The sequence below is a fragment of the Euphorbia lathyris genome, chromosome 2 (genome assembly GCF_963576675.1).
Source record: "Euphorbia lathyris chromosome 2, ddEupLath1.1, whole genome shotgun sequence".
Taxonomy (NCBI): Eukaryota; Viridiplantae; Streptophyta; class Magnoliopsida; order Malpighiales; family Euphorbiaceae; genus Euphorbia; species Euphorbia lathyris.
The window spans coordinates 15,574,639-15,646,727 of NC_088911.1; the positions used below are offsets into that span (position 1 = coordinate 15,574,639).

The window sequence follows — 72,089 nt, forward strand, 5'->3', positions numbered from 1 at the left end:
CACTCATAACCAGAATCCTCATAGACCATCAGATTGACCTATTCGAGGAAACTCAGGCCCAAGGCTCTGAGATAACAGCTGCTGCGCTGCGTGCCTTGAAGTTTAACCAACCAGTTAAGAAAGCCAAAGGTGGTGATCAGCCTGCTGAGGAGACTGACCCAAAGAAGGGCAAAAGAACAAAGGCTCCAGCTGCCCGAAAAAGGAAAGCTGTTGGGACTCCTTCAAAGAAGGCTGAGCCTCAGGCCAAGAAGCTAAAGTCAGCTGCTCAAAAAGGTCAGGAGAGACCTAAGTCAGCCGAGAAGAGAAGCAGGCAAGATGAGCCTGATACAGAAGAAAGAGTGGATGCTGCTGAGCAACCTCTGAAGAAGAAGAAGTCTTCAAAGTTGACCCCAATTGATGCTATCCCCACTGACATCATTGTTCCTGGTGATTCTCACTTCACACAGTGTCAAGGAACTGAAACTGAGCATCAAGAAGATGATGTGGAACTGGATGATCACTTCATCACTCAGGTGGAAGAAGAATTAGATAACGAAGATCAGGATGATGAGGAAGAAGAAGAAGAAGAAGACAGCGATCAGGATGAAGCTGAGGAAACAACGAGTGAAGAGGAAGCTGCTGACCCAACTAACACTGAGTTGGCTGCAGATGAAGTACAAGTACAAGCTAATCAGCTCAATGCTGATCAAGAAGAGACTTCTCCTTCTCACTTAGGAGAATCTATCCAAGTTGATCCCACTCCTCCTCGCAGAAGAAGATTAGTAAAGGCAAGTCAGAAAACTATCATTGACCTCCCTGTTCAAAAGTCGACTAAAGATCCTTCTTCTCTGAAGCTGAAGTTTTTCAGTAAGCAAACCTCTTCTTCTCAACAAGCTTCTCTTGAAAAGCAAGCCTCTGTTTCTTCACAAAAGGAACAAGCTGACTTGAATGCTTCCGCTAACTCTACAAGCCAAATCGAGCAAGTTCTCGTCAATATTGCTGCTCCAAGCACTGTGCTGACTCAGAACATTCCTGCCCCCGTCAACACTGAATCTATTAATAGAAATAATGGCAAACCATTATTCCTTCTAAAAGAGATATTTATACATGATTAATGTGGAATTAATGATAATTAATGCAGGGGAGAATATGCAAATAATGAGGAAAAGGAAGGAGTCTCTAGCATTATGCCACGCCACATGGACCATGGCGAGATACGCCATAACGAGATACGCCCGATGAGAGCAAGTAGCGGAGACTCGCCATAGCTCTCAAGGAGAGCGTACATACGCCTTGACGGATCAAAGAATACGAAAAGGGATATTCACCTTGAGAACGCCGCAAGAAGAACCGGATGGCGGATCTCCACGGTTCAGCTCAGTGAGATCCGATGGCGAACCTATGAGGCGAATCTCCTTTTTCACCTGATTCATCACAGTAACGGCTAACCGCCGACTCGGCCATAAAGACCATTAATGAGCTATCAATTAGCTAACCGCCAGGTTAAAGGTAACCAGTAACCGCCAGCTTAAAGGTAACCAGTAACCGCCATTAATGGAGCATTAATGGAGACCTTCTAGTTGCTGAAGGTTACGACTTCCTAGCTATATATAGCCTACATCCCTAGGCTATCAAGGTACACTTTTACTTACCCTTTGTCAATTCAGTTTGCTCTCTTGTTCTTCCTTACTGACTTTGGCATCGGAGCTTCCCCCCTTCGAACCCAACGACGCCCCCACAGGGACGGAAGACAATCGGAAATTCTCCACTAGTTATCAATTGGTGCGGTGAAGGTGGATCTCTAACAAACAGAAGATCACAAAATATTGATTGTATAGAGTTTCACAAAGAACAAAACAATGGAGTCAACAGAATAGAAATCACAATCTCAAACTTTGGCTCAATCAGTACAACAAATCTATCCAAAGATACAGTTCTCCATATATTGGTGGGAAAGAGTTTTCTACATTAAATCTGGAATTTTATGATGAAAAAGATAAGTTTCCTCCCCTTTCTTATTCCATTTTTAATTAAAGAAAATTGAGATCCCTCACTCTTATAAAGTGCTATGAATATCATTACATGTTATTATGATAAATCTAATAAACTGTGAAAGATGAAGTCATAGACACAAATCTTTCATTAAATCTTGCATGCTTACTATGCCCTCATATTTTTATGCATGACAAGTATAATATGATATTTTTATGCCACGCCACATGGACCATGGCGAGATACGCCATAACGAGATACGCCCGATGAGAGCGAGTAGCGGAGACCCGCCATAGCTCTCAAGGAGAGCGTACATACGCCTTGACGGATCAAAGAATATGAAAAGCGATATTCACCTTGAGAACGCCGTAAGAAGAACCGGATGGCGGATCTCCACGGTTCAGCTCAGTGAGATCCGCTGGCGAACCTATGAGGCGAATCTCCTTTTTCACCTGATTCATCACAGTAACGGCTAACCGCCGACTCGGCCATAAAGACCATTAATGAGCTATCAATTAGCTAACCGCCAGGTTAAAGGTAACCAGTAACCGCCAGCTTAAAGGTAACCAGTAACCGCCATTAATGGAGCATTAATGGAGACCTTCTAGTTGCTGAAGGTTACGACTTCCTAGCTATATATAGCCTACATCCCTAGGCTATCAAGGTACACTTTTACTTACCCTTTGTCAATTCAGTTTGCTCTCTTGTTCTTCCTTACTGACTTTGGCATCGGAGCTTCCCCCCGTCGAACCCAACGACGCCCCCACAGGGACGGAAGACAATCGGAAATTCTCCACTAGTTATCAACTACTTCACCAACCATAACTCCTGCCGATCAACCATCTCTTCCAGAACACCAAGTGCAAACTGAAAACTCCTTTCCAGTCACTGACCACGTCATAACTCTGACTCCTCCACCAACTGGTCATACTGAGGAAACTAGGCAACATGATGAAGGATCACTCAGCTATCTGCATGCCACCGAGTCTGGTAGAAAACTCATCAACTCGGTGCAGTCATTAATTAAGGACATTCATCAAACTGTTGAACCTACTGCTGGGTCTAGTGGCAATACATCAACTCAGCTGTCCCAAGTCACTCAGCTCTTAAATGAGGTTAAAGGACTGAAGGATCTGCTAAGTGATATGATCTCAATTCAATCACATCAGCCCAAGCAGGACTCAATAACTAAGCTGGCTGAGCTCCAACTGACAACTGTTCAACATCTTAACACTCTTCAAGGCCAATTCCAGACCTTGTCAGCTGCGAACACTCACTATGCAACTTCTGATGAAGTTAAGATGCTCTTTGCCCAGCTTCACACTGAGCAAACCAAGACCAACCATCAGCTGGCTTCCTACTCTCAATGCTCGGTGGAGCAAATAAGCGAAGCAGTTCGTCTGCTGAACTTAAATAAACAAGAGATGGACACTGATCAGATGAAGCAGAATGAGATTCTGGTCACTACCCAAAGGACCTTCACACATGTGCGTCATAATAATATCCAGCGCTAATACTATGACTCAGCCCTGCTGAAGACATTTCATCAAGTGTTTGTTGCGCTGTCAGATACAATTACTTGGGTAGGCAAGTCTCAAGCCTACATCCTGAGCTTACTCAGCGCCGCTAAACTAGGTATACCTAAAGAGGTCTTGGATGAAGGCGTTATTGTTTCCGACGGCATCAATGAAAGTGCCGATAAACTTAAGGAGCTGTCCGGCGTACTGACCACTGCAGTCTTAACCGACTCCTTTAGAATTCCTCCTCCACCCGATGCTGACAAAACGGGGGAGAAAGAACAAGCTAGGACTCCACAGGAGGCTCCTAGAAGCAGTCAGTCTAAGCAAAAGAAAAAGAAGTAGAAATGGGCTAGCTTAGTTTTGTACTTAGTCTGTAGTCTCTATGTTCTTTTATGCTCATCTTTTGCTATGTATGCTGACTACTTTACTTCAATACAATACTTGCATCTTTTATCCTAACTTGAGTTATTTCATACGATGCTGAGTATTAAGTTATTATGTATCTTCAAATACATCAACTATGTTTAATGCTTATAATACTTGTTGATTGTATCTTATGCTGATTAAATGTTTGACATTGTCTTGTATGTTTATAAAACACTGTCTCATAAGACCCATTGAACAGAATAATTACTCAGTGCACTCTGAATGTTAAACCTTCCGCTTAATACTGAGTAAAATAGAATATGTTCCATGAGCTGACCTATATCTGAAAACTGACCTTAGACTCACTCAATTAAACCTTAAAATGTTTAGAGTAAAACTAAGTCAGTAGCTCAACCCTGACGGGGGAGTTTGCTAAGTAATAATAGGTCAACTATTATGGGGGAGCTCAACACTGAGTTCCTCGCTGAATAGTTTTGCCAACATCAAAATGGGGGAGTTTGTTGAAACACCTTTCCACATGATTTTGATTTGACAAAATTATTTAAGTAAAATTAAATATATTCTAAACACACTAAGTTTAAATGCTTTGATTTATTACATTAATGTGTTTGTTCAATGTTGAGTTAAATTGTTTATAAGACATAAAGACTAAATGGCTTAAAGCCCATACGGAAGTCAAAGCCCAAGTCAAACAGATCAAGACCACTCGGCCCGCTTGTGCAAAACGCTGTCGTTATGAACAAAACGCAGCTCAGCGAAGAGAAGGATCTAGAAGACCTTCGTTGAACAACTTCGGAATGAAGCTGCTGAGTTGAATCGACAAAGAGTACAAGATAGCAGCTGAGCAAGAACAACTTCCAGACAAAGTGTTTCCACTTTGGGTAAAGTTCAGAAGACACAGGACGCTGTCTAGTTGACCTTACCATAAATGGAGAGACATTCTATCGAACTGACTAAAAGCTGACCAAGGACAGAAGATACTCAACTCTGATTGGCCGAGAGCTCTGAGCAAGACTAAGTGACAACGACAGGAAGTCGTTTCCCTCCAACGGTTATTTCGAAATTCGAAATGACTGATGTCTCAGACGTCTCTATAAATAGAGCCCTTCAGTTGCTTCATTTTAACACAGAACTTGATCAAGCCATTACGCTGACCAAAAATCTACTCAAAGTTCTGTGAGAAAAAGCAAAGCAAATTCTTACACCAAATTATATATCTTTCGTGTAAAAGTCTAGAGTGATTATTCAATCATCTAAGGTGTCTTAGCAATTGTTGTTTAGGACAAATCTTTATCATTTCTAGAGATTAGAAAGGAGAGGCCGAGTACTCGGTTATAGTACTCAGCGAGAGATTAGGAGTGAGTAGAGGTATAGAGGAAGGTACTCTTGTTATACTCAGCTTCTAAGTTGTAAAAGGTTTGATGCTCTACCGTTAAAGAGCTCAGTAGAGAATTCAAAAGCTCGGAACGTGTTCCGGGGACAGGACGTAGGCTTAGAGGCCGAACCTGGATAAATCTGCTGAGTAACATATTTCTAACCTTAAACTCCTTAATATATATATTGCTTGCTTAAACAAAACTGACCAAGTAAAGAGGTCACGCTGAGTTGTGTTGAATTGAGTATCTGAGTTCAGGAATAGACTTAAGTGCTATCTCCTGACTCAAAGAAAGAAGCTGACTTAGTCACCAGTTGACTAAGCTAGTGTCTTAATTTACTCAGCACGCTGTGTAATCCTTTTTCAAAGAAAAAGAAGTCAGCCTTAACGTATTAAAATTTAAAGTAGTTCCTATCCCCCCCCCCCCTTGGAACTAACTTGTTATGTTATAAGGGACCAACAGATGGTGTGTCCAAGATGAACCTGGGTGTGGAGACTCTGTCAGCGCTTGGTGTGGTAAGTTCTTCTGATCCTCTTGCTTAGATTCATTTCTGACAACTGTGCCCTGAATTCCCCAAATTTTATATAGGCCGTTCAAAATGCTAACAAGGTGTTCGACATGTGTGTGAACGATGAAAACCTCTTTCGCGACATGGAGCAAGCTCTGCGTAACGCGGTGAAGGATCTGGAGACGGCGAATGGAAAAGTAGCCGCTGCTGGGGAGTTGCTGGGGCGCCGAGAGGGCGAGATTACTGTGTTGAGCGAGAAGCTAAAAGTGGAGACGGGGTGCCGACTGGAGCAGTCGAGAAAGTTGGCACGCGCAGTCGAGGAACTTCGTTTCTACAAAGTTTTGTTTAGGGCGGCCACACTATGGGTTCGCCAAGTGAAGGAGCGGGTGGATGAGAGGGCGAAGCGAGCAACTGCGTTATCTGTTGAGAACGAAAAGCTTAGGCAGGATCTTGAGGCAGCTCGTACGGAGGCCAGGGAGTTACGGGCCCTCGCGGGAGATCGCGAGGAGAAATTGATCAAGATAGACCAGATGATGCTTATCACTGCTGCCTATACTGCTGGGCATGAAATTCCTTCGGAGGTCATCTTCTCTCCGAATGTTTATGACAAGGCTACCCAGGCGAAGGCCGTAGAGTTCTGTGGTCGCTTTAAAAAGAAGTAGTTGGAGATGGAGGTGTCCTCCTCCACATGATGCCTTGTTTTTCAAATATGTAATAATGTTGTTGTACAGTTTATATCTTGGAGGATCTTTTGGCAGTTCTATTTTGATCATTATCTTGCACTTTTGATTTGATTTGAGACTTCATGATGTGTTTGTCAAGTCCTTTCCATTCTCATTATAAATAGGAGTCGGTTTTTTGCTTATGCTTCTCGTTCAAAACTTCGTTCTTGCTTTTAGTACTCGTATCTTCCGATATTTGCTTGCACCTATCTTTGTGATGTCGCTTCGGGATGTGGTGGACTCTGCCAAGGTGCTTGAAGTGCAAAAGGCCATCTCGGCGATGCCCCATCCCTACGTGTACTATCCCCCAATGGATGATCATGAGTTGGATAGGAAAGTGTGGTACGCCTCCTCGGTGTGGATGAATCGGGTTTCTCGTGGAGAAGCCGAAACGGGGAGAGTGAGAGTTCCGCGCCCTATACTGGATCTGTGACGGACTCTTGTGACGTGGTTATCAGTGCCTTTTCTTCTACTGAGAAGAAAGCATGGTCGCAGGATGGGATTGGGTACCTGAATCCCGACGAGTCAGTGGCTCCCGTGACGAATCCTCATCCTGCCTGGGTAAGGAGACTTCTTGCTGATGAACTAGACAGAGTTATGAACCTTCCTCCTGTGCTGGAGAATCGTTGTTCTGGGCGCCATGCTTCACCGAGCCGTCCCCATGGGGCGACGTTTTTCGATCCGCTGAAACCTCGTAGTGTGGTTTTCCTTGAATTTTCGAAACAAGGGTTTCTAGGGCCTATTTCGGCCGATTTGGCACATCGAGTGACGCATGTCGGGAAAGCATGCCTGTACCATAGGCAGAATGGGCATAACACCGACGAATGTATTGATTGGCGAGCAGTGCACCAGGCCCTCATGGATGCGGAGGCTATCCCGAACCCCGATAGTGTCCATGCTTCTCTTGAGTGATTGTGATGTGTTTTATTTTGTGTTTTGGACGTGATTGTGGCTCTTTTTCTATAATGAATTTTGGTACGCTTGTTGTTATAATATTTATGCGCTTATGCAGCTTTGCTATTTAGCCTTTTTTTTGCTCTGAATTGCGTGGAAAATTCCTTCTTCAGTGAACGTTTTAAGTGCTCGCATAGTGGTGCTTAGCGGAGAATGAATCGAAGTATTTGCCCATGAACAATTGATGATAATACGAGATTGTTTAGGTGACTATGAAGTCACTGGAGGTGTTCGATTAGCCTCTGGATAGCATTTTGATGCTGTTGTAGCAGAGAACGCATTGTGGTGTCCTCTTGTAAACAATTGATAACAATATGGGATTGCTAGGCGATTACGAAGGCAGTCGGAGATGCTCGATAAGCCTTTGGATAGCATATTGATGCTTTTGTAGCGGAGAACACATGTGTGGTGCCCGCTTGTAAACAATCGATAACAATATGGGATTGTTAGGTGATTACGAAGGCAGTCGAGATGCTCGATAAGCCTTTGGATAGCATATTGATGCTTTTGTAGCGGAGAACACATGTGTGGTGCCCGCTTGTAAACAATCGATAACAATATGGGATTGCTAGGCGATTACGGAGGCAGTCGAGATGCTCGATAAGCCTTTGGATAGCATATTGATGCTTTTGTAGCGGAGAACACATGTGTGGTGCCCGCTTGTAAATAATCGATAACAATATGGGATTGCTAGGCGATTACGGAGGCAGTCGAGATGCTCGATAAGCCTTTGGATAGCATATTGATGCTTTTGTAGCGGAGAACACATGTGTGGTGCCCGCTTGTAAACAATCGATGCCAATATGGGATTGCTAGGCGATTACGGAGGCAGTCGAGATGCTCGATAAGCCTTTGGATAGCATATTGATGCTTTTGTAGCGGAGAACACATGTGTGGTGCCCACTTGTAAACAATCGATAACAATATGGGATTGCTAGGCGATTACGGAGGCAGTCGAGATGCTCGATAAGCCTTGGGGTAAAACGCATGGAGTAATGCACTGTGAGGATCGGATCGGGTAGCTTGCTTCTTGTTTAATCGCCAACAACATGGGGTTATTCGACAAAAGAAAAAAGAACGAAACCCTTTATTCATGATTTTCCTTACAAGAAGCTATTGATAATACTTCTTCAACGTCTGGACGTTCCAGCTATTGTCATAGACCAAACCGTCTAAAGAGGCGATTTTGTAAGCTCCGTTGTGGAGGACAGTGTCGATCTTGTATGGTCCCTCCCATGATTGGCCGAGCTTGCCTTGAGCTAACGGGGACTGTGCAGCTGCGGCGTCTCTGAGCACAAGGTCTCCGACTTGAAAAGTGCGGGGACGAACCCTCCTATTGTGGTAACGCGCTATGTTCTGCTTATGGGCCGTGATGTGTAATAAAGCATTAAGGCGCTCTTCTTCAAGCCGTTCACTAGCTTCCGCAAGTTCCGCATTGTTGTCGGTCTCTTCGAAAGTGGTCTGTCGAGGGGAACGAAGGGTGACCTCAGATGGTGCCATTGCTTCTGCCCCATAAGTGAGGAAAAAAGGAGTGCGCCCTGTACCCGAATGAGGGGTTATGCGGTATGACCATAATATTGCCGTGATGTGGTCAGGCCATGCTCGGCCTTGGTCGGATAGGCACGTTTTAATTCCTCACAAGAGTGTTCGGTTGCTTACCTCAGTGAGGCCGTTGCTCTGAGGGTGTGCCACCGAGGTGTATCGCCCTTTGATACCCCATTCTGCGCAAAACTCTCGGAATTGACTGCAGTCGAACTGCCTCCCGTTATCAGTGATGAAGGAGTGAGGGACCCCAAATCGGTATATGATTGTTCGCTTGAGGAAACCGATTACGTTATCGGCGGTTATCTTGGCGATTGCCTCAGCCTCGATCCATTTGGTAAAGTGATCGACTGCCACTACTACAAAGCGCTTTTGCACTAAAGCCATCGGAAAAGGGCCGAGCAAGTCAATGCCCCATACTGCAAATGGCCAAGGTGTGATAATGCCTTTGAACGGAGCCACCGGGGCGTGATGAGTATTGGCGTGTAGCTGACATGCCTGACAACTGCGAACTAGACGCATCGCATCGGAATCCATGGTCTGCCAGTAAAGCCCCTGGAGCCGGGCTTTCTTTACAATTGTCCGGGCGCCCTGATGCGAGCTACAAACGCCCTGGTGTATCTCCTTTAGACAGTGATCCCCTTCCTCTTCGGATATACAACGCAACCAGGGATACGTGGCAGACTTCCGATAGAGTAAGCCACCATGCATTGCATAACGCCAGGAATTCCGAACCACGAGGGACGCCTGCGTCCGATCTGCGGGCAGTGTTCCATCCTGAAGATATCTGATTATTGGACTTCTCCACTCGCTAGTCGTAGCGTCCGTCGAGTCGATCTGTAGCGAGCTCTCTACGCGAATGGCCGGGGCCACAGCGATTTCGATGAAGGTGTGCGGGTCACTGGACTGTTCGCCTGCTGCGAGAGCGGCAATAGCATCCGTCTATTCATTCTCCTCTCGTGCCACCAGTATGAGGTCAAGGGTTATTCCTTTTGCTTTGAGGTCATTGAGCAAGGAGGTGGCGAGGGCCAGATATTGGCACATCGTCGGATCTTTTGCCTTGTAGGTTCCGCTGACGTGGCTAACGATGAGCTTTGAGTCCGAGTATATCGTTAGATGTCCGTTCACTATTGTTTTCGATAATCGAAGAGCTGCGATCAAGGCCTCATACTCTGCCTGATTATTCGTGGTCGGGAAATCGAGCCGGACGGCGTACCGTACGCGGAGATTATCAGGGCCCTGAATGGCTACGCCTGCGCCTGCCCGCCCTGGAGCGCAGGACCCATCAATACTCATAGTCCAGACGTCGCTGTTGCGAGCTTTTTTTGTCGTGGGGTTGGCAGTAGACAATTCGGTGAATTCTACGATGAAGTCGGACAGTACCCGAGCCTTGATCGTCGCGCGGGGCTCAAATCGTACGTCAAACTGGGATAGTCGAATGGACCAGTTGGTGATTCGACCGGAGACCTCTGGTTTCTGGACGGCCTTTTTCAGAGGGTAATTGGTCCTGACCACAACCGTATGCGCTTGGAAGTACGGTCTTAGACGCTCGGATGCTTGAGTTATGGCGAACAGAGCCTTCTCAACCTCGGAGTATCGGATTTCCGCTCCCTTCAGAACTTTGCTCAGAAAGTAGATTGGGTAAAGCTCCATCCCCTCTTCTTGAGTTAAAACGACTCCTACCGTTTTATCGGCGATGGTGAAGTACAAGTGAATGTCCCGTCCTAGCTTTGGCACCGACAGCAGTGGGGGTGTGGCGAGGAAGATTTTGATGGTGTTGAACGTGGCCTGGCAGTCCGTAGACCACTTAAAGGGATGCTCCTTCTTGATTGCTTTGTAAAAAGGCAAACACCGCTGTGCCGAGCAAGAAATGAAACGTCCCAAGGCGATGATTTTTCCGTTGAGCCTTTGAACCCCCTGCAAGTCCCGCGGTGGCTCCATTCCCAAGATTGCCTCGATCTTTGCGGGGTTGGGTTCGATGCCTTTCTCTGACACCACGCATCCCAGGAATTTGCCGCTGCGAATTCCGAAGAAACATTTCTCCAGATTCAGCTTAAGGTTGTAGGCTCTGAAAATCTTAAACACCTCCGCCAAGTCTCGCGGGTGGTCGCCCTCTTCAGTGCTTAGGACCACCATATCATCGATGTACACCTGTACTGTCTTGCCGATGAGATGGGCGAACATCTTATCTACTAACCGCTGGTATGTGGCCCCTGCATTCTTTAACCCTAAAGGCATGACATTGTAGCAACAAGTGCCTTCATGCGTAATGAAGGAGGTTTTCTCGGCGTCGGCTGGGTCCAGAGGGATTTGCTGAAACCCAGCGATGGCATCAAACTGAGACAGGATTTTGCGACCAGCAGTTTGGTCGAGGAGCTGATCTATATTAGGCAGCGGGTAAGAATCCTTGGGGCAAGCTTTATTAACATTTGTAAAATCTACACACATGCGGTACTTTTCGCTGGCTTTCTTTACAAGTACAACGTTAGAAATCCAGTCCGGATAGCGGACCTCACGAATAAATTTTACAGCTAGGAGCTTGTCAACCTCTGCCTTCACTGCGGCTTGCTTATCCTTTGCCTATACTCACATCTTCTGCTTCAAGGGCTCCACGGAGGGGTCAATGCTCAGTTTGTGCATTGCTTGATCAGGTGAGACCCCTGTGATGTCTTCGGTGCACCAAGCGAACATATCCGAATGCTCTGATAGGACAGCCTTGAACTCGTCGGCCAAAGGGGATGCGAGCCTGGTCCCAATTTTCACTGTCTTGGTGTCCCCGAGAACACAGTCGCCGACCGGCTCGATTGGTACGGGATTGTAACCCCTCATATCCATCAGGCCATCCTCCAGGTAAAGCGCTGTCCGAGGCTGAGTCGCCTCCCACTGTAATCTTTTGGCCAGCATGCGATCTCCATGGATGGTGATCCTTCCGTGTTGAAGCGGCAAGGTCAAGCATAATCCGGAGATATCAACCGTGGCCTTCAAGGTAGCCAGCAGAGGCCTTCCGATGATGGCATTGTAGGCCAGGGGGATATCGACCACCACCCATTCTGTGGTATCCTCGATCTCCTCGACACCTTCGGCGAAGATAGTCGACAGTGCGATAACTCCCTTTACTGGGACTTCAACTTTCGACAGGCCAACCAGGGGGAAAGTCCCGGCTCGGAGGGCAGTGTGAGTATTCTTCATTGCGCGGAGTGCCGTCCAGGTGAGCAAGTTCACCGAACCTCCTGTGTCTACCAGCACTCGGTGCGTTTTAAAGCCGACGATGTTGATGGTGACAACAAGAGCCTCCGAATGGCTAGTCCGGAGCGGTGGTTGCACCGTCAGGGTCTGCCCGATTGCCTTCCTTTTACGGGAGCTCTCCGGAGGCACACAGAGTGCCGGTGCCCCCTCCCTTATGACGTGGATCTCCCCGTGGTACCTTGGCCGTTTTGGCTCATCTGCTCGGCCTGCTTCCCGCTGCTTCGGGCTCTGCTTACTCTGTCTGATCGCCTTTGGTGGCGCGCCCTGCTCCGTGATCCGCTCAATTTCCTTCTGCAGCTGATAGCAGTTCTCCATGGAGTGTCCGGAGGATTTGTGATATTTGCAGTATTCTTTCTCGGCACGGGTCTTGCTCTTGTCGGCAGATGGGATCTGATGCGTGAATCGGTGAGGCTGGCTCTGAGCAGCGTAATGTACTTCCTTCCCGCGGGATCGATCTCCTCTACGCTCCAGGTTTGCTCGCTCGGCCCGAGCCGAAAAAGGCATTGGGGCCTCCTTGCGGGCTCGGCCCTCCTCACGTGCTTCTGCGATCGGTCTGCCTTTTTCCTGCTTGTGCGTGTCTCCTCTGGCCTTGTCCCTGTCTGACTCTTCGTATCCTGCGGGCCGGTCGCAGTCGTCATATCTGACGAAGGTTTGTGCCATGGTCATGAGTTCTTCGAAAGATCTTGGCATCTTTCGGAAACATTTCTGCTTTAGAGGCTCGCATGAGGTTCCTTTTGCCAGAGCGTCATGAGCCACCTCTAGGTTGAGGCCTTTAACCTATGAGGCCATATGGTGAAACCTAGAAAGAAAGTTGCGCACCGGTTCTGTTGCTCGCTGCTTGAGCCCGTTGAGGTCCGAGCTGATCTTTCTTACTTTTGCTGCTGCGGCAAAACGGGAGAGGAAAAGATCCTTTAGGAGATCAAATGAGTCGATTGACTCTGGAGCAAGTCCTCGATACCACTCTTGCGCACTAGACGAGAGTGTGGTTGGAAAAACCTTGCACATGATGTCCTCGTCTTTTGAGTATAAGTTGATGGTGCTCATGAACGATGCCACATGGTCGTTCGGGTCCTCGGTCCCTGAATATTGGGATAGTCGAGGAGCTTTCCAGTCCCGTGGGAACCTCGTCTCGATGATCCTTTGTACTAGTGGCGTTTTGCTGGAGGTGATGCTTCCTCCCATGATGCCCCCGAGTGCCCTCTTGTCAAGAAAATGCTGGATCTTCAGTTACGACAAGTCTTCGCTATTCGCGGCTGCTGCCTCCTCGCGCCGCGCACCGCCCTCACCGGCCGAGGCGGCCCCTGCCCCTCTTCCCGCGAGGACCCCGGCTCCCGCGGGCTCTCCTGGCAACGCCCCCCCTCTTTGTATTTCTGCTGCTTCTTTAAGGTATTGCCATATTTTGGCGTTCTCCTCCTGCAGGCTCCTTTGTTGGTCTATGATCTTCATCTGAGCCGCCATATGAACAGCCTGGGTTGTTTGAAAACCTTGTATTACACTAAGGAGTTGTGTGGTATTGTAAGTCTCTTCTTCTTCAGGGCTCACCTCCTCCATCAGTGGCCCCAGGTTTCTGGGGGAAATTGGAATGTTCGGAGTGGAACGCTCGATGTTAGTCATGGAGCTAGTTGCTCCTACTTCCGGTACTATCGTCGGGACAGAGTCAGTCGGGGTCTGCATTTCGCTTGAAGCTCCGAGGTCACTTGTATTCCACCTTCACTGCACCAAATAATCTGGGAATGCGGAACAGTGATTTGGATCTTCGTCGGGAAGGTCTGGTTTCTTCGGGGATCGGCTCTGCGCGGGGAACGGTCCCTGCGGACACTCCGAAGATTAAGACAGTTAGTGATTCAAGAGAGTATGGAAATCAAATGTGAGTGAGGTAGGAAATTAGTTACCCCATCCCTTCTTCTTCCTTCATTTGGTATATTTATAGCGGATTGCTCTGGGCCTGTGGGCCTCCTGCTGTTCTGGCCCATTTGCTGATCGGGCATTGTTGGGCCTAAGTGATATTCCGAATCATATATTATTTTAGAAATGTGTTTTAACATTTTTGTTTTGAAACATTAGTACATATATAAACATTTTTGTTTAAAATCCTAACATGGTCCATATAATCTAGGGTCAACTACATGAATATCATAATTTAGTTTAAAATTACAATTAAGTAATATCGCCAAACTTAATTCTTAATATGTCATTATTCTCTATATATTATGATTTTATATTATAATTTAAAAAATCTAGACTCCAATTCATAAATCATAAACCCTAGAAAATATATTTTAGACTTTTAATTTATAAATTTCAATTCTTAAAATAAATTAAAAGTACTGATTTTATTAGTTTGATATAATCCAAAATTATGACTTGACATAGTTGTAAATAGTTTTTAAAATATGAATTTCTGTGTAATTTTCCTTATAATAATTAATCTAGTACTTCAATAACTAAGGCCATACACCATTATCTCTGCGCCTAGCCCATTAGACTAAGCACCCCATCATTTTCAAATGGGTGTTGTTAAACCCAGCCCCAAATTCCCACCCCTAGCCCCGTGAAAGGACGAAAATACCCTTTCATGGGTTTTGGGGAGGAAAAAGCTATTTTTTTTGCTCTCCCGACACGCGGGCGTGTGCCTATCACGCCCGACCACAAGGTGAGGCATGATAGGCACACGCCCGCGTGTCGGGAGAGCAAAAAAAAATAGCTAGTCCGCTATTGAATTAAATCCGTAAATACCTGTTACGTAAAAAAAATTAGTCCGCTATTGAATTAAATCCGTAAATACCTGTTACGTAAAAAAAATTAGTCCGCTGTTGAATTAAACCCGTAAAAAAATTAGTCCGCTATTGAATTTAACCCGTAAATACCTGAATTAACAAAATAAAAATTTAACTAAAATTAACAAAATAAAGATTTAGTTAAACTAAATTAAACAAAATAAAATTTACAACAACTAAAATTTACGACATAAAAATTTAGTTAAACTAAATTAAACAAACTAAAAATTACAAAAAATTAATTAAATTAATTAAAACCCCTCGGGCGTATGAACATCACGCCCGAACCATAGGTCGGGCGTATGAACATCACGCCCGACCTATGGTGCGGGCGTATGAACATCACGCCCGAACCATAGGTCGGGCGTGATAGCCTCACGCCCGAACCACAGGTCGGGCGTGATATTCATACGCCGGAACCGTAGGTCGGGCGTGATGTTCATACGCCCGACTGCGATTCCGGCGTTTTTAAAAAATCACCCACAGATTCAATTTTTAAGCTTAAATCAAAAAACAAAAACGGTAAATCTTATTATTTTCGCTTTCCCTTTACGGTTGTTGTTACACTCAATGTTTTGGTTCACAAATTAGTCCGGATTTGATCAAAGAGTGTGTAGGGTATTTGAGAGGTTTTGTGTTTTTTCAAATTTTAGGTAAAAGGTAGTTTGGTCTTTTCACGGGGCTATGGGTGAGAATTCATGGCTGGGTTTAATAATCCACTTTTCAAATAGAGGAGGAGATGTTAGGGTTAGAAATAATAAAGAGAGCTAATCTTTTTCAACAGTAATTTTGCAGGGGGCAGCGTTGTCGCCGGGGAATGGACCATGAATAAGAATCCGTTTTTATTATGTTTAAGCATAATTATCATTCATATATATATATATATATATATATATATATATATATATTTTTCTTTTTTTTTTTTTTTGAGAGAGAGAGCTATCATTCATACTTTTTGAATGAGAATGTTTTCATTAGTTTTTTTTTTCTTACGTGCTAATTTTATTTAATTTTACGTGGGCATAAATAAACTAAGTTAAATTTTATATAGACCTAAAGTTTTATAATATTATTCTGTAAAAAACAAAGTAAACATAGAAGACATCTTACATTATATTTTTAAATAAAATGAACATAATATATTTTTCCAATTCCTAAATCACTTTTTATATAAAATTATAAAATAATAATTTTTTTTTTGGTTATTCTGAACAAGAAAAACATAGCAATAGGAGCCAAAAACAGCAGCAGAAAAAGAAAAACCAGAAAACAAAAAAACAAAAAGGCTACACTAGGTAGCAATCATTCGGGGGAGAGCAACTCCTTGATAATCTTCCAAGAGCAAATGAGCCATGTCCGGCGGGACGTGACGAATCCTTGTAACACCAACTAGCAGCCTTTGTAGCAAGGAAGTCCGCACACCTATTGATCTCGCGAAAGACATGAGACACCTTGACAACTTCAAACTCATCCAAGAGTAATTGAACCTGCCGGATAAGGACACGAGCTGGATGATGGGGAGGACACAGATTATTAATAAATACCACAACTTCAGCACAATCAGATTCTACTTCAAGCTGTCGACCAGCTTCCTCAAGCGTAATTTGGAGGCCAAAATAATGCCCCAAATTTCCGCCTCAAATGAACTACTAGAGCCAATATTATGGAGTAAATTACACCAATAGTACCTGAACTTTACCCTAATTCACATTTTGGTACCTAGATTACACTTTGTCCCGAAAATATACCCGAACTAACGATGACCGGACAATTTAGTACATTTTACCGGTCAATAACCGGTCAATGCGGGTTTGATAAGTAAATTACACTAATGGTACCTAAACTTTACCCTAATTCACACGTTGGTACCTAAATTTCATTTTGTCCAAAAAATATAGTTCAAGTAAAGATGCATCAATAATTTAGTATATTTGATCAGTCAACGTGAGTTTAACCATTTTAAATTAGAAATTTAGACCCATCATACACTCAATTAACATATACAATACTACTCTTTAGCTCTACATATATATTAAAGGGTAGTATTATAATTTTATGTTAATTGAGTGTATTGTAGGTCCTAATTTTTAATTCAAAATGGTCAAACTCTCGTTGATTGGTCACTAACCGATCAGATGTACTAAATTATTCGGTCACCTTCACTTGAGTTATATTTTTAGGACAAAAAAATCCAGGTACCAAAGTGTGAATTAGGAAAAGTTCAGGTACCATTGATGTAATTTACTCAAACAAACTTGCATTGACCGGTCATTTACCGGTAAAATTTACTAAATTGTCCGGTCATCGATACTTTGGGTATATTTTTGGGATAAAATGTAATCTAGGTACCAAAGTATAAAATAGGTAAAGTTCAGGTACTATTGGTGTAATTTACCCCAATATTATGCATGAACCCACTAATCCAAGCCCCTAAGCTATTTCTGATTAACCTGCCTGCTGAAATGAGACGAGCTTCTCCCTTTCGCGAACCATCAGAATTCAACTTCGAGAAATTAGCAGGAGGTCTTCGCTAAAAGTTTTAACTTTTTAAATTAGATAAATAGTTTACCATCTCTATATATTTTTATCTAATATACTATTTAGGGGGCGTTTGGTTTGGAGGTTTCAGGAAAGGGTAAGGGAAATGAGAGGCTTCATTCCATTTGTTGGTGTTTGTTTTGCTAATTCAATGATTCCCTTTGCCCTTTTTTAGTTTTGGGTTTACCCCTAGACCTGTCCACGGGCCCGGGTACCCGCCCGGCCCGCCCAGGCCCGTGTCCCTTGGGCCGGACTTGGACAATGAAATTTACTCTTAGACCCAGCCCGGCCCAAGCCCGCTAAAGCCCGTCTACTTTTTGGACGGGCTTGGGACATATGAAAATATCACGGACCGGCCCAGCCCGGCCCGCCTTATTAATATTAATTAAGAAATTTATATATTTATAGTTAAATATTTATTTTAAGTATAAATTTGATTTTTTATAATTAAAAATTATGTATATTTTTTTAGGTGGGCTTATATGGGTTGGACTTGCGATTTGATTTTTAAGCCCGAGCCCGCCTAAATTAATACTGGGCTAGGCTGGGCCTGGGACGAGCACTTTTACACAAAAGTCCGTCAGGCCCGGCCCGAACCCGGCCCAGCCCGACCCATGGACATGTCTATTTACCCCTAACTCCTCTAACCCATCCCCACTTCCCCACTAAGGTTTTCTATTCTCTTTCCCCTCTCTTTCTAACTTAAACTTCTACACTCCTTATAAAATTCTACTTTACTCTCTATTTTATTTTTTTATTTTTATTTTGGTCTCTATATTTTTTTTATTTTTACATTTCTTTATCTTTGGATTAATTTCATTTTCGTTATATATTTTTAATTTTTTTACTCAAAAAATATTTTTGACTAAATTTTACTTTTTTTTATTTTTGTTTAATCCTTGTATTTATTTATTTATATTTTTTATCACTAGATTAATTTCACTTTTGATCCTTATACTTATTTATTTTTACCTTTTTACCCTGAAAAATAATTTTGACCAAATTTGTTTCTTTTATCATATTATTCAGTTTTAATATTTATTTTTAATTATTTTAAAATAATTATTTTTTAAAATATAATGTTTATGCATTTTATTTGATTAATTTTATTTCAGTTTCCTCTATTTCATTATCTTTTGATTTTAATTCTTATATTTTATTAATAGAGGCACATGTATGTATAAAAATTGTTGTCAAAGATTTTGTTGGTGAAAAGGACAATGAAGATGCTTAAACTCTTTCCGGTGATGAAGTATTATGCTTAGAAGACTATTGGCTTTTGTTTTTGTTTTTTTTTTAATTTGTATGAACTTTTTTTTATTAAAGGCTGGTTATCGAGGAGGAGCCGAAGATGGACATCCCAGCTATGCTGGCACCCCCGACCTCAACCCCATGACCCCGAACCAATATTATTAAAAGAAAAAATAAAAATAAAAAATCTGAATACAAAAGGATGGAAGAATAAAAAATACAGAACATGATCAAGAGAAACGGTAAGAGCGCCGTCCTCCCCAATTGTGAAGAAAAGCCGATTCACAGAAGTCCGGAATATCATCCCACCACGTAAAACTAGAAGCCGTCTGTCCAAAGTTTGCAAGCGAGTCAGCAACCTGATTGCCTTCGCGAAAAATATGAGAAATAACACAGTTCATAGCTTTAACCTGTGTCAAACAATTTAACCAATTTTGTTTAATTACCCAAGGAACCGATGTGGATTTGGATTTCAGCATCTGCACTACATACATAGAGTCGCTTTCAATCCAAATCATCCGCCAACCTTTGTTGTAAGCCAAATCAATAGCATGAATAGCCGCAGACAGCTCAACAAGGAAGGCAAACGAACTGGTGATTGGAAAAGCAAATGCTCCCAGACACAAACCAGTACTTGAGCGAAAAATTCCTCCACACCCGGCCGGTCCAGGGGAACCCAATACAGAGGCATCAGTGTTAATCTTTGTCCAATCCCTCGGAGGAAGCTGCCAAACAACCGGGATGATTCGCGGCCCTTTAGCAAGCCTTTTAGGAATCCCGAGCTCTCCCAAAATTTATGTTTCCACTAATGAATTCCATGTAGTACCCTGACCCGTGTGAGAAATTCTCTCAAGGCTCTCCAAATGCGTCTTAAAACCATTACTGTTTCCGGTTTTTCATCCTCAAAAATGCATCTATTCCGAGTAATCCACAACGCCCAAATAGAGTTTTCAATTGCAGTTGCCCATAATTCAGAAATTTGAGAGCTAAAGCGCTGAACAATGGCATCACTTACGAGAGATTTAAGTGTTGAGCTTGTGTTGATCCGGCGTCTAAACAATGAGCTAATACCTTGCCAGATAATTCTAGCAAACAGACAAGAGACGAAAAGATGATCAATTGATTCCACATCAGACAAACATAAGCTGCAACGCGAGATAATAAAACATCCACGTAATCTCAGCTTGTCGTGAGTAGGCAAATAGCTGAGATAGGCACGCCAAGTGACCAACGAATGTGCAGGAGGAACGCACAGATGTTGAAGGAAATGACACCATTGTTGCTGTTCAAATGGATCCCTAAGCCAAGAATACAACAATTTAACAGTAAGAACCCCACTCATAGCAGGCTTCCACATGCATTTATCATCCGCGTCCTTTCCACGCTTAATACGTCGAACCCTACCCTCAACGTCTGAAGGAAGCACAGGCAGGTTATTCCAACTATCTCCATCCAGATAATTTTCAACCGAATCCGAACAAGAACGTTGCTGTCGAGCTGTTAACCCAACCTGAGCAGCCAGTGAGGGACACATCCATCCTCCGTTCTAAAAGTTTAAGACCGAGTTCTGACCAATCCACCAGAGACAATGTTGCGAAATTTCCAAATAAATGCCTTTAACCGAAGCCCAAACAGACGAGTTCAAAACCAAATGATGCGGTTGTCCCGCTTTATTTAAGAATCGGGTTCTCTGCAAGTTAAAACATAGCGAGCTATCCTGAATTAAGCCCCAAGCCATCTTCCCAGTCAGAGCCTTGTTTAAAAGAAACAAATCCTTGATGCCAAGCCCTCCATCTTTGAGATTTTGACAACATACTTTCCAAGGAACCGTTACCAGCTTCCTACAGTGAATTGAACCGGACCATACAAAATTTCGCATACTTTTAGTCATACGTCGGAGCAACGCAGCAGGCCATTTATAAATAATAAAAGAATGAATAAAGCTCCCAGTGATAACATAATTTACCAGGGCAACTCTACCAGCCATTGATAAACAATTGCCTTTCCATTTAGTAAAATGGGCAAGGACCCTGTCCATCAAACAATTTAAATGTGAAGTTTTTGGCCGGCCAAAAAATAACGGGACACCAAGATAGCAAAAAGGAATCTTCCCTTGACGAATTCCAATTATACCGGCCAGATGATTCCCACGTCCAACAGTGACAAAAGAACCCAGGAAAAGCTCCGACTTATTCCAGTTAACACATTGACCCGAAATAGAGCCATACATCTCAAAGACTTCCTTGATAACAACAAGATTATTCACAGAAGCCCTGCAAAATAAAAGAATATCATCCGCATATAATAAGTGAGTGGGAAAGACCCCTGATGAGGTATAACGCATCGGATTCAGACGTCCAATGCTACTCAGAAGTAGAAGCCAGCGACTAAGAAAGTCCTCAGCAATTCCAAATAGAATAGGAGATAAGGGATCACCCTGTCTAACCCCTCTAGAGCATTTGAAATAGCCACTGATGACACCATTATTGAGAATTGATATCCGAGCAGCCGATAAAATGTTTAAAATCCAATCCCTGAATTGTAAAGAAAAACCAAACGCATCCAATACAGCCAACAAAAAATTCCAGTTTATCGTATCAAATGCTTTCTTGATATCCACCTTTAAAGCCAAATTTCCGCCAAAACATCTTTTCCGAAGCATATTAGTGCCCTCCGAAGCCATGGATATGCATTGATGAATACTCCTTCCAGGAATGAAACCAAACTGATTCTGTGATACAATACGGGAAGCAACCAAAGCCAGCCTGTCTGCCAAAATTTTTGCAATAATTTTATAGCTGAAGTTGCTCATAGCAATGGGCCTAAAATGATCCAAAGAAAGTGCCCCCTCAATTTTCGGAATAAGGACCATAATGCTTGAACTCAAGCCAGGATGAAGCAAACCACTCATAAAAAAACTTCTGACCATAGCAAAGACATCTGATCCAACAATCTCCCAAAAAGACTGAAAGAAAACCCCAATAAACCCGTCAGGTCCAGGTGAACTGCCTTTATCCATCGAAAAAACAGCCAAGCGAACCTCATTCATATCCGGACATTTAATTAGCGATTCATTATCTGAGTCAGAGACCATACGCGGAACAATATCATAAACTAAATCATAATTATGTGGCGTGGTGTCCTCATTTTTAAACAAATTTGAGTAAAAATCAGCAATATGCGTACCAATTATTTGTGGATCAGAGACCATTTCATCCCCAATTTGCAGGATCGATATCCCAGAGGCCGCAGCGCGAGCGGAAGCCATATGATGAAAGAAACTAGTGTTCCGATCGCCCTATTTTAGCCATTTAACCCTGCTTTTGTCACGCATGAAAGCCTCTTTTTGGCGCAGAACATTATCAAGGTGGGCATGTGCATTAAGCTCAGCATGATGAAGATCAGAAGAGTGTCCATTTTCAGAAATATCTGCCTGAATCAGAGCCAACTGAGATTCAGCAACAGTAATATTGACATCAATATCCCCAAAAACTTCTTTATTCCAGCAGTGAAGGACAGGGCGAAGCCTCCTTAGTTTATCATACAAAGCTTGTATTGGAATCTGGTGCAGTGTCATGTGTCAATTACTGCTTCAAACAATCTACATGTTTGGCACAAGAGGTTGGGTCATGTTAATTGTGAAAGCCTTAGGAAGTTAAAGCTTGGAGGAGCAATGAGATTTGATAATATCAGTTTGATAGAGGAACTTTACCAATTTACCTTTTCCAACAAATAAAGCTTGGAGAGCTCTAGAAAAACTTCAGTTGGTACACACAGATTTATGTGGTCCAATGGGCACTCTATCTTTAAATGGAAGCAAGTATTTTATAACGTTCATTGATGACTATAGTAGATGGTGTTGGGTTTATTTCTTGAAGCTGAAATCTGAAGCTCTCCATGTGTTTAAGGAATTCAAGTTGTGGGTTGAAAAGTAATCTGGGCATCAAATTAGGATGTTAAGATCTGATAATGGAGTGGAATTCACTTCCAAAGAATTTGAAGCTGTCCTAAAAGTAAGTGGCATTCATCACCAGCTTACTACACCCTATACTCCACAACAAAATGGAGTAAGCGAAAGAAAAAATAGAACCTTGGTGGAAATGGGAAGATGCATGATGATTGAGAAGGGTTTGCCTAAAAGTTTTTGGGCTGAAGCAGTTCACACTGCTGCGTATTTACAGAACAGACTTCCAATAAGTTCTCTTCAAGGAAAGTCACCATTTCAAGTGTGGAATGGAGATGATCCTACTGTTGAACATCTCAAGATATTTGGTTCCATATGCTATGTCAATATTCCTAAAATCCAAAGAGACAAGTTGGATCCAAAGGCATCTATAGGTGTGTTTGTTGGCTACATCAGTAATTCAAAAGCATACAGAATTTTTTGATGTCAATAGCAAGAAGGTGGTTCTAAGTAGAGATGTGAGATTTTCCGAGAATGCAGCTTGGAATTGGGAGAAAGGAGCTATTGAAGTTCCCGAATCAAGTTCAAGTACAACAGATGTTAAAGAAGAAGAACCAATTACAGCAGTGGAAGATGATGATGAAAATGAAGTTGGTGTCAGAGGTACCAGATCACTAAGTGAAATTTACAGCAACTGTAACTTAGTAATTATGGAGCCTGTTAGCTTTGAAGAAGCAAAAAGTACACCTGGTTGGATGGAAGCAATGAAGGAAGAGATGAAAGTCATAGAGAAAAATGAGACATGGCAGCTTGTTGATAGGCCCAAAGATCAAAAAGTGACTGGAATTCGATGGGTTTATAGAACCAAATTAAATGCAAATGGTTCTATAAACAAATTCAAGGCTAGATTGGTAGTCAAAGGGTACGCACAAGAGTTTGGTGTTGATTTCTTAGACACATTTGCACTGGTTGCAAGGTTCGGCACAATCAAATTATTGACTTCAGTTGCAGCTCAACTTGGCTGGAAAATGCACCAAATGGATGTGAAGTTAGCCTTTCTCAATGGTTATCTACAGGAAGAGATTTTTATCGAGCAACCCGAAGGCTTTGTTGTTGAAGGAAGTGAAGATAAAGTGTGCTTGCTAAAGAAAGCTTTGTATGGCTTGAAGCAGGCTCCTCGAGCCTGGTACACCATAGTCAATGAATATCTGCTGAAGTTGGGGTTCAAGAAAAGTCTCAGTGAATCAACTTTGTATGTGAAGCAAGTTGCGAAGGAGATACTTATAGTTTCTCTCTATATGGATGATATTTTGGTGACAGGAAATAGTAGCAATTAGATTGAGCAATTCAAAAATGAAATGCAAAATGCTTTTGAGATGACAGATTTGGGATTAATGTCTTACTTTCTTGGCATGTAAATATCTCAAACACAACAAGGGATATTTATATGCCAAAAGAAGTATGTTGGTGAAATCCTAAAGAAGTTTGGACTAGATGAGTGCAAACCAGTGAGCAATCCTCTAGTTAAAGGTGAAAAATTGTGTCTAGATGATGGGGCTGATAAGGGTAATTCCACCTTATACAGAAATATGGTTGAGTGTCTTTTATATCTTACAGCTTCTAGACCAGATATTATGTATGCTTTAAGTTTATTGTCCAGATTTATGCAAATTTCAATTGAAATTCACCTAAGGGCTGCTAAAAGACTACTTAGGTATGTGAAAGGAACTGCAAATTTTGGAGTTCAATTCAAGAAAGGAGCTGCTGTTAAATTAATTGGGTTCACCGATAGCGATTGGGCAGGTTCCAGCGATGATTCAAAGTCCACATCAGGTTATGCTTTCACACTTGGAAGTGGATTTTTCAGTTGGAGATCAAAAAAGCAGTGTACAGTTGCTTAATCAACAGCTGAAGCCGAATACATTGCTGCTTCAGCTGCTGTAAATCAAGCAATTTGGCTCCAAAAGTTATTGGAGGATTTGAAGATGAAACAAAGTGAAGCTACAACAATTTTCTGTGATAACCAATCTGCAATGGCAATTGCAAAAGATCCAGTTTTTCATGATATGACAAAGCACATAAAGATCAAATTTCACTTCGTGAAAGAAGCTGAGAGTGATGAGATAGTCAAATTGGTGCATTGTAACTCAGAATTTCAGATTGCAAACATATTTACTAAAGCTTTTCCAACTGAGAGGTTTGGGTTCCTTAGGAAGGAGCTTGTAGTATGCAGCCAAAGTGTCAAGGAGGAGTGTTAAGAGTTGACACTCTGACTGTGTTTAATATTTAAGTTGTTGTTTTTAATGTTTAGCATGTGACTTCTTGTCTTTATTGTTCTCATGTGATTTCTTATTTTATGTAGTTAGTCAGTTCTATAGGGACTTGAGGTATGGGGACCTTAATTGTAGTTGTGATCTTGTTTTTGTCTTTTTTAGCTATTGCTGTGACAGCAATCCTTTGTAAGCATTATATATTTCTTGTTCCTTGTAATGAATGTTAAGCATTGGATCTGCAAGGTATTGGTCGATGAAGCAAGCTCTAGTTCGGAAGAGTTTTCGATGGAATTATCATAAGAGTGATTGCAACTAAAATCTTCATCCACACAAGTTAAGGAGAGCCATGATGTACTTGATTTCCTTCTCAATGTTACCCAAGAAGAAGGATGCATTTGCTCATGGTGAGAACTTAGTTAATTTAAATTTATTTCTAATGAGAAGTTAATAGTCACATTGTTTGAAATTCCCAAGCATGCGGGGAAAACTTCATCTATTGAAATGAAAGGCAACAGTTTCAAAGACAAGGAATAGCTAGTAGAGGTCGAGCCTTGGACAATGACAGTCCAAAACTTTCAGTCATGTCTAATTCATTTGGTTGAATGCCATTTGCTAACTTCCAATCAAATGACTGTACAAGAGAAGCCAAAATTAGATGCAACATTCTATGCGCTAATGGCAAGCCTGGGCAGATTCTTCTCCCAGCTCCAAATGGAATTAGCTCAAAATCTCTTCCCTTCAGGTCTATTTTGCTTGCCAAAAATCTTTCTAGTTCGAACCTATCTGGGTTTTTCCATATGCTTCCATTTCTTCCCATAGACCATACATTATTGACAAGTATCTGTGCATTTTTTGGTATAGTAAACCCACCAATCTCTACTTCAGATTCAGCTTTATGGGGCACCAAGAATGGGCCTGGCGGATGCAGTCTTAAGATTTCTTTAACTGTTGCTTGTAGATAAGGCAACCTGTGAATATCAGATTCTTGAATTTGTCCTTCAACTTCTTTGAGCTCCTTCTTTAGTTCTGAAAGCTTGTCGGGGTTGCGAAGTAACTCTGCCATTCCCCATTCTAATGTTTTCGAAGTTGTGTCGATGCCAGCTATGAAAAGATCCTACAAATTAATTCATAACAGACTATTAATCTGTGTTTGATTTTGTGGACTGGACACCATTAGAGACAAATTAAAATTAACACTCACCAAGAGCATATGCTTTATGTCAACAATGCTCAATTCAGAATTCTTTTCCTCTCGGCTAATATTGAGAAGGGAATCAAGTAGATCATGCTTCTCCTTAATTGCGGTGGATGAAGATTTTAGCTGCAATCGCTCTGTGATAATTCCGTCGAGCGTCTCCAACAATGTATCGCAAAAGAGCTTAGTTCGTCGACGAATTCCTTGAGGATCCATTATCTGAAATAGGGGAAAATAGTCTGCAAGGTTTGGCTTTCCTGATACTTCCATTATACCTACTATTGTGTCATAAAACTATAGAGATACATTAGAATTATAGCTGGCTAAATCAATTGAGAAGAAGGTGTATGATATTAGATTCATGACAGTAGTGAAGGCAGCTTGACCAATATCAACACCTTCACCAGTCTTGCAATTCTGTCCCACAAACACTAATAGCTCTTTCACTTTTTTTTGACGAAGATCTTGGCTTGCTTCCAACTTACGTGAGGTAAACAATTCTGTGGCTGTAACTTTTCTGAGGTTCCTCCATCGATCAAAAGCCGGCAGCCATACGATTGAGAACTCGTGGTGGTCATGTGCACGAGCAGCATCTGGGATTGTTCGGCTAGATAAGGCTTGATCATGTTTCTGTAATGCTTCTTTGGCAAATTCAGGAGAAGATATGACTATGGTGGTTATGCTTCCTAAGTTGAGAGTCATTAAAGGTCCAAACTTTTTAGAGAGATTAGCTAGTGAGTGGTGAGGATTAATACCCATTTCTAATATGTTTCCGATGATCGGAAAACCTGTTGGACCTGGTGGAAGGGAAAGGGAATTCTTGCAAAGGATTTTGGATTTGAAGACATGGATGAATATTGGCAATGTCAAGATAAGCACTAACAGCAAACTCAGGTAATCCATTTAATTTCTGTCTCTAGCTTCCCTTACTTTCCTACTAACATCCTTAGGACAATTCTAGAGAGGTAGCTCGAGTGTCATTAAAACATAAATGTTAGAAGTTTAGAACATTAACTTCCTTTTATCTTATATGGATTTCTTCATTGATAGCAGTATTTATAACTATAACTTTCTGCTATACAATTCAAGACCTACCTAACACTTCCAGCTAATCTTGAGGACAATATACCATAACTTCTGAAAGTTGCAGATACTGGTTACGTAATTAACATGACTAATAAGTTGATGAGGAATTATTGAGAAGTTTTACTCTATATAGAGGGCGTTCCCTACTCAGCGACGCGCTGCACTTCCTAGACCCGAGTGTAGTGATAAATGTGCAAGGGTTGCTAGGTCGTCGCCCCGAAGCGGCGCGCCACCCCAGGACCCGGGGGTGGTGTCAAATATGCAAGGGTTGCGGGGAAATAAGCTAGTCCATGGTAATGGTAGGGGGAGGGGTAAGGGTAGTAAGTTACGCTTTGGGACATGTAACATAGGTTCTTTGACAAGAAGATTAGTTGAAATTGTAGATGTTATGAAGAGGAGGAGAATAAATATAATGTGCCTACAAGAAACCAAGTGGGTTGGAGCCAAGGCTAGAGAGATAGCTCCTTGGGGTTATAAGCTTTGGTACTCAGGAAATGATAAGGGTAGAAATGGAGTAGGTATTCTTATTGATCGGGAGTATATTGATGATGTAGTAGCAGTGTCTAGGAAGATCGATACAATTATGAGTGTTAAGCTAGTGATAGGGGATGAGGTTGTGAATGTCATCAGTGCATATACGCCACAAATAGGATTAGATGTCTGTTGGTGTGCCCTAGTTCATAGGCATTGGTTCTTATAAAATGTATTTGTGTCACATTAATAAAGGCATTAATCTAGTTCATTTATATCTTGTGCTATAATATGAATAGAGAATCCATTGATTGATAATCGTAAAACCATATCCCAAGTCTATTCTATCATGGGAATGATTAGGACCACAGACTTGTATATTCGACGACTGTATGGTAGTAATTGATACTAGCCATATCACTTGATAAGTCAGTTGTGAATATGGGTACATGTTGTATACATGTGACTGGATCGATCCGCCCGAGAAAACTACATGGTGGTTGTGTCATTAGTTTTCTTAAGTAGGTCTCTAACTATCTTCAGACCAGATTTCATTATAATATCAATGTGGGATCCGGTTCACTTTGACATACGCCTAACAGGTCTGTAACAGGATGCCAAATACGGGTATGATTGGGTGAACAGGTGAACGTGTTGGTATTGATAGTGAAGTGATGGAATTACCACTCACATAATACTGAGATGATATCATAGGCCACTTGATAAGTGAGATTGATAAGTGTGTGGCCACACCCTGATAAGTAGTTTACTTATCTGATTCATTAATCTACTTAAGATCAAGAAATATCATAAACAACAGAGAGGATGATAGTCGTCATGCCTCTAGTTTATAATATCGATATCAAATGGTAAAAGAAGTTAAGAGATAAGTACATGGTCTCTGCATCTTTAGACTGTTCAAATAGCTGTATTGGTTAGGGGCAGTAATGGTTTGCTAGAACCCACTTACTGTCTGTGGGCCGTGAGCCCACTGCTAGCTAAGGACAGTCCCATAGGATCGTGCACATTGAACATCTGAGTTAGAACTTATAGAACGGTATATTGGAGAGATGAAATTTATTAATTGATTGACAATAAAATGTCAAGGTAATTAATTAGTGGTTGATTAATTGATACTTTGTATCAATGTAATTAATTAATGGTTTTAGGAGTTGAGTATTTAATTGATTAATTAATTTGCGGAATGTAATTAATTAATTTTTAAATTAATAATATTGCATTCAGTGAATAATTAATTAAACTAATACGTTAATTTATTAATTAGTGTTGTTTGTTTAATTGGGGTAATTAAATTTAATCTAATTACAACTAATTACATAAAATAAATACTATTGGTATTTATTTAAGTGATTAGATTAGAATTAAATTAGTTTTGTAATTAACCAATTAACCCTAAACTAATTAGGTTTAGGAATACACTATATATATAAATTAAAACACTCTAAACCTAATTAACTAATACACATTCGGCAGCCACATGACTTGGGTGGAATTTTGATTCTTCCGCCACTACCAATATTCATACGCAAAGAATACTTGGCAAATTTCGTTATCTCTCCAGTTCTTCTTCGTTCTTCGGCTAGCACCAGTTCTAGCTCAATAGTTGTTCGTGCACCTGACTACGGAGATCTTACTACTTTGTGGATTCTTCAGCCGTCTCTAGAAGAGACAGTCCGGGTATGTTTATATCCCTAAACGGATCAAAATGTTTTATTCAATCAATGGTTAACGAACAAAGATCAAACTAAAGGGATTATAAATAAATTTTAAACCGCAATTCCGCTACGCTACAGTTGATTAACTGGCTTTAATCCATAACAATGTCTCTATAAGACAAGCTTTTTGGGAGGACTTAGAGGAAGTGGTGCAACAGGTTCCTATAGATGAAAAGATGGTACTGGGGGGTGATCTCAATGGACACATGGGTTCTAGGCGAGATGGGTTTGAGAGTGTTCATGGAGGGTATGGTTTTGGAGATAAGAATGAAGCAGAAAATGATATTTTGGAATTCGCATCAGCCTATGACTTGAGTATCATGAACACATGGTTTATGAAGAGAACATCCCACTTAGTGACCTATAGGAGTGGCGGTAATGCGAGCCAAATTGACTTCTTCTTAGTAAGGAGTGCTTGGAGGAAGAGTTATATTGATTGTAAGGTGATCCCTGGTGAGAGTACGACAACCCAACATAGAGTAGTGGTGCTTGATTTTCGAAGTAGGAAATGTATAAGAAAACGAACACCACAAGTGGAGACTAAGATTAAGTGGTGGAAATTGCAAGGGGAGAATCAACAAAAATTTATGGATGAGATGACCAAAAAAGATATTTGGACTTGTAATATGGATTTAGATATAGATTCGATATGGACTAAGATGGAGCATAGTATAAGGGAAGTAGCGAAGGAAGTTCTAGGGGAATCTAAAGGTAGCATGCCACCGGATAAGGACACATCTTGGTGGACAGAAGAAGTACGACAAACAGTAAAGAGTAAGCGACAATCCTATAAAATATTGGGGAAATGTAGGAGTGATGAGAACTATGAAAAATACAAAGAGGCTAAAAGGGAAGTAAAGAAGGTCATACGAGCTGCTAGAGCAAAGGTGAATCGGGATTTGTATACAAGATTGGATACGAAAGAAGGGGAAAGAGACATATATAGAATTGCTCGGATGAGAGATAGGAAGACGCGAGATCTCGGAAAAGTTAAATGTGTGAAGGATGTGGACCAGAAACTCCTAGTTGGAGATACGGATATCAAGGAACGATGGAGGTCCTATTTTGATGACTTATTTAATGGAGATCGCAGACAAGATATTGGAGATATAAGTACCCCTCACGATATGATAAATCATGAATGCCTCCGGAGAATTCAAAAGGGTGAAGTCAAAATGGCATTAAATAAGATGAGGTTGAAGAAATCAGTAGGACCGGAGGGCATCCCTATTGAGATTTGGAGATGTTTGGGAGAGAGAGAGAGGAATCGAATGGTTGACGACGTTCTTCAACAAAATTTGGAAACACAATAAGATGCCATCAGAATGGAGGAAAAGTATCTTAATCCCTTTGTATAAGAACAAAGGCGATGTCCAAGATTGTGCCAACTATCGAGGAATCAAATTAATGAGTCACACTATGAAACTGTGGGAGCGAGTGATCGAACAAAGGCTAAGGAGGACGGTGAAGATTTCGGAAAACCAGTTTGGCTTTATGCCGAGAAGATCAACTATGGAAGCCATCCATCTAATGAGACAATTAATGGAGCACTATCGAAATAAGAAGAAAGACTTGCATATGGTTTTCATTGACTTGGAGAAAGCATATGATAAGGTACCAAGGGAAGTACTTTGGTGGGCCTTGATAAGGAAAGGCATTTCGCGGAAATATATTGACATCATAAAGGACATGTATGAGGGAGCATGCACGAGTGTACGTACTAGCGTTGGAAAGATTGAAGAGTTCGCTATTACGATTGGAGTGCATCAAGGTTCCACACTAAGCCCATTTCTTTTTGCCATCATTATGGATGAACTAACAAGTTCACTTCAAGATGGTATACCATGGTGCATGTTGTTTGCAGATGATATTGTGTTGGTTGATGAGACGAAAGACGGAGTGGAGAGGAAGTTGGAACTATGGAGACAAACTCTAGAATCTAGAGGCTTTAAGTTGAGCCGAAGTAAGACAGAATATTTGGAGTGTAAGTTTAGCGGCCATAGGAGTAGGGAGGTAGGGACAATCACCCTAGATGGGAGAGTTGTTCAGGCCTCGGATTGCTTCCGGTATTTAGGATCTATTATCCAAACGGATGGAGAAGTAGATGGAGATGTTGCTCATAGGATTAAATCTGGTTGGTCGAAGTGGAAGAGTGCTACGGGTTTCCTTTGTGACCCCGGCATGCCTAATAGATTGAAGGGAAAATTCTACCGCACGGCAATCAGACCAGCATTGTTATATGGTACGGAGTGTTGGGCAGTGAAACATTGTCACATCCATAAGATGTCGGTGGCGGAGATGTGTATGTTGAGATGGATGTGTGGTCATACGAGAAAGGATCGGGTGAGTAATGAAATAATTAGGACAAAAGTAGGGGTTACATCTATTGAGAAAAAAATGAGAGAAAACCGACTAAGGTGGTTTGGCCATGTGAGACGTAGAGCGCTTGATGCGCCGGTTAGGAGGACCGAAGAGTGGCAAAGAGATATAGTGGTGAGGGGTAGGGGAAGACCTAAGCAAACTTGGAGGAGGATGATCGAGAGTGATATGAGTTTACTGGGAATTGAAGAAAATATGGTAGGGACGGAGTGGACGGAGCGAATTAACGAGCTGGCTTTATATCTATCTCTAGCTTTATACCCGGCTGGAGTAACCAAAGATACACTGTCTGACTTTATATTGCCTGAAAAAGCCTTAATAAGGGATTGATTACTAAACCTCTATGGCTGGAACTTTCTCTAACTGAATAGCCAGAAAGTGGCACTGACCGCAAGAGATTATAAATGGAAGGTAAAAAAAGGAACTGCAATCAAACCGAATCAAACCGCCTGCCTTTACCTTTACTTAGCGGCTCCCATATGACAATCCATCCGGCAAATACATAATAAAAAAATATTATAAGATAGCATCTTTTCTAAAATTTTCGATTTTCATCGAAAAAACACGGCTTTTAGCAAGTTTTTTTTATCTAAAATCTATATGATGGTTCATGTTAGCCGACCCCGAATCATTTCGGGACTAAAGCTTTGTTGTTGTTGTTGTTATAAAGGGGACATCATGTCATCTCTGCGTTCGGACCAATAATTTAATGTTATATCATATGTTTTAAGATCTTGAGTTTCAAAATCTAAGATATAAATAATTAACTAAAAAATATGAAAACATAATGTTAATATTTAATTGGTTGAGCGAGTGTAATTTGACATTAAATTATTGGCTCGGTGCATGGCTGAATTGCATCGATGATCAATTAATTATATATGTACTAACATGAAAAGAAAATAATAAATTCTTATTTATTTTAGATACCATTAAGCTATTAATTTCACATTTTCGTGTTGAAACGAACACGATTCGAAAATTTTAGTGTCATTTTCGGGATCCATTACCTACTAAGCTCAACGCTAACATTAAAAACTCATATCGTGTAATCGGATCGTGTTTCATTTTACCGCGTCTAGCGTGCCCGTAGTATATTTGAAAATGGCCCAAACAACATGGTTTATTTTTATAATTTCCCCTAAATTTTATATGTACATAAAGTTTTATAATACTACTTTATATTTTTAAATAAAATGAACATAATATATTTTTTCAATTCATAATTCACTTTTTATTTAAGATTATAAAATATTGTTATTAGTAATTTTTAACTTTTTAAATTGAGTAAATAGTTTACGAGCCTTATATTTTTATTTAATACACTGTTTAATCATTATATTTAATAATAAGATGTTTAATCTTTAATTTAGGGTATTGCTATTTACCGTCCCTAAATTACTTATCACCGTCCCCATTTGGACAACTTTACCCCTTTCATAAAAAATTTGAAAACTGAAAATTTGAATTTTTGGAAGAATCAGCCAAATTTTGACCTAAATGGATGCTGGATCCGCTCAGCCAATGGCCAGGTGGATGCAGCATCCGCCTGGCCATTGGCTGGGTGGATTTCTGCATTTGCCTGACCATTGGCCAGACTAATTTCGGCATTCACCTGACAGAATTTTACTCATTCAAAATTGTCAAATTTTTGGTGACGAAAAATATTAAATCGTTTATTTTTTGTGACGAAAAATTTAAAATCGTCCAATTTTTTGTAACGAATAATGAAAAATCGTCACAAAAAAGATACGACTCATAATCATCCATTTCCGGGATGCTCGGATTGTCACACATCAATTATTTTCATAATTTCAATTATTGTTGTTCGGATATGTGATTTTGGAGAAAAAAATTTCAGTTTTTGATTAAGATTATAAAAATGGCAAAAAAGTCTAAATAAGGACCGTAACTAGTAAAAAGAGAGCCGTACTTTAGCAATCCACTTAATTTATACTAACCAGCTGTAAGTAAAAACATGAGACTAATAAATCATCAACCCTCTTAAATTAGTTTAAAAAAATTTAATTAATTTTTAAAATTCTGTCCCTTTTCAATTCCTTTTCAGTTTTCACTAACCAAGCTCGTTCAGGCGCTGTTCCTATCCCTGCGCCATTTTTCCCTTCCGTCCTTTGTTCCTTTTTCGTCCAGAGACCTGAGCCGTCGTTCTTCATCCAACGTATTTCTCTTTGATTCGCCGTTGCTCCGCCGTTCATCGGTACCTTCATTGCTTGTTGTTCGTCGTTGTCTCCTTGCTCAGATCACTGCCGGTCATCACCTTCACCTGTATGTCATCAACACCTCTTGTTCCTATTTTCCCAAACCTTAATATCAATTTCCAAATCTGTGAAATGCTGTAGTTTTCTGATAATTTCCAGATTAATTTTTTTTGCCGTAAATATATGAAATGTTGTGTTTTGGGGTTTACATATATGTGCACATTTCTATATTTTGTTCTTTGAATTGATGAATATGTTGGATTATTGCCTCTGTTTACTCCCCTTTCTGACACTAGTTTCAGTTTTTCTGTTTGGAATTTTAAGCCTAACAAGGTTTTAGATGAATTGAAATGGTGTCGGGGATGAACCTTTTATTGGTACTGATTATAGAATTTGCTTGTCAATATTACCCAAAAAAAATGGCATTAAGCATTTGCTCTTGATGAGAACTTAATTAATTTAAATTGATCTCTAATGAGAACTTAATCTTGACATTATTTGAAATTCCCAAGCATGTGGGGAAAACTTCATCAATTGAAATGAAAGGCAATAGTTTCAAAGACAAGGAGTAGCTAGCAGAGGCTGAGCCTTGGATAATGACAGTCCAAAACTTTCAGTCATGTCCAATTCTTTTGGTTCAATGCCATTTGCTAACTTCCAATCAAATGACTGTACGAGAGAAGCCAACATTAGATGCAACATTCTATGTGCTAATGGTAAACCTGGACAAATCCTTCTCCCAGCTCCAAATGGAATTAGCTCAAAATCTCTTCCCTTCACGTCTATTTTGCTCCCCAAAAACCTTTCTGGCTCGAACCTATCTGGGTTCTCCCATATGCTTCCATCTCTTCCCATAGCCCATACATTGACAAGAATCTGCGCATATTTTGGTATCTTGAACCCACCAATCTCTACTTCAGATTCAGCTTTATGAGGCACCAAGAATGGGCCTGCCGGATGCAATCTAAAGATTTCCTTAACTGTTGCTTGCAGATAAGGCAACCTGTGAATATCAGATTCTTGAATTTGTCCTTCAACTTCTTTGAGCTCCTTCTTTAGTTCTGAAAGCTTCTCGGGGTTGCGAAGTAACTCTGCCATTCCCCATTCTAATGTTTTTGCAGTTGTGTCTGTGCCAGCTACGAAAAGATCCTACAAATTAACTCATAACAGATCATTAATTTTGTGTGCATTGGACACCATTAAAGACAAATTAAAATTAACTACTCACAAAGAGCAAATGCTTTATCTCAACAAGGCTCAATTTGGAATTGTTTTCCTCTTGGCTAATATTGAGAAGGGAATCAAGTAGATCCTGCTTGTCCTTAATTGCAGTGGATGAAGATTTTAGCTGCAATCGCTTTGTGATAATTCCATCGAATATCTCAAACAATCTATCATAACAGAGATTCGTTCGTCGGCGAATTCCTTGCGGACCCATTATCTTAAATAGGGGGAAATAGTCTGCAAGGTTTGGCTTTCCTAGTTGTTCCATTGTACCTACTATTACGTCATAAAACTGTAGAGATACATTAGAATTATAGCTAGCTAAATCAATTGAGAAGAAGGTGTTTGATATTAGGTTGAGGACAGTAGTGAATGCAACTTGACCAATATCAATAGCTTGACCAGTCTTGCAATTCTCTCCCACAAACATTAACAGCTCCTGCACCTTTTTTTTACGAAGATCTTGGCTTGCCTCCAACTTCCGTGAGGTAAACAAGTCTGTGGCCGTAACTTTTCTGAGGCTCCTCCATTGATTTAAAGCGGGCAGCCATGCCATTGAGAACTTGTGGTGGTCATGTGGACGAGCAGCATCTGGGATTGTTCGGCTCGATAAGGCTTGATCATGTTTCTGTAATGCTTCTTTGGCAAATTTAGGAGAAGATATGACAATGGCTGTTATGCTTCCTAACTTGAGACTCATTAAAGGTCCAAATGTTTTAGAGAGATTGGCGAATGAGTGGTGAGGATTAATACCCATTTCTAATATGTTTCCGATGATTGGAAAACCCGTCGGACCTGGTGGAAGGGAAAGGGAATTCCTAGAAAGGAATTTTGATTTGAAGACATGGATGAATATTGCCAATGTCAAGAAAAGCACTAACAGCAAACTCAGGTAATCCATTAAATTTCCTACTATTTTGTCTCTGTTTAAATAATTGTGAAGTTTGCCAGTTTTATAGATTCTATTTAAGTTGTACTTGGTTGCTTCGGTAATAAGGACTTCTCCTCCTCCATAAATCTAGGCATGAATTAGCCGAATCACATAAGCCGATATTAATCTACTAACATCCTCAATATAGGAAGGGGCGAGCCTTGGCGCAACGGTGAATGTAGTTGTCGTGTGACTAAGAGGTCACGGGCTCGAGTCTTAGGAGCAGCCTCTTGCCAAAATATTGGCAGGGGAAGGCTTGCTCCCAGTACACCCTTGTGGTGGGACCCCTCCCCGGACCCTTGTTTAAGTGGGGACGCGTAATGCACCGGACCGTCCTTTTTTTTATCCTCAATATAGGAAGGATAATTAGTTCTAGAGAGGTAGCTCGATTGTCATTAAAACATAAATGTTAAAAGTTTAGAACACTAACTTCCCTTTATCTTATACGGATTTCTTCATTAATAGCAGTATTTATACCTGCAACTTTCTGCAGTACAAGTCAAGACCTGCTTAACACTTCCAGCTAATCTTGAGAAAGATATACCATAAATTTCTGAATGTTACAGCTACTGGTTATCTAATTAGCACGACTAATAATTTGATGAGGAATTATATAGAAATTTTACTATACACCCTGCACATCACGTAATCTGTGTCGGCCAATAATTTAATGTTACGTCATAAATAATTAACAAAAAAATATCTAATTAATTAGTTACACAATGTTAATATTTTATTTGTTGACTGTAATCTGACATTAAATTATTGCCCAGTGCATGGATGAATTGCATCAATGATTATTGAAGTTTAGGATGAGTTTCACAAAGATCACTGAACTCCATTTAATTCCTCTCTTTAGCTTCCCTAACTTTCCTACTCCTTTGCCTCTGCTTAAATAATTGTTAATTACTTCATTAAGTATCAACCAATAAAAAAGTTGGATGTATTAATTTGAAATTAAACATGGAAAACATTATATTTTTACTGTTCACATATTTATATCAATAAGGCCATGTCAAATCAAGTTAGATGAACTCCTGTCTTTTTGTGTGTCCTTATCTTCTTGGCAAAGGGTTATACAATAGCAATTAATTATATATGTACTAGTATGAAAAGGAAATAATCAATTCTTATTTATTTATTTTATATACCATTGAGCTATTCCTGAGCTGCAATCTCAAACTCAATTATTGGTTTGTTTTAGTACCGGTTGTGCACAGAACAAAAATAAGAACCACTGGTTGATTACTGTATTTATAAAATAAAGTAAAGAAAATAAAATATTATATGATGTGTGGGACCATTGGATAGTAGTGATGCTGACTAATTGATAGAGAAGATTTTTTGTAGAAAGTGTTTTGAAGAGAGAGTTGTTAGAAATTGGTTAGGTGACATGGTTGGGGTGTGTAATCCTCCAACCATTAGAATTGCTCTAACTGATTAATTTTATTTGCCCATATCTTTCACAACTCACCAGTGACACAAAAAAACTATCACTTTCTCATTTAGAATTTGATTTTTCCACACATTTATTACACAACCAAGCTATTCTATTTATAACTAGCCACAATTTCTTGTGGTTTCTAGATATATCTGTTGCATAGATTTTTGTTGTTTCTTTTATTTAGAGATTTATTTTCATTATAGAATTCTGTGCTAATTTCTAAAATATAGTCGGTGATGATAATTCAATATTCTCCCTCAGCATCGACTTTTAATACTTCGTACTTGCTAACCATTCCATGTTGCATTTTGAAAATGTTCCAAAGCCTTTATACATCCATTGCTTAAGGATGCTTCTTCATAAGTCGTAGACTCCTTTATTGCAGCTTCTTCAATTAATGATGCATTAGCGTATTTAGGATTTGGTTTCCTTTCTTGGTTGATTTACTTAGTCATATGTTGTCTCCTATTATCTTGTATTTCTTTGAAAAGCACGACATTCTCTTTGTTGCTTATGGCAATATTGGATTTTTTCACTCCATTGGGTTTGTGACACTGCTCCTTATTGGTTTTCCTTGGTCTACATCGCCTTAACGACAAAGAAAAAGGGATTAGTCAAATTCTATTGAGTCTGATTCATGGTGATCATTTATCAAAGAATGACTCTGATCATCAAATGATTGAAGAGCCTGGAGCAATTTATTTAAGTTACTTAGTTGACATTCATAAAAAGTATCTAATGAATTCTGAGTTCAATAGACGAACTACGCAAAGGTTGTCCTACATCACTATCATGACTAAAATATGTTCTGTTATATGTATACTCCTTATGGGCCTCAAGATTTGCTGAGGAAATATAATTGTTAGAACTCCTTGAGATTCATCTTAGTAACTCTAATTTGTGGTCGTTAGTTGTTTGTTATTGCTAAAAAATATTAGTTAATTTTCCTTTAAAATAACCGTTAGTTGTTTGTTATTGCTAAAAAATATTAGTTAATTTTCCTTTAAAATAACTATTAACAGATGTTTCTGAATTCTAATCAAATATTTTATTCCGTTTGAACCAAAACGCTACAAAAAAAAAAAAAAGAATTAAACACACTTAATATTATTTTGGGCTTTTTATATGAATATCATAATTGACTACAAAATTACAACTAAATCGTATCGTCAAACTTAATTCTCAATATGTCATTTTTTTCTATATATATCAAATAAAATATGCTTTTACACCTAATTTAAAAAGTTTAAACCCCAATTCATAAATCTCAAACTCTTGATAATATATTCTAGACTTCTAATTTATAAATTTTAATCTTTAAAAATAATAATTTTATTAGTATGGCATAATTCAAAATTATGATTTGATATAGTTGTAAATAGTTTTTTAAAAGTGAATTTCTGTGTAAATTTCCCTATTATTTTTTGCCTAGAAGTTTGGCCCATATAAACACTTCATGATGTGGCACGCTCTTGGTTTTTATCCATTGAAATCAAATGAAGAATTCTAGGTTCCTCTTTTATTTCTTCTCCTGGCTATTTTAGATTTAGTAAGTTAAGATAGTAATTGATGAATACGTATTCTTAGAATTAATAGTATTATCATTTGTCAATTGATATTTATCTGTTAAATTAGAAACGCCAACTTAGCTAAGAAATCTGCGCATCTATTTTGGTAAGAATCTGTTAGTGAAGGGAGTACTTGGTCATGCTTGGTAACGTTAGACCCTCAATTGATATTTTTTTTTTTTCTCAATTGATAACGTTAGACCCTCAATTGGTACTTGGTCATGCTTGATAACGTTAGACCCTCAATTGATATTTTTTTTGGGCGATTAGGGTTTCGGCCTGTTACGGTTAGGGTTTCTTCAGGAGTATAAATGTAACCTCTTTCTCTGTAATCCGCATCTCATTCATTATAGTGAGATATCCTGGTTTGGTAGTGCCCCCAAACGTAGTCATTCTAATCGAGTGGCAAACTGGGTAAACAATTCTTGTGTGTTTGCTTATTTTTCGTTTATCGTAATTTCAATTATTCCTAACACCCATCTCGCCTAGAACCCACTTGTCCATTGAGATCACCACCCAGTACCATCTTTTCATCCCTAGGAACCTATTGCACCACTTCCTCCAAGTCCTCCCAAAAAGCTTGTCTTATAGAGACATCTAATCCTGTTTGTGGCGCATATGCACTTATGACATTCACAACCTCATCCTCTATCACGAGCTTAACACTCATAATTCTATCGCTCTTTCTAGACACCGCTACTATATCATCAGTATACTCCCGATTAATAAGAATACTTATTCCATTTCTACCCTTATCCTTTCCTGAGTACCAAAGCTTATAACCCCAAGGAGCTATCTCTCTAGCCTTAGCTCCAACCCACTTAGTTTCTTGTAGGCACATTATATTTATTCTCCTCCTCTTCATAACATCTACAATTTCAACTAATTTTCTTGTCAAAGAACCTATGTTCCATGTCCCAAACCGTAACCTACTACCCCTACCATTACCGTTACCCTGGACTAGCTTATTTACCCGCAACCCTTGCATATTTGACACCACCCTTGGGTCCTGGGGTGGCGCGCCGCTTCGGGGCGACGACCTAGCAACCCTTGCATAATTGATGAATACGTATTCTTAGAATTAATAGTATTATCATTTGTCAATTGATATTTATCTGTTGCATTAGAAACGCAAACTTAGCTAAGAAATCTGCGCATCTATTTTGTAAGAATCTGTTAGTGAAGGGAGTACTTGGTCATGCTTGATAACGTTAGACCCTCAATAGATATTTTTTTTCTCGGACAAATATATATGTATATATATTGTTTAATTGTGGTGTTTCTATTGTCTCATTAAACTTGGTATTTGGTATTCTCAAAGAATTAGCTAAGCTAAATCTTGCCCACTATCCCCTACTTCAGATATTGGATCTGCAAGGTATTGGTGGATGAAGCAAGCTCTAGTTCGGAAGAGTTTTCGAGGTATTCGATGGAATTATCATAAGAGTGATTGCAACTAAAATCTTCATCGCCACAAGTTAAGGAGAGCCATGATGTACTTGATTTCCTTCTCTCAATATTACCTAAGAAGAAGGATGCATTGCTCATGGTGAGAACTTAGTTAATTTAAATTTATTGCTAATGAGAAGTTAATAGTCACATTGTTTGAAATTCCCCAAGCATGCGGGGAATACTTCATCAATTGAAATGAAAGGCAACAGTTTCAAAGACAAGGAATAGCTAGTAGAGGTCGAGCCTTGGACAATGACAGTCCAAAACTTTCAGTCATGTCTAATTCATTTGGTTGAATGCCATTTGCCAACTTCCAATCAAATGACTGTACAAGAGAAGCCAAAATTAGATGCAACATTCTATGCGCTAATGGCAAGCCTGGGCAAATCCTTCTCCCAGCTCCAAATGGAATTAGCTCAAAATCTCTTCCCTTCACGTCTATTTTGCTCGCCAAAAATCTTTCTGGCTCGAACCTATCTGGGTTCTCCCATATGCTTCCATCTCTTCCCATAGCCCACACATTGACAAGTATCTGTGCGTTTTTTGGTATCGTGAACCCACCAATCTCTACATTGGATTCAGCTTTATGGGGCACCAAGAATGGGCCTGGCGCATGCAGTCTTAAGATTTCTTTAACTGTTGCTTGTAGATAAGGCAACCTGTGAATATCAGATTCTTGAATTTCTCCTTCAACTTCTTTGAGCTCCTTCTTCAGTTCTGAAAGCTTGTCGGGGTTGCGAAGTAACTCTGCCATTCCCCATTCTAATGTTTTCGAAGTTGTGTCGATGCCAGCTATGAAAAGATCCTACAAATTAATTCATAACAGACTATTAATCTGTGTTTGATCTTGTAGACTGGACACCATTAAAGACAAATTAAAATTAACAATCACCAAGAGCATATGCTTTATGTCAACAAGGCTCAATTCAGAATTATTTTCCTCTCGGCTGATATTGAGAAGGGAATCAAGTAGATCATGCTTCTCCTTAATTGGGGTGGATGAAGATTTTAGCTGCAATCGCTCTGTGATAATTCCATCGAATGTCTCCAACAATCTTTCGGAAAAGAGCTTCGTTCGTCGACGAATTCCTTGCGGATCCATTATCTGAAATAGAGGGAAATAGTCTGCGAGGTTTGGCTTTCCTAATTGTTCCATTGTACCTACTATTGCGTCATAAAACTGTAGAGATACATTGGAATTATAGCTAGCTAAATCAATTGAGAAGAAGGTGTTTGATATTAGGTTCATGAAAGTAGTGAAGGCTGCTTGACCAATATCAATAGCTTGACCAGTCTTGCAATTCTCTCCCACAAACATTAACAGCTCCTGCACTTTTTTTTGACGAAGATCTTGGGTTGCTTCCAACTTCCGTGAGGTAAACAATTCTGTGGCCGTAACTTTTCTGAGGCTCCTCCATCGATCTAAAGCCGGCAGCCATACGATTGAGCACTGGTGGTGGTCATGTGGACGAGCAGCATCTGGGATTGTTCGGCTCGATAAGGCTTGATCATGTTTCTGTAATGCTTCTTTGGCAAATTCAGGAGAAGATATGACTATGGTGGTTATGCTTCCTAACTTGAGACTCATTAAAGGTCCAAACTTTTTAGAGAGATTAGCTAGTGAGTGGTGAGGATTAATACCCATTTCTAATATGTTTCCGATGATCGGAAAACCCGTTGGACCTGGTGGAAGGGAAAGGGAATTCTTGCAAAGGATTTTGGATTTGAAGACATGGATGAATATTGCCAATGTCAAGAAAAGCACTAGCAGCAAACTCAGGTAATCCATTTAATTTCCTACTCTTTTGTCTCTCTGTTTAAATAATTGTTAAGTTTGCTTTGGTAATAAAGACTTCTCATCCACCATAAATCTAGGCACGAATTAGCCGAATCACATAAGCCGATATTAATCAATTAACACAGGTAGATCGATTGTCATTAAAACATAAATGTTTGAAGTTTAGAACATTAACTTCCCTTACTTTGTCTTATACGGATTTCTTCATTGATAGCAGTATTGATAACAATTCAAGACCTACCTAACACTTCCAGCAGATCTTGAGGACGATATACCATAATTTCTGAAAGTTGCAGCTACTGCTTACCTAATTAACATGAGTAATAATTTGATGAGGAATTATTGAGAAATTTTACTATATACACGGGACATCATCATGTCATCTCTGCGTCGGACCAATAGTTTAATGTTACATCATATATTTTAGGATCTAGAGTTTATATTTTAAAGTCTTAGAATTTGATATAAATAATTAACTAAAGAATATGTAATTAATTAGTTAAACAATGTTAATTATTGGCCACATGCACGGATGAATTGCATTGATTATCACTGAAGTTTAGGGTGAGTTTCACAAAGATTACTGAATTTTGTTTTGTTTCAATAGAGTCATTCCGGCCAATTCTAAAAGAAAAACTCATTGGAATTGTAACGTGGCGGTCACATTGGAAATAACTTACTTTTTCCTTATAACATTCCAGCCACTTGATAGTCACATGTGTGCCTCTCGTGACATGAAAAAGAAAAGCAAATTCATTTTTTAAGTTGGTCTTCCGAAGTTTCAAACAGTTGAATTAAACGTATGAAAAATATAATTTGAATTGTTTTTGTTCCCATATCATATCTAAAAATTAATCATTTTCAATATGATTATCGCGCAATATTCCAATAATTTTTTTTTGTTTTTGTTTGAAATAGTTGGAATGACTTCATTAAAAATAAAACTTCAATGACTTTTATGAAATAAATTTCATCAATGCAATTTATCCCTGCACACGAATGACCTAGTGCACCTTTACAATTATCCTAAATAATTGAGATTCGTCTTAGTAACTCCAATTTGCTTATCCTTATAAATAAATTTTCAAACTATAGATAACTTGTATTTCAATTGCCTAACTCAGTCAAATTTTTTACCATAAGATTAAATTTTTACACGTTCGAAGAATGTTGCATTAAAACTCATCTTTAATAACGTTTTCGCATATTGTACCGGTTTACAAAAACTCTAAAAAAATAATACAATATATTTTCAAGTGCATTTATGTAAATATTTATATAGGAAGGGATAAGGTACTAAAATAAGTTTATGGTTTTTGGGAAGTATCGATTTAGGCTTCACGTGTAAAATAGCATCAGAACTTAACGAAGTTATATGAATGACGTGTCACATTTTGGTTATCGAGGTCTAAATTGATACTTTTTTTTAAACGTTAAACATTCATTAGTGCTATTTTATACGTCGAGCCATATTAATCATTTCCTAAAAACCTTAGATCTATTTTAGCATCTATTCAGAAACACCTTTTTGGTGTAGAGAACTCTAATAGTTAGAGGGACCAGTTAGCAAATATTTGAAGTTTGTAGCTTCTAGCCAACCATTAGAGAGACGGAATTTGTGCAGTGAAGAAGAATTTGTATAACACAGACGTTTAGATAAATTGCCATTGTTACATTAATTGTAAAAACTGATCAAACACTGATAATTTGTGGGAATTTATTAGTGCAAGTTCTAAATGTCTCGAGAAAAACAAATTTTATGATAATTTACATAGGTTATGTTTGGCAAAATAACTGCTAGTTGATTACGTTTTTGTTTAGTTGATTGTTTAAATTTGTTTGGTAACACTTAGCTTATCGCTAATAGCTGTTTGTTTAAAATGGTAAACCCTTTATTTAGAGTTAAAGGGTAATAATTAGGGGTAAAAATGTCATTCAAAAGTGACTGAGTAATAAACTAATTGAAAAAGCTTCTGAAACCAGTCTTTTCAAAACTAGGTTTTTGGAATCAATAAGCTATTTCAAATTTCTCTTCGCTAAACATTGTTATTAGAAGTTTGGCTAGTCAAAATCTCTAAAGTAGTTCAACCCTCTAATTTTATCCTAAAAACTCTTTACTAAATAGGATCATAGTAAATATCATCATTCTCTAACACAGTTACAAACGATTTGCCAAAATATTAATATTTAAGTTTATCGGATACAAAGTAATAAAGAAAAACTGCATAAATGACAGACTGGGCAGTCGAATAACGGTCAAATTAATAGATTCCAATTTTCTTAGGAAGATGCAAAATTGATTATAAAAGTTAATGAGTTGGTCATTTTGTTGGTAAGACTTTATATGTATATGAAGGAGCTCCAAGTTTTGTTCTTGCTGGTGAACAACTCTCTGCAAAGTCAAACCTAACCTAGTTGCAAATACACAAAAGGATCGATCAGATCATATGATATTCCATTACAACTTACAAGTGAAAGTTCATTCTTTAATTCAATGGCAGCAAATAAACAAAAAACTGATGAAGTGATAATTGCTGTCTACAAAGTTAACTTGCACTGTCAACAATGTGCTCGCGATATCAAGAAGCCTCTTCTCACCATGCAGGGTAAACTTTTTCTTTTCTTCTTCTTTGTAATTTCTGTCTGTCTGTCAGAAATTAGTATAATAAAGTCTACGATTGATTTTTAACTATCAGTTCGAGTTTTTAGTTCAATTGGTTCTATGATATACTGTCTTTTTTCAGATTTTTGTCAGGAATTTTATGATTATTATTGATTATAATAAACTTGATATATGGAACGAGAAACTAAGCATAGAAACATACAATTACAAGCAGTGACAAAACCAGAACTAAATATTCCGTGTTGGGGGAGAAAAGGGGGAATGATCTTCCGACCTTTTGTTCTGCGGCTTTTTACTGTAATTCGGGTGGACGCCCAGTCTTCCGCTTTACTTAGCGTAGATTTTGCTTTCCTCTTTTGTTACATTTGTATTCTTTATTTCATTTTAATAAAATTGGTGCTGTGTTTGGGTGCTATGATAGGGGTGCCAGCCTAGCTGGGATGTCTGTCTAGCCCTCTTCTCAATTACCAGCCTTTCAATTAAAAAAAAAACTAATGGTAATTATAATTTTTCTTTTATCCTCAGAGGCGAGGGTAGACAATCCCTTTATGAGCCCTCATGTCAATCTATCTCTAATCACAAGAATAAGTACAAGATTCGACTATTTTTGCCTACATCCACCAATAAAAAAAGCACATAATTATTATTAATCAGCAAGTTGGTATAATAACAAAAAAAATTCATCCTTTAGGCTTTGATTGGATGGAGGGTTTTGAAGGGTAATTAAAGGAAGGGTAGGGAAGGGTTTGTAGAAACCCTTGTTTGGGTGATTAAAAAATAGGAAGGTAAGGGTTTTGAAGGGTTGATGAAGGGATTTGAAGGGTTTAAAATGGATGGGTTTTGATAGGATTTTCAACCCACCAAATCGGTGGGTTTAGAATGTACAATATTTTTTGGACAAAAATAACCTCAAATAATCTAATTAATTCCATTCAGCCTAGATTAAATTTTTTTTTTGGTAAGAAAGGAAAGGAAAAAAACAAAACCAACAAAAAACCTACACCGGGATCAGTCTAGGAAGGCTGACCCCAATCCTATCCTCTAGGAGAGAATGCAAAAGAAAAGAAGGAGGAACAGAAAGGGTAGAAACACCTAACATTCTCCCATGCCCAGCAGCTGCTAAGCGATCCGCCACGCGGTTTTGCTCCCTAAAAATATGGGAGAAATTAAAATACTCAAAGGCAGGACGAAGCCTTAAAATAGCTTTGATGAGATTCTGGCTCTTCAGACAAACAGCCTGGCTATCTGAAATCCTGTTAATAGCCTCTAGATTATCAGATTCCACCGAGAGCTTTTTAACACCCATGTGAATGACGAGTTTAATACCTGACAAGATACCCCAGAGCTCCGCAGAAAAGGAGGAGCCCGTCCCCAAGTTATGGGTAAACCCCGCCATCCAATTGCCACCAGCATCCCGAAGAACTCCTCCAGCAGCAATTCTGCCATTGCTAAGGCATGAGCCATCAGTATTCAACTTAGCAAACCCTTCTCTAGGCTTACTCCAGCCAACTAGCAGGATCTCTTTATTCAGCCTAGATTAATTAATTCCATTAGCTATATTATTTATCTATTTTTGTTATTAATTATTTATCATTTGTAATTTTTTATCCATTACTTATTTCAAAATATGATTATATAAATCTTATCTACATAATAATGTCAAATTGTTAAAATAAATTTTGTGAAATGTGTTTCTTAATAAGTCAAAATTTAATAAAATAAGATACAAGTATATATAAAATTAAAAGGGATATTTTAGTCATTTTATAATAATCCATCCCTTTATAAACCCTTCATTTCAAACAAGGTAAGAGTTTAAAATTTTATGAACCCTACCTCTCTCCCAAACAAGGGTAAGGGTAATACCCTCTCTCCCCCTCCTTCCCCTTCCCTACCCTCCCATATCCTTCCTTTAATTACCCTTCAAAACCCTCCATCCAATCAAAGCCTTAGTCATTAAGATTGTTTGAAATATTTTCATGATTTTTAGGTGTTTGTTTGCTTTTATGTCAGTGAATAGAAAAAATATGTAAAAAAGTAGAAAAATATTTTACCATCTTAAAAATTGTAAAACATTTTTCTAAATTTTTCGGAACCTACTCTATTTCTTCTTACCTTTTTTTTAAGTTGGTAACAACCCACCACTTTTTCCCGAACAACGGAAAATATTTTATTTTCCAATAAAAAATTTCTCTTACCCAATATTTTCCAAAACACAATACTTTTGGGCAAACAAACTGGCTAACTCACAAATCTCACGTGACTTTGATTACACTAGAAGTTCACACATATGCATAACCACGAGCACAAGCTCCAAAACTCCCAGTGTAAATAAATAAGCAAACAATCTTTGCTTATATCGGTCTAAAAGTATAATCCTTTTCGAAGTTTTCAATTCCTATTCTAATTAGGAAAATCAAAATAAATAAGACTGGCATAATCTTCTTCTTAATTAGTTTATTATTTGCATATATATACACTTTTAAAATCAATTTTCTGTTAATTGTATATTCTGAGAAATCTATAGATGTTTGATGAATTGTATGAAGGGGTTCATAGTGTGGATGCTGATTTCGAGAAGGCTGAAATTAAGGTGAAAGGCGTGATCGATGTGATAAAAATCCATAAAAAAATTGAAAAAATGAGCAAGAAAAAGGTCGAGTTGCTGTCACCACTACTTAAGAAGGAAATTGTTGTTACAGAGAAAAAAGTAGTCAAGGAAATCAAACAAGTAAGTTTGCAACTAAACCCCTCTATAGATTTCCGCCTTTTCGGTTCTGAATTATATTCATTATGTCGGAGATTAATATAAGATATATGATTGGACCTTAACTATCAGCTTGAGCTTTTAGTTCAATCGGTTCCATGGGAGATTGATATAAGATATATGATTGGGCCTTAACTATCAACTCTAGCTTTTAGTTCAATCGGTTTCATGATACATTCATGGATGGGTCACAGAGGGGCTGTCGACCCTGACTCTAGGAAGAAATAACAAAAATTAGATTTATCTGTGGAAATTTCCATTGCTAAATTTATAATGTCCTTGAGTGTTGGATATGGCTCATAATATCCAAAGGGCTTATCCCGGAGCGGAACGGCATCGAGCGGAATGGAGATACATGTATTCTGTATCTTTTTTACACGATCAATAAGAAAAAACCGCTCATCGCTCCCGGAGACTTTAAAAACTGCCGAACTTCGTTAACAAATCCTTGTGTTCGATCTTTGCTTTATTATTCTGTTTTATTTAGCTTCGTTATTCAACATTGAGTACTTCATTCTATTCAGAATCTATATAATGGATTGGACGTCTCAGATGTAATCTACGACTGAATTATTCGTCGCTGATGCTTAGGCAGCACCACTATTAATCTGTCCGTTTTATTCGGAACTTGAGAATTTTTTGTTTTTCGGCATACTTGGAAGATGAATATCTGACTGATGATGCCGTCGGGCAACCTCTGCACACCCATAGGAAAAAAAATAAGGCTTCCGAGACGAGGAAAAAACAGACTCAAATAGAGAAGGCGACCTGTACTTTTGTATCATCTAGTGGAAGAGCTAAAAACGATTTCTCGGGATTAATGAACGAAAATATGTTAAAAATTATGTGTTTTGTTGGGACTAAGCACCTATAATTGATAATTCTGTCACAAATTTCGTTGAAGCCAAATCCATGACATATTCCAAATAGAAATGAAATACCTTATCGAAATTATACATTCAGCGACGAAAATTTCTGCCAACAATTCTTTTTCTAAAACAAAAATTTTCTTTAATGTCGACCGACTCTTCGTGATCCCTATTATTATTTTTATTTAATTACTACAAATATTAATATTATGTGTGTTAAATGTTTTAATTAGGTAAGCTCGACAACAGTTAAGGTTCACATGCATTGTGATAAATGTGAGAACGACCTAAGGACAAGATTACTGAAGCACAAAGGTACTTGCATTATATATTTGTATTAATTAATTAGTTTATTCTAAAAATTCACAATCAAAATTGATATTCATTTGATTTTACTGTTTTTTCCATCTTAAAGAGAGAATTTTTACTTTAGGTCTTGCACCATGCCATTCGTTTGTCCGATTACTGGCACATTCAGAATCATATATTTGGGGATCGATGTATAAAAATTTATTAAAAAGTATAGGTCTTTTGGGATTAGGCGAGAAAAATCCGCCACCGATTCCATCACCCGTGGCAAATCAATCACAGATTCTCACTATAATGAAATCGACACCAAAATTTTATGTTTCGCGACGAGATTTTCTGTTGGTAATTCTAGTTGACCCATTGTGACCCGTTGTCCCTCTGTCGAGCTAAATAATGTCACGTTATATATCACAGGGTTTATAACGTATAACTTAGGGTCTAGGATTTATTTTCTAGTCCATAGTTTATATTTTATGGTCTAGAATGTTATATAAATAATTTAAAGAAATATTCTTAATATTTTATTGGTTGAAGTATAACGTAATATTGAATTATTTACCTACCGTAAGGAAAACATGACTCATCGATTTAATCAATTGTGTAAGATGATATGCAGGAATTTACAGTGTGAAAACGGACATGAAAACTCAGCATCTAACCGTTGAAGGAACCATCGAGTCAGAGAAGCTACTAGCTTACATACGAAAGAAAGTGCATAAGAAGGCAGAGATTTTGGCCTCGAAGATACACAAAAAAGAAGAAAAGAAAGAAGAACCTAAAAAAGCCGAAGTGAAATCCATTGTGAAAGTGAGTGAAACTAAAGAATTCAAGACAGTAGAAAAAGTGGAATTGGGCAATTACTTTATTCACCATGTCTATGCTCCTCAGTTGTTTAGTGATGAAAATCCAAATGCTTGCACTATCATGTAGCCTTATATATTGTAACAAACTTGAAAAATATATTAATTTTAATTTTAAGATTGTTTGTAAATCAAGCCTAATTAAACCCTTTTTAACAATAAACATTTGTTTAATTGACTCATTTTGTCTTTACCTAGGGTTGCAAATGAGGCAGAGATCATCCATCCCCAACAGAGTTTGTCCCAGTGTAGACATGGATTCCCTATTGTTTTTCCCATGTGGGAAACTTTTCCCACAGTCGGGGATAGATGTAGGGACGGGAACCTCTATCCCACCTTATCCCATCACCGTTAGACATGTACCTGGACCGGGTTTAGTGAGCTTTTATGTAAAACTGCTCATCCTAGCCCGCTATTAATTAAGACAGGCTTGGACTGGGTTAGGCTCGAGTTTAAAAATCAAATATCAAGTCCACCTAAAAAAACATACATAATTTTTAATTATATAAAATAAAATTTATACTTAAAATTAAATATTTTAATTATAATAAATAATTTTCTAATTAATCTTAATAAGGTGGGCCAAGCTGGGTGGGGTCAGACTATTTTTATTAGTCCAAACCCTATCCAAAAAATAGGCGAACTTTAGCGGGATTGAGCTAAAATCAATTTTTATTGTCTAAATCCGACCCAAAGAACACGGATCTGGATGGGACGGGCGAGTATCCAGACTCGTGAACAGGTCTAATCTACGGAAATTCTCTATAAATATTCTTAAAATTATATATTTATATGATTTACTAGATGTTTATTTTTATATTTAGATTATTTTTGTTTTTATTTATATTTTTTTTTTGGTAGGATGTTTTTATTTATATTTGATTGATTGATTTATTACTTATTGTTAAGAATTAACTATTAATTTACAAATAAAATAATAATAATGAAAAATAAGTAAAAAATGTTTATGTAAAAAACGTGTTGTATCTGTGCACGGGCAACTATTCCGACTAGGCCTCGGTCACTTGCTTTTTTCTTTTTGAGAAATTACCAAAAATCACTACAAGAAAACAAGTTTTCTGTGGGGAAGTTTTTCCTCCTCTTTTCGAAGTGATCGTTGAACAATGTAGGACCTTTCAGAAATAAAGATGAAAACAGGGGAGTTGGCTGCATAGTAAAAATGAATATCAATATGAGTGAGAATCCGTAACCCGTCAAAGAAGTGTGACATTAAAGGTTAATAATAAGAAAAATTTAATCGCTACAAAGCGTAATAGTTCGGGGGAGACTCATCTTCCCATAAAAAATACTCCCTCTGATCCTTATTGATTGTTGTTTAAAAAGAGGATTTTATGTTTCATATTGATTGACGTTTCCCACATATCTAGAACTATTAAATGCTTTACCTTTGAAATTTATCTATTATACCCTTTTCTTATTAATCCACATCGTTGATGCATTTAATGATTTACATATTCCAAGAATATCATAAGCCATTGATTTTTTTTCTTTATACATATTTCAATGATTTTACATTTCTAATATTCAGCCGTCATAATTTTTGGAAGGATAGGTGTCATATTTTTCCTTAATTAATAAGGGTAGAAAAGTAATTTTCAGTATAAAATAACAACATTAATTACAATTCTTAATCTGTGTGCATTTTCCTTAAACGACAAATATTAAGGAACAAAGGGAGTAGCTCTTTAGTTTCGAAAACGCTGCTACGAAATGTTTCCCCCATAAAAGATACTCCTTATGTTCCTTATTGATTGTCGTTTAAAGGAGGATTTTATGTTTCATATTGATTGACGTTTCCCATATATCTAGAACTATTAAATGTTTTACCTTTGTAATTTATCTATTATACCCTTTGCTTATTAATCTGCTTCTCTGGTGCATTTAATGATTTACATATTCCAAGAATATCATAAGCCATTGATTTTTCTCTTTTTTTTTCAACAGCGATTGATTTTTTTTCTTTATACATATTCCAATGATAACTCTGCCAATGAGGGTCACTTGGTAGCATTTACAGCTGGTCCCAAGCCCGGACAAAGGAGGAGGGTTGTGGTAGATTTGTGGCGGCCAACGTAAAACTTAGCCACATCTTATGACATGAACCAAAATCTGAATATCGTGGTGGCGTTCCCTACTAAGCGACGCGCTGCACTTCCTAGACCCGGGTGTTGTGAAAAAATGTGCAAGGGTTGCTAGGTCATCGTCCCGAAGCGACGCGCCACCCCGGGGCCCGGGGGTGGTGTTAAATATGCAAGGGTTGCGAGTAAATAAGCTAGTCCACGGTAACGGTAATGGTAGGGGGTAGGGGTAGTAGGTTACGGTTTGGGACATGGAATATAAGATCTTTTGACATGAAGATTAGTTGAAATTGTAGATGTTATAAAGAGGAGGAGAATAAATATAATGTGCCTACAAGAAACCAAGTGGGTTGGAGCCAAGGCTAGAGAGATAGCTCCTTAGGGTTATAAGCTTTGGTACTCAGGAAAGGATAAGGGTAGAAATGAAGTAGGTATTTTTATTGATCGGGAGTATATTGATGATGTAGTAGTGGTGTCTAGAAAGTGTTGGAAAAATAGGCTAACGTATAGCAGCAGAAATATAAAATTTTTAACCTATTTCCATAAACCACAAGATCCGTTAACCGTTATTTCATATAAAGAGGGATAAGAAGAAATACCTTTTAGATGTTCTATCTACAGTTGCAAACGAAGTGCCCACAACCAGTGGCGGAACTAGGACCCCGGATGACCCGGGGCTCAAACATATCCATAAAATAAATTTCAAAACGTAAAAAAAAAAAATCGAAATTAACTGTGCAGTTGACGGTATATTTTCAAAGTCCAGCCCGTTAGGGCTCGGCAAAATTTTTTTAGCCTCCAACGCATTAAAACTCTAAAAATATTATCATTTTTTTTAGAAACTAGCATTGAACTAATAGAAAATTAAACATGTTTACTTTTTTTTAATGGTAAAGACATAATAAAAATGAATATTAAATATGTTTATTTTTTTTATTATTGGTAAAGACATATTAAAAATGAATTCAAAAGTGTTATGAAAATAAAAATAAAAATAAAGAGTCAATTTAAATTAATTAATAATGGTAACATGTTTTTATAATTATAAAAAAAATAAAATTAAAATAAATAAAAACTTTTTAAAAAAATGAGGTTAAAGGGAATTGAACACATGACCTCTCAAATAAAAGCAAGCATGCTTAACCATCTCATCTACCTTTATATATTGAAATGATACTACATAGAGTCAATATATTTCTCTCCAAAATATTACGAGACACCATTACTATTTTTTTTTTCTCAATTCTCGGGCGGCCAGCCGGGGCTCGAGCCCCGGCCAACCCCCTGGTTCCGCCCCTGCCCACAACTCTTACTTCGGGTTCCCGAACACAGAACAAAACAAATGTAAGATCAAGTTAGAATCAACCGTTGAGTAGCAACCAAAATAGATTGCCTCTAATTAATCAACACAAGATCAAGGATAAAGAAAGAAAGATGAAAATCAATTGAACGGAAGAAAGTGGTAGAAAATCTCGTCCTCGGGCTAGGGGGTTCGAAATTCTCTCTCTCTCTCTTAGTGTGGAATTCGAAATTCTCCAGGGTTTAGCTTGTGGATATCGAAAATCCTATAAGGGGGGTTATTTATAATCTCTTGTATCTAATCCCTAGCTAGATAGAATTAGGTTATTGAAATAAGAATTCAATTCGGAATAGAATTCATAATCATTATCCATTAATATATCTAATATATAAAGGATAATAATAATAACCTTATTGGATAATAATAGGAGTACTATAATCTAATTAAAACTCCTAACTTATTTATCCTTTAATTAATTTAATTCATAATCCTAATCTAATTAGGATTGATAAAATCAAAATAATTATTTATGTATTTACCATACATAAAATCACCCCCTCTAGTGAATGGGCCTTATTGGGCTCAGTTGGGCTTCCATCAATTAATTAACATCTGTCTCTCTTTTGGGTTCCAAGTCTTATGTGTGACCCATTAGGTTCTTATTGCTTCTAGCCGTATGCAACTATTAAAATTAATTTTCAAAGAATTATATTTAATCTTTGCATAACGGAATGATGTACAGAGTATGTGATTAGCAAGTCCGTAATCATTCCCCTAGAGCTATAAGAAGATAGGTTGATTCTGTCGTTGACCTTTCAGTATTAGTTACGGTATAATTCGATCATTTATCAACTACGTCCTTGAACTGAATCTTATGACTATGGGTAATGTCAAGTCACATATAGCGAGACGTTCGTTTTACTTGTTCTTTGGCCGAGTCAACTCCAATTAGATAGGTTAAGAGAAATCTAATTTCATTCTTAAGCTATCACCTTGCAAGGATTTAGAGTCAAGACTTCCACAAGCGATCCATGGACATATCTCCCATTTATCGGGAGTGATAAATGCTCAATCCAATATATAACGATCCAGCAATCACTTCCTACGATACCCAACCTCTGCTGTTCACACCCCAGAGTCATCTCTGTTAAGGATCGTGTTACAACAGGATCAAAGCGTCACATTCCGTAATCCAGAATACCAATTAATATTCCTTTGAGTCTGAGGATTATTTATACCTATTAATACTAATGAGATGAACAGGTGACAAGGATGAATCTACGCATCCTGTTATCTCAAGTCGGGCCCCCAATCCTAATGAACTACTTTTCATCGGATCCATGTAACTGTCCAGATATCTATATATATGAAGCTTGTGAGATCAGCTTTCTGTCGGACAGAAGACATTGTTACATGCAAGTTTCAGCAGTGATATGTCAATCCTAAACATATTACTTGACTTGGGGTGTTTTTAAGTTTATTAGTTTATTATAAAGTTTTGTCTCACTTCATGCTTGTATGAACACTTTATAATCACTTTAAAACAAACTTACGGATTTCCTTTTATTAGACTTTATTTAGTGCTTAAAAGGGATTGCCTTTATATAGTTATAAAACATATATCTCATTAAAACAAATGATATAAAGAACACTTCATTCACATTAAGTTTATATCCTAGAACAATTGTCTATAGGACACTAAACCCCAACAGAAAGAGCGATAGAATTATGAGTGTTAAGCTCGTGATAGGTGATGAGGTTGTGAATGTCATAAGTGCATATGCGCCACAAATAGGATTAGATGTCTCTATAAGATAAGCTTTTTGGGAGGACTTGGAGGAAGTGGTGCAACAGGTTCTTAAGGATGAAAAGATGGTACTGGGTGGTGATCTCAGTGGACACGTGGATTCTAGGCGAGAGGGGTTTGAGAGTGTTCATGGAGGGTATGGTTTTGGAGATAAAAATGAAGCAGGAAATGATATTTTGGAATTTGCATCAGCCTATGACTTGAGTATCATGAACACATGGTTTATGAAAAGAACATCCCATTTAGTGACTTATCAGAGTGGCGATAATGCGAGCCAAATTGACTTCTTCTTAGTAAGGAGTGCTTGGAGGAAGAGTTATATTGATTGTAAGGTGATCCCTGGTGAGAGTACGACAACCCAACATACAGTAGTGGTGCTCGATTTTCGAAGTAGGAGATGTATAAGAAAATGAACACAACAAGTGGAGACTAAGATTAAGTGGTGGAAACTGCAAGGGGAGAATCAACAAAAATTTGTGGATGAGATGGCGAAAAAAGATATTTGGACTTATAATATGGATTTAGATATAAATTCGATATGGACTAAGATGGAGCATAGTATAAGGGAAGTAGCGAAGGAAGTTCTAGGGGAATCTAAAGGTAGCATGCCACTGGGTAAGGACATATCTTGATGGATAGAAGAAGTACGATAAGCAGTAAAGAGTAAGTGAGAATCCTATAAAATATTAGGGAAATGCATGAGTGATGAGAACTACGAAAAGTACAAAGAGGCTAAAAGGGAAGTAAGAAGGTCATACGAGATGCTAGAGCAAAGGTGAATCGGGATCTATATACAAGGTTGGATACGAAGGAAGGGGAAAGAGACATATATAGAATTGCTCGGATGAGAGATTGGAAGACGCGAGACCTCGGAAAAGTTAAATGTGTGAATGGTGTGGATAAAAAAGTCTTAGTTGGAGATAAAGATGTCAAGAAATGATGGAGTTCCTATTTTGATGACTAATTTAATGGAGATCGCGGACAAGACGTTGGAGATATAAGTATCCCTCACGATATGATAAATCGTGACTACATGCGAAGAATTCAAAAGGGTGAAGTCAAAATGGCATTAAATAAGATGAGATTGAAGAAAGCAGTAGGACCTGATGGCATCCCTATTGGGATTTGGAGATGTTTGGGAAAGAGATGAATGGAATGGTTGATGACCTTCTTCAACAAAATTTGGAGAAACAATAAGATGCCATCAGAATGGAGGAAAAGTATCCTAATCCCTTTGTATAAGAACAAAGGCGATGTCTAAGATTGTGCCAACTATCGATGAATCAAATTAATGAATCACACTATGAAACTTTGGGAGCGAATGATCGAGCAAAGGCTAAGGAGGACAATGAAGATCTCAGAAAACCGTTTGGCTTTATGCCGGGAAGATCAACTATGGAAGCCATCCATCTAATGAGACAATTAATGGAGCACTATCGAAGTAAGAAGAAAGATTCGCATATAGTTTTCATTGACTTGGAGAAGGCATATAATAAGGTACCAAGAGAAGTACTTTGGTGGGCCTTAATAAGGAAAGACATTTCGCGGAAATATATTGACATCATAAATGACATGTATGAGGGAGCATGCATGAGTGTACGTACCAGTGTTGGAAAGACTGAAAAGTTCCCTATTACGATTAGAGTGCATCAAGGTTCCGCACTAAGCCCATTTCTTTTTGCCATCGTTATGGATGAACTAACGAGTTCACTTCAAGATGGTATACCATGATGCATGTTGTTTGCAGATGATATTGTGTTGGTTGATGAAACGAAAGAAGGCGTGGAGAGGAAGTTGGAACTATGGAGACAAACTTTAGAATCTAGAGGCTTTAAGTTGAGCCGAAGTAAGACAGAATATTTGAAGTGTAAGTTTAGCGACGGTAGGAGTAGGGAGGCAGGGACAATCACCCTAGATGGAAGAGTTGTTCAGGCCTCAGATTGCTTCCGATATTTAGGATCTATTATCCAAACGGATGGAGAAGTAGATGGAGATTTTGCTCATAGGATTAAATCTGGTTGGGCGAAGTGGAAGAGTGCTACGGGTTTCCTTTGTGACCCCGACATGCCTAATAGATTGAAGGAAAAATTCTACCGTACGGCAATCAGACCAGCATTGTTATATGGTACAGAGTGTTGGACAGTGAAACATTGTCACATTCATAAGATGTTGGTACAAAGATGCATATGTTGAGATGGATGTGTGGTCATACGAGAAATGATTGGGTGAGTAATGAAATAATTAGGACAAAAGTAGGGGTTACATCTATTGAGAATAAAATGAGGGAAACCCGATTTAGGTGGTTTGGCCATGTAAGATGAAGAGCGCTTGATGCGCCGGTTACAAGGACTAAAGAGTGGCAAAGGGATGTAGTAGTGAGGGGTAAGAGAAGACCTAAGAAACCTTGGAGGATTGTGATCGAGAGTGATATAAGTTTATTGGGGATTGAGAAAAAATATGGTAGTGGATAGGACAGAGTGGAGGGAGAGAATTTGTGTCGCTGACACGATTTGATTTCACGGTTTTATATGATGGTTCATGTTAGTCGATCCCGAATCATTTCGGGATTAAGGCTTTATTGTTGTTATTGTTGTATACATATTCCAATGATTTTACATTTCTACTATTCAGCCGTCATAATTTTTGGAAGGATAGGTGTCATATTTTTCCTTAATTAATAAGGGTAGAAAAATAATTTTCAGTATAAAATAACAACATTAATTACAATTCTTAATCTGTATGCATTTTTCTTAAACGATAAATATTAAGGAACAAAGGGAGTAGTTCTTTAGTTTCGAAAATGCTGCTACGAAATGTTTCCCACATAAAAGATACTCTCTATATTCCTTATTGATTGTCGTTTAAAGAAGGATTTTATGTTTCATATCGATTGACGTTTCCTACATATCTAGAACTATTAAATGTTTTACCTTTATAATTTATCTATTATACCTTTGCTTATTAATCTATTAGTACAGAGGGAGTGCTAAGTTCCCCAATATTCCGTAACTAACTTTTCACCACCAAATAATTTTGGCCACAATTGTCACAACTTGTCAGCATTATGTATGAATTATGATTTTAGAAGTAAATTGACCGTAATTGCTCAAGTTAGAAGTATTTTTTGAATCTTATCCCATATTTAATAATATATGTTAAATGTTAATATTGACCCGTGTTTAGGTGAAACAATATTGCATTAAATTTATACAGTTTGGTTGATTTTTCTTTTTTGAATATATATAAAGGAAAAAAAATATCATGAATTTTTAAAAGCAACCTTGACTAATCGCAAAGATCTCAAAGTATTTCTTGCTCCATTTAATTGTATTTCTTTTATCAATTTTTAAAATGATAATCTTATATATCCGTACCATATATATTTGTATTTTTAAAAAGGTTAATTACTAATCTAGTCCATTTGAGGAAGTCTATTAACATATTTGATACACTTCCTTTTTATTTTACCAAATTAGACACTTTCATCCGTTCTGGACAAAAATACCCTAACCTCCCCTAACCTCATTCTCCTTTTCATTTCTTTCAAATTCTTACAATAAAATTCAATAATTCAACCCAAGATTTAAGCATATTCATATATTATTCAAGTTCATGTAAGTATTCTTTCTTCATTTTACATACACATTATTCAAGTAGCAGTTGATTAGTTGAATGTTTTCTCGTTGAATTCGTCATTTTCGATTTCCTCCATGTTTGTCGCATCGATAGTTGCTCCTGTCGCATCTGCAATGATGCGGAAAAAATTCTCCTGTCACAGATGCCACAGCGCAGATGCGACAATTGTTGTCGCATTTGTGACGAAATTTTGTCACAAATGTGACAAAAATAGAGGAAAATTGAGGAAATTGAAACGATACCGTTACAGATGAAGAAAGATGCATGACTAGCGAGAAAAGCAGGCGGATAAGCTAAAAGCATACCGTTTTTATAGAAAGCTTCATCTGTTTTGTGTTTCCTTTCCAAAATTTAGAATACTTCAATAATCTCAAAATCGCTAATGCAACCGAACTCATCACACATATTCCTGAAATCACCAAATTCAAAAGATATTCATACAAATATTTCATTTCTACTTTTGATTTTAGCTGTAGCTCTCTTTGACTTTTTTCTATTTTGGTTTAGGATAGCGAATGAAACATTGAGAGTTCGAGGAAGAAGGTGGATTAAAATAAGGGTATTCTCATCCAAAGTTGATAAAAATGTCTAATTTGATAAGATGACAGGAACGTATCTCAAATATATTAATGGTCCCATTCAAATAGGCTCCTTTTAAAAACCAACTCCTTTATATAGATATATAAAATAAATGGAAAGATTGTTAGTTAACAAAATTGATAGGAGATGAATTTGGTACATAAAACAATTAAATGTTGAATTCCAATTCCAGTTTTCTAAATTTGACCATATTATGTGCATGTTCTTAATGTACGAAATGATAAAGATTTTATATCACTTTCTTGTATTTATCTCATTAGTTTTTGTCTAAGACTGTACTTTGCTATTTTTTCCTATGCATTCTTAACATTCAATTCAGTGTAAAATATTAAATTAAATCAATCATTAAGTTTTATGCGGGGATAAATGGAGTAAACGGATCTCTACCCATTTACTGATCCATTTATGTTCCGCCCGTAACCTAATCCAAATAGGAATAGGATTAGGGTTAGTGTTTAACCTAGCTATAAATAAATAGTTAGAGAGACTAAAACCCTAACATAAGAGAAACACATAATAACATAAGAGACAACATAATAGAAAAGAGACTCTCTCTCTCTCTTATGCGCTCTCTCCCATTTGTCTTTGAGTTTCGTTCTTAGTTCGTGAATCAAGGGTGATTATTTCTTTGGTGTGGTAACTTCCTAGATCGGTGATACGGAGCCAATATCAATTACTTCCGCTGCTATTCAACGGATGTGTGCTACAAGAGGTAAGCCTAAATCTGTTGATTTACTTATTGATTAAATTCGGGTTAACATTACCCGTTCCTTATAAGTTAGAGAAATCCATTAGACTTCTCCATTGAAGCCTTCATTTTACATAGTTAAAATGGTATCCGAAGATCGGGTTTCCAGTCTACCGACCTCCTCCAGTGCCAATTGCATCTTTTCAGTCACTGATGTCACATCTCGGATCAAATTTGGAGGTTGAATCTTCCTTTGTTAAAGCGAACTCAAACTCTGGAATTCTTGGATAATAATAACATAATAAATATTTTTGATAGTTTTTTTAGTTTAACTTATTTGTTGTTGCAGTTAACTGTTTGTTGCCGCTATTAACTATTTGTTATTAGCTTATTTTTTTTTATTAGTGTTTAATAAAATTGTGATTGACTTTTTAGTATGTAAAATGTCTAATATGGATATCTTTTAAATTAATTAAAAAAAATACATTATACAAATAAAAATGTTAATACGCAAATTAATAAAAATAATTTATAAAACGGAGTAAAGGCTTGTTCTTTCGAAAATAGTATTACAGAGATATGAATAATATTAAAGAAGAAATATGTTTCATAAAAATAAGAAGGATAATTTTATCAATATTACATAGATATACAAACAACGGTTCATGAAAAGATCTAAAAATAAATATTTCATGAAAAGTTTCAAAACGTTATTGTTTTGATAAAAAAAACTAAAAATGGTTGTTATATAAATTTAATCCAACACCATATTTTTTGGGAGTTTGGAGTTAAATGTTAAACACTGCTCTGAAAAACTGAAATAAACACTAATGTTTTAAAAACCGGACTAACTGTCGAACTGAATTGACAACTGGAACATGAGTCAACGAGTTCAATCAGTTGCCGGACCATATTATAAATAATATATATAATTAATAGTTAAGGAAATTAATTTTATAAGAAAAAATAGTTAAAGGAAAAAAAATAATACTAGCAAAGATGAATTGATACAGAAAAAGAAGTTAAAAATGTCACCACTTAATAAATTATGAATTTTTGATGAAGCGTTTTTTTTTTTTTTTTTTTTTGGAAGGAAGATAAAGTGTTTGATTTTTTTTGAAAGGTCTTGTAGCCGCTATGATAATAATAAAAAAAAATGTAGCAGCATATTCTTTTCACGGTACTTTATCATAAGAAAAATAAAGGGTAAATTCCAAAAACAACCCCTGTGGTTTCATGTTGTTCAAAAAAACCCCTGTGGTTTGGTTTTACAAAAAAAAAGACTGTGGTTTACGCCGTTACCCGAAAAAAAGAAAAGGGCTTAACACCGTTAAAAGCGCTGACGTGGCAAGGGGTAGAGTTGGAATTTTTTTTTTTTTAGTTTTTCTTTTTTCTTTTTCTTCTTCTTCCTCTCCTCCTCCTTTTCTTCTCCTCCTCCTCCTCTTCCTTCTTCTTCTTCTTCTTCTCTTCTTCTTCTTTTTTCTTCTTCTTCCTCTCTCTCTCTTCTCTTCTTCTTATTTGTTTCATCTTTTTTTTTAATTTCCAGAATTCTGGAATGGACGTCTGAAACCCAGACGTTGAACGTCTGGATTTCAGACGTTCAACGTCTGGATTTCAGACGTTCAACACGTCTGAAATCCAGACGTTCAACGTCTGGGTTTTAGAAATTTAAAAGAAAAAATAGAAGAAGAAGAGAAGAGGAGGAAGAAGAAGAGTAGAGAGAGAGAGGAAGAAGAAGAGAAGAGAGAGAGAGAGGGAGAAGAAGAAGAAGAAAGAAAAAGAAAAAAGAAAAATTAAAAAAAATTAAAAAAAATATTTTTCCAACTCTACCCTTTGCCACGTCAGCACTTTTAACAGTGTTAAGCCCTTTTTCCGTTTTTCGGGTAACGGCGTAAACCACGGTCCTTTTTTTTTGTAAAACCAAACCACATGGGTTTTTTTTTAACAACATGAAACCACAGGGGTTGTTTTTGGAATTTATCCAAAAATAAAAAAGTGAAAAGAATATATTATTAGAAGAAACATAACCAAAAAAAGGGTAAATTTAAAAAAAACCCTTGTGGTTTGATGTTGTTCCAAAAAAACCCTTATGGTTTATTATTACAAAAAAAAAAGTACTGTGGTTTGCGCCGTTATCCGAAAAACGGAAAATGACTTAACACCGTTAAAGTGCTGACGTGGCACAGGGGTAAAACGGGAAAATCGATTTTTTTTTATTTTTTCCCTCTTCTCTCTTCTTCTTCTTCTTCTTCTTCTCTCCTCTTCCTTCTTCTTCCTTCTTCTCCCCTCCTCCATTCTTCTTCTTCTTCTTCTTCTTCTTCCTCCCTCTTCTTCTTCCTTCTTTTTTTTTCTTTTTTTTTAAGTTTCGGAAATTTCTGAAAATTTCCAGATTTCTTCGGAAATCTGTAAATTTTGGGGGGTAGGTATGGGCAGACATTATATATGGGCTCAATTCTAGATTTCCATATCCCTCTTTTCATTTTCTGATCATCTTGCCTATAACCATATCGATTTTTCCGAATTCGAAGCGGAACCTCAAATCATCGATCTGATTGCACCAAAATCTAATTATTCTACTTCTAGTTTTGAATATGATTCAGAATCTCAACTCACCTCTCAATCAAGTATTCACGCTTTGTTCGAATTTGAATCAAAACCTCAGACTCAAAGCCTTGAGGATTTCGGATTTGAAGATTTCAGATTTGAAGCAAAACCGCAAATTATTTATCAATCAAAACCTCAAATGCCTGCAGAGAAAACCGAACAGATTCAGTTTGGAAGCACGAATTCGAACCAGCGAATCGTCGTGCAAGGCAACTCAAAAGTGGCGACTGCTGAAGAGAAAATGCACTATAGAGGAGTCCGACAGAGGCTGTGGGGAAAATACGCGGCTGGATGGAAAATTTCCGGAAATCTGGAAATTTCCAAAAATCCGGAAATTTTCCAGATTTCTGGAAAATTTCAGAGTGTCTGAAATTAAAAAAATAGAGGGAAAAAAAGAAAAAAAAAAGGAAGAAGAAAGAAGGAAGAAGGAAGAAGGAAGAAGAAGAGAGAAGAAGAAGAAGAAGAAGAAGAAGAAGAAGAAGAAGAAGAGCGAAGGAGAAGGAAGAAGGAAGAAGGAAGAAGAAGAGGAGAGAGAGAGAGGGAAAAAAAATAAAAAAATAAAAAAAAATTGAATTTCCCGTTTTACCGCTGTGCCACGTCAGCACTTTAACGGTGTTAAGTCATTTTCCATTTTTCGGGTAACAGCGCAAACCACAGTCCTTTTTTTTTGTAATAACAAACCACAAGGGTTTTTTTGGAACAACATCAAACCACAAGGGTTTTTTTGGAATTTACCCAAAAAAATGAAAAGAGAAAGAGTAAAGAATAATTTGGGTCAATTTCTAACACTATTATAAAACACGGATATTTTTATTCTTTATTTTGCACCAATTGCATATTAAGTCGTTCTAAAAAATGGATTTCATGTTTTTTTAATTTAATAATAGAATTGAAGATTAATATTTATAAATTCGGTGAATTTTTTGATTTTTTTTTGTATAATTCGTACAAAACACAGTATATTTTTTTTTCACATCCCAACATATGTTTGTGATTTTGTTACTGATAAAATAACGCACGTGTGAAGTGTAGATGACAAGATTCATGACCGAGAAGACAGTTTGATGAATTATTTCTTAAATTGACCCAATTTATCAATGTTAATGGTAAAATTATTCTTGGCTTCCAACGTTAGGAATGAGATTGCACCATTTTAGACGTTATGGATAAAATTGCTCCTAACTCAAAATACTAAAAGTATTTTTACACCTTAACCCTACTTTTATTCATCCCAAATAGTTTAAACAACTTTATCTTTCAAGAATTTCAATATAAAAAGAGGAGAAGTCTAGAAATTAGGAGCAGTTAGGTTATAAAGGATGAATCAGAGTTATTCCGGTTTGCCAGTTTGATACCGGTTTATCGGTTCACTCTGATTCATCACGGAGCAATAATATTGACCTAAAATATATATAACCGGACTTGATATATGACCAATTTATGGTTGAACCTGTTTAACCGGCCGATCCTTTTCAAAAACTTTGACAAACACGGGCTTGATTGGATGAATGTTAGGGAAGGGTAAATAAAGGAAGGGTAGAGAATGATAGAGAAAGATAGAGAAAGGTAAAGAAGGGGGAAATAAAGGTAATTTCTAATCCTTCAAAATCCACCGTAATGGTGGGTTGAATTTGATGAAATTTCTTAAAAAAACCCTTCAAAACCCCTTCATTATCCTACCCTTCTATTTTTTTTGTTCCAAACATATAAAAACCTTTACTAACTTTTCTCCTTCCTAAATAAGCGTTTCTATCAATCCTTACTAATCCTTCCCTCATTAACTCATCTAAACCCCTATCCAATAAAGCCCTTAATTGTTGTCATTTGACATGTTATTTATAACTTTAATTTTTCATGTCTCAACACAAGTTCTTCTACTTAAAAAGAAAAAGAAATAATATATACAGTTAAACCTCGATAAATGAATATTCGATAAAGTAATAACCTCGATTATATAATAAATTCTTCCGGTCCCGACTTGGGCCAATGGACTAAAGTAATAACCTCGCTAAATGCATTAAGTAATAAAAAATATTTAAATCCTTAAGGGCCCAATGAAAATATAAAGTAATAATTATTAAATTACAAACAATATATATATATATTGATCAATATAAATACCCAAGAGTTTACAAAAAACAAGACCTATAATTGTGCCTATAATTATTTGATTGATTTGTAATTATGCTAATGTGATAATTACAAATCAATCAAATAATATATTTCCTAAACAAGATAATTACATATCTAATGAATATTTATCGATAAATGAATAATTTATTAATTTATCGATAAATGAATAATTTATTCATTTATCGATAAATAAATAATCTCGCTTAATGAATATTTTTTCTAGTCCCAACGATATGCATTTATAGAGGTTTTACTGTATATGGAAACAGTCTCCTCCAGCTTTTATCATAAAAAAAACTATTATTTCCAATTTATCAATAATAAAAAGTATAATTTCATTTTATTAAAATATTATTTGTTAACTTCCTACCCAAAAAAAAATATTATTTGTTAACTAAATTTCTCAATTTTATTAAAACTAAATGTTATTTATTAAAACTTAAATTGTGGAAGCAATTGATTAATCACATAGAAATTGCAAAATAATATTAGGAAAAATGAAATATATTATTGAATTTGCACCAAGTCATCTGATAATGGATAATGCTTTGATTGCATTTGAATTATGAGGAAATTACATATAAAAACACTTTTGAAAATTATTTTACAGTTTAATAACTCTTTTTTCTGCTTTTATCATTTTCTGTTTTTCTTAGATTTTTGTCATTCTGTCATTTTTTATTTCTGTTTTTGTCACATTTCAGTTATTTTTAAATTATTTCTAATTAAAAAAAAATCTCTGCAGTTGCAATGTTTGATGATATAACCATTTTTTTAAAAGAAACTTGACATTTAAAGAATTTTTTTTTACACTAATGGTTTGTTGTAAATAGTTCACCAAATCTGACAAACATGTAACTAACCCTTGAATTATTCCATTCTGTGAACCATAGAATTAGGGGTAAAAAATGGAACTATGCTTTGAAGCTAGATATGAGTAAAGCTTATAATAGGGTTGGAAGAAATTTTTGCAAAGAATTAAGTAAGAGGTTTCTTAGAGCAACTCTAGTGGTACTGTTTTGGACCAATTTGTAATTAGGTGGGTACTTGCAACCAGTAGAGAAGAAAAAATTATTGTCACTGGGATTGGGCGAGTCGCCCAATCCAGCGGCTCTCTAGGAAGAAATGGTATAAAATGAAAGATGACGCGCAAGTGAGAACTGATTGTACACCGCCAAATCTCCAAAGCAAAGTCTCATTCACACAATAGTTGGCACGTCAATGTCTGCTTTTTTATTTATTTCATATGCTTGAGTGGTGGGCTCCCCATTTTTTCTATGCCTGCAACATGCTTTGTCTCAACCTTTCTATTTTTAAAATATAAAATACAATGAAAGTGTTGTAAATGAGTATTTAATATAATTTTTTATTTTGGATTTCAAAATAAACATGACAGCTAACGGTAATATTTATATGTATAGTCTTTTCATTGTTTGTTTTTATTAACGGTAGAATTAAAACGGTAATTTTTTTATATACTATAAAACATCTCATTTAACCCATAAAAATCACATTCAATTTAAACCTTCTTCTACTCTTAACACATTTATTTAAGATGGATTCCAATGATGAATACAATCAATATTACTTTTACGTTCCCAATTCTCAAAACGCATCGAATCCAAATTCCCAAATTAGATCTAGTTGAGCACATTTGGGAACGTTTCGGAATCACCGACCTTACTACTTAAACATCGGAAAATTTACTCTTTCAATCATGTATTCCTTTTAATTTAATGCATTTACCTTGTTCGTTTTTTCAAATGTATGTTTCCTTAATGTAATGCACTTTTGTTAATTACTGCAATCAATTAAAATTCGGAGAAAATTAATTATGTTTATCTATTAATTTTTAATACAATTAAATAAATTATAAATATTTTTTCGATTAATATTAACTATTGATAGATTTTTATTTAATTAATACTAATTTATTAATGATTTTTATTATTATTATAAAATAGGTTAATTGATTAAAAGTAAAGAAAATTAAATATTATATGACGTGTGTGACCCGTGATTGTGACTAACCACTAGAGATGATTTTTTGTTGGAGTTGTTTTATGGAGAGAGTTGTTAGAAATTGAAGAGGTGTAGTGGTTGGAGGGTGTGCAACCCTCCAACCACTAGAGTTGCTCTAAAACAGTTCCTGATGACATTCAACATGGACATGTTTCGGATTTTGCTGCTTATCTCGCAAGGGATTTACAAATCCACGATAGAAACATGCACGGTCAACTAAAATTGGATCTAGTTGAGCACATCTGGGAACGTTTCGAAATCACCGACCTTACTACTTGAACATCGGAAAATTTACTCTTTCAATCATGTATTCCTTTTAATTTAATGCATTTACTTTGTTCGTTTTTTTCAAATGTATGTTTCCTTAATGTAATGCAGTTTTGTTAATTACTGCAATCAATTAAAATTCGGAAAAAATTAATTATATTTATCTATTAATTTTTAAATCCAATTAAATAAATTATAAATATTTATTCGATTAATATTAAATATTGATAGAAGGGAATGAGGAGCAAATTGGTGTGGTCATGAATATCCTAGAGTGCTTTTGCGTTGCTTCTGGCCAGAAGATCAATGTCCACAAGTCCCGGATGCTTTGCACTAAGAACATGGATAGAAGCCTCTGTAATAAGCTTAGCGATCTTTCGGGTATCCCTCTTACCCAATCCTTGGGAAAGTATCTTGGGATCCCCCTTCATAGTGACAGAGTTTCCAAAGCCTCCTTTAAGGAGACTCTAGACAAAACTAATGGGTTGTGTGCTAGTTGGAAGGCCAATTCTCTTTCCGTGGCTGGCCGTCTAACCTTAATTCAGTCTGTCAACTGCGTAGCTCCCAATCATATCATGCAAGCATGTAAGTTTCCCGAGCCGGTTCTCAATGAGCTTGATAAAATCAACCGGCGTTTTCTTTGGGGTGAGTCTGGAGAGGGTAGGAAGATTCACCTAGTCCCTTGGAAGGAGGTCTGCCAGCCTAAAAGCAGGGGGGGTCTTGGCATCAGACAAGCTAAAGATAACAATAAGGTCTTGTTGATGAAGCTCCTCTGGAGAATGTGGCAGAACCCTTCTTCTCTTTGGGTTCGATTGCTTTGTGGCAAGTATCGAAAGGACAAAATCTTTGGGGGCCCTAAAGAGAGGATTGGCAATTGTTCTTTCCTTTAGAAAGGGCTCAGTGTTGTGTTTGTTGAGTTCTGCACGGGGGTTGGCCTGAAGGTGGGTAATGGTAAGTCCATAAGCTTCTGGTATGACACCTGGATCGGAGATAAACCTCTTATAGAGGTTTGCTGCTCTCCCCCGCCTAGCAATTTCCGCAACTGGAGGATTGCCGATGTGGTGGACTCTGATGGGGACTGGATTTGGTCTATGTTTGATTCCTTCTTGAGCCTTGATTCTCTCCTCAGAATCAGGGGAGTGAAGATTAGTAACCTTGAGAAGGACAAGGATAGACATTGCTGGGCCCTGACAAAAAATGGAGCTTACTCTTGCAAGTCTGCTGTTAGACGAGGTGCCGCGGCCTAATCTCCCGGGCGGACCGGGGGGTGGACAACCTCATGGCAACGTAAGCGGTGATTGGCGCCGAAAGCAACCAATCGTGGAATCAAGCTGCTCGGCAGGACCGGAGCTCGGAGATATGGAAGAGTCACCACCCACGAATGGGAAAATGAACACCGATCCCTTGCGGGAGACCGGTGTGGGTTCGGGAAACTTAGGTACGAGCCAAGAAGGCTAGCTCCTTTCCGGAGAAAGGCTACTAGGCACCCCGACATCGCCCGGTTATGAACCACCGGCCTCCTACTCAGCATGTTAGGCGATAACAGACTAATCGTATACTTCTTTAAGTTTAAAATTCATTTGAAACCCTTTTCTTTCTCTTTTTAGAAACCGTTTTGAGCATATGATATTGAAAAGCCACATTAGTAAAGAATCACCCATTTATGTTTATACATACACAGAGAGGGGGAAGAAAGAAGTGATTTATTTATAACCGTATTAAATATTATGTCATGTGTTTATTCTACACTAACTTATTTCCCAAAAACGGATTTATTTACATGGTTCGCACCTTAATCGCCGTTGGAACGATTCAGGTGCGTTTTAAAACCCCGTTTGATGAAGTTTACCCGAATCGCTGTTGGAACGACTCGAGTATTTGAAAACGTTTGAGATAAAAAAACCTTTTAATGAGAAAAGATGGTTAAACATACAAGTCAATTTTATTTTGTACAAATTCTTTAAGAAAATGGTTCAAAACTCTATTATTCGCAAAGAAAACGATTTTGATTACAATGTTCGCTTAATCCGTCGTTGGAACGGACTAAGGTTTTAAAACGGGATGTTTTGAGAAATGGTTTGAAATGCTAACGAAAACGACTCTATTTATTCACATTAGGAAACTCTAAAAATTCATTAATTTAAATAATTAGGTTGAAAACTCTCTTTTTGTGATTTATTTTCCCCACTTATTTAATGGACTCTTTAACTATTATAATTACAATAAACTAACATTTACACTCAATGAAGCCCTTTTGGAACATGGACCCATGAATGGGCCAAAAGAATAAAGAAAATGGTTTTAGACCATATATATATATGTATACATTTAAATCAAAAAGGAAGATAAGAAAATAAGATTTAACCAAAAATCACTATATGTATATGAAGATAATAAACACAATATATCTTATACTTTGAAATGTGAAAATAATAAGTAAATCCTATAACTAAGAAAGTAATACTTATCTAAAAATAATTTAACTCAATAATCACTAAAATAACCCAAATATTCTAAAAAAACTATACATATATATACATAATTAATATAGTTTAAATATCAAAAATACCATATGCTAATGTCTATTCATTATTTCTCAAAATATCAAGTAACTAATATTTAAATATAACCTAAGTTAATAAAAAAGGGAAATACATATATATATTTATACTTATATTACAAAATAGAATAAAAAGAGATATACAAATATTCTAAAATAGATATATATACTAAAGTTCTAAAATAAGTTGAAAAACATGTATTACATAATCATATATATATATACTAAGGATTAAAAGCCTAAAAGTTAAGAAAAAGGGACTGAAATGACATTTTTTACATTTTGGCAGATTTACCGACGGAAAATCCGTCGGTAAACAGCCTTTAGTGACAGAATTGGCAAATTACAGCAGCACTCTAATATTTTCCAGATTTGTTCAAAAGCCTTAAATTAAATCTAATTCAATCGTTTTGGACTTCCGAACTACCAAAAATGGATCATAGTCGAAAACGGAAGTTCCTAAAACGATGTTTTTATTTTAAAACATTATTTGGAAATTTCTTTTAAATTAAAAAACTTATAATTACAACGTTTTCGACACCCGAACTACCTTTTTATCGGATCACGGTTCGTATTGGGATGTCAAAACGAGGTTTTTATTTTAAAACAAAACCGAATTTTATTTAACACGAAACAAAAATTAAATAAATATGCTAACTAAATAAAACGTGACAAAATAAATAAATGACTAAAGGAATAAAAAAACTATAACAAAAAAAAAATAGAAGGAGAGAAATAAATTAAATAAAATAAAGAGTCTAGTCCTCGGATAATACCTTTAATTCGGTATCTGACAGTCGAAGCCGATTGATTCCACGAACCGCGAGCTTCCGTTTTTTAATGAAAATTTAGTAAAAATTGAACTTAGGAAATTTGGAATTTTTGAGAAAAAAAAATATTTTTCTCAAAAAAATCCACTCTCTCTCTAAAAATGTTTAGAGTGAGAAAGTTTTTCTCCTCAAAAAAAGATCCTGTCACCTTGGGATCCGCGCCCTTATATAGGGAAACGGATCCCGGAACAATGGGCGACGCCCAAAGAAAGTTGGGCGTCGCCCATTGTGGTTGGGCGGCCGCCCAACCAAGCGTTGGGCGGCCGCCCAACAATGTTGGGCGATCGCCCAACGCGAGGTTGGGCGCCCGCGCCCAATCCTCGTCGGGCGTTCGCCCGACGCGTTGGGCGCCCGCCCGACGACCCTCGGGGCGTGCCCTGCGCCGTCGGACGCGTACACTCCGTGGCCGCCGAGCGCGCGTTCCGCGCTACCAGACGCTCGCACGTCGCGGCCGCCGAACGTGCGCCTCGCGCTGCCAGACACGTGCGCTCAATGGCCCACGAGGGCGTGCACCGCCCGCGGTCCCAGGCATCGCCCGGACGTCGAGAGCGTGCCATCCGCGATGCGTCCGACGGACGCCGCGCGCACGTCTCGAGTCGTCGAGCGGGCGTTCGACCATCGTCGTCCGCGTGCGAGATGCCGTTGCGTGCCCGCGCCGTGCCGTTAATTTTCCTCTGCTTATTATTCTTTATATATTTTTCAAAACTTTCCGGAATCAATCGCTTCGACCGTCTTGTTTTCAGGTTTTCGTCACAGGTCATCCGACTCGGTGTCTACATCTGCCTTTGAAGCTTTTACTCTTGACAGATCCGACCCTCTTTCGGACACTTGGAAATCCATTTGGGCTCTGAAAATCCCTTACCGAATGAGGAGCTTCCTGTGGCTTGGAGTCAAGGACAGGTTGCTGACTAATTCGGATAGACATAGACGTCACTTAGCGGATTCAGGTGCTTGCAGTAGATGCAGAGGCCAAGTTGAATCTTTGTGCCATGCCCTTAGGGACTGCCCTAAGAGTAAGGAGGTTTGGCAGAAAGTTCTTCCGCACCACATTCTCCCCTCCTTCTTTGCCTACCCTGAGAATGACTGGTTCTCCAATGGGGTTAAAGGTAGGTTAATGGCTAGCATGGAGCAGGGAGACATTTTATTTGCTATTATCTGCCACCACCTTTGGAAGTGGAGAAACGAGGAGATCTTTAGTGAGAAGACTGTTTTTATTCAGAACTTACCCGAGTTCTTCTCTAAAAAGCTCCTTACCATTACGGGGAGCTTCAAAGGGGACCCCCTTGCCAATTCTACCCAGAATAAAGAGGTTCAACTCGTTGGGTGGTGTAGGCCGAAGGATGAGGTGGTTAAGTTGAACACGGATGGCTCCTATCTCAACAATGGAAAGATCGCGGCTGGAGGCGTGCTCAGGGACGCGGGAGGTGCCTGGTTGTCTGGATTCACCCATAACCTGGGTTTGGGCTCATCCTTTTCAGCGGAACTTTGGGGTATTCTTTCTGGAGTCAAGCTTGCCAGAAAGCTGGGTATTAAAAGGTTTGCTGTGGAGTCTGATAATATGGAGGCTATTAGTACGATCTCTAATAATCATGCTTTTTGTCTTAGTAGCCAAAACCTTATCAAAGCAATAAAAAGTCTTGGCT

General features: G+C 37.8%; 4 protein-coding genes across 5 annotated transcripts; 1 reads left to right on the forward strand and 3 right to left on the reverse strand.

The window, feature by feature from the left end:
• Nucleotides 1–25,455: 25,455 nt before the first annotated feature.
• On the reverse strand, nucleotides 25,456–27,177 carry LOC136220459 (cytochrome P450 76T24-like). Its single transcript, XM_066008273.1, has 2 exons — nucleotides 26,171–27,177; nucleotides 25,456–26,083 (listed from the first exon to the last, which is right to left on the reverse strand). The coding sequence occupies exons 1-2, from the start codon at nucleotides 26,432–26,434 to the stop codon at nucleotides 25,487–25,489; spliced, it is 861 nt and encodes a 286-aa protein (XP_065864345.1). The 5' UTR covers nucleotides 26,435–27,177; the 3' UTR covers nucleotides 25,456–25,486.
• Nucleotides 27,178–34,507: 7,330 nt separating this feature from the next.
• Nucleotides 34,508–35,778, reverse strand: LOC136216856 (cytochrome P450 76T24-like). The gene is made up of 2 exons (XM_066003405.1): nucleotides 35,284–35,778; nucleotides 34,508–35,204 (listed from the first exon to the last, which is right to left on the reverse strand). The coding sequence occupies exons 1-2, from the start codon at nucleotides 35,707–35,709 to the stop codon at nucleotides 34,611–34,613; spliced, it is 1,020 nt and encodes a 339-aa protein (XP_065859477.1). The 5' UTR covers nucleotides 35,710–35,778; the 3' UTR covers nucleotides 34,508–34,610.
• Nucleotides 35,779–40,601: 4,823 nt separating this feature from the next.
• LOC136216855 (cytochrome P450 76T24-like) lies at nucleotides 40,602–42,506 on the reverse strand. The gene is made up of 2 exons (XM_066003404.1): nucleotides 41,567–42,506; nucleotides 40,602–41,479 (listed from the first exon to the last, which is right to left on the reverse strand). The coding sequence occupies exons 1-2, from the start codon at nucleotides 42,461–42,463 to the stop codon at nucleotides 40,886–40,888; spliced, it is 1,491 nt and encodes a 496-aa protein (XP_065859476.1). The 5' UTR covers nucleotides 42,464–42,506; the 3' UTR covers nucleotides 40,602–40,885.
• LOC136216857 (heavy metal-associated isoprenylated plant protein 4) lies at nucleotides 42,315–50,082 on the forward strand. 2 transcript variants are annotated; one of them, XM_066003408.1, is made up of 5 exons: nucleotides 42,315–42,454; nucleotides 44,829–45,078; nucleotides 47,645–47,826; nucleotides 48,965–49,046; nucleotides 49,657–50,082. In XM_066003408.1, the coding sequence occupies exons 2-5, from the start codon at nucleotides 44,967–44,969 to the stop codon at nucleotides 49,968–49,970; spliced, it is 690 nt and encodes a 229-aa protein (XP_065859480.1). In that variant the 5' UTR covers nucleotides 42,315–42,454; nucleotides 44,829–44,966; the 3' UTR covers nucleotides 49,971–50,082. The 2 variants fall into 2 exon arrangements, with proteins under 2 accessions (XP_065859480.1, XP_065859479.1); XM_066003407.1 differs by having other exon boundaries at nucleotides 42,317–42,454; nucleotides 44,974–45,078.
• Nucleotides 50,083–72,089: the final 22,007 nt, after the last annotated feature.

Coding starts and splice junctions, on each gene's coding strand:
- LOC136216857 (XM_066003407.1), top strand. CDS start 42,424: ATGTCAAGAAAAGCACTAGCAGCAAACTCAG. Junction 42,455..44,973: donor AGCACTAGCAGCAAACTCAG/GTAATCCATTTA, acceptor ATTCAATGGCAG/CAAATAAACAAAAAACTGAT. Junction 49,047..49,656: donor AAGATTACTGAAGCACAAAG/GTACTTGCATTA, acceptor GATGATATGCAG/GAATTTACAGTGTGAAAACG.
- LOC136216855 (XM_066003404.1), bottom strand. CDS start 42,463: ATGGATTACCTGAGTTTGCTGCTAGTGCTTTTCTTGACATTGGCAATA. Junction 41,480..41,566: donor ACATAAAGCATATGCTCTTG/GTGATTGTTAAT, acceptor ATTAATTTGTAG/GATCTTTTCATAGCTGGCAT.
- LOC136220459 (XM_066008273.1), bottom strand. CDS start 26,434: ATGGAAGTATCAGGAAAGCCAAACCTTGCAGACTATTTTCCCCTATTT. Junction 26,084..26,170: donor ACATAAAGCATATGCTCTTG/GTGAGTGTTAAT, acceptor ATTAATTTGTAG/GATCTTTTCATAGCTGGCAT.
- LOC136216856 (XM_066003405.1), bottom strand. CDS start 35,709: ATGTTTGTGGGAGAGAATTGCAAGACTGGTCAAGCTATTGATATTGGT. Junction 35,205..35,283: donor AGATAAAGCATTTGCTCTTT/GTGAGTAGTTAA, acceptor GTTAATTTGTAG/GATCTTTTCGTAGCTGGCAC.